The sequence below is a fragment of the Eptesicus fuscus genome, chromosome 13, assembly GCF_027574615.1.
Source record: "Eptesicus fuscus isolate TK198812 chromosome 13, DD_ASM_mEF_20220401, whole genome shotgun sequence".
In the NCBI taxonomy this organism is placed as follows: domain Eukaryota; kingdom Metazoa; phylum Chordata; class Mammalia; order Chiroptera; family Vespertilionidae; genus Eptesicus; species Eptesicus fuscus.
In genome coordinates, this window is record NC_072485.1 from 43884192 (window position 1) to 43955497 (window position 71306).

Sequence of the window (71306 nt, forward strand, 5' to 3'; positions counted from 1 at the left end):
CACTTCCATTGCTATGTAACTGCCCAAAGCCTTTACTTGAAAAATTTCTTGTTTAAAGACTAGGCCCCAATACCTGCTTCCTTCTCCAATAATGTGTATACATAGAACACTTTTTATAATCTACAGATAACAAACTACAGCAAGGCCAGAGATTCCCAAGATCAGAACTAAGAGGAAGCTTATGATGGCCATATACCTCAGATACCAACTCTGACAAGGACATAACTCACCTTCAATCTTATCTCTACCCCTACTTCAAATCTCATTCTTAGGTCCAGCTCACCATACCTTTCATCTCCCAGACCAATACTTAATTTTTCCAGTCTTCTGCTTTTGCCAACTGAGGAACAGGTTGCTCTCTTCTTTTCTTTATGACCATCCCTTATCTATAAATAAAAACACTTTTCTAGCCTCTTAACATTTAAATCAAAAAAGGAGGGGATGGTAGAGGAATATCATGTAAGGAAAAATATCCTGTAAGTAAATTACATCTAGAAAATTAATACTTTAGAAAATTAATTGTAAGGCTAAAAGCAAGACACCCATGAAAAACACACAAGGTGACAAAACAAGCCAGAGGAAAATCATTTGGGCAAAAAATGAAAAAGGATCCCCAGTCAAATTTATAGAGAATATTCCTTTATTAACTTTTGGTCGAGAATATGTTTGTATATTTTCAGAAAACAACTCCGAGACTATGTGGATTCCAGCAACAGAGAGGAATCGACAGGACTACTCCAGCCATGAAGACAGAAGAGAAGCAGTCCAGAGACGGAAGACGCTGATGTGGCCTTCCCATACTAGCAGTTAGCAACTGTGCATCACTGCAGGTTGCCCAGGACCAAACCAGAGAGAGTCGGACCTGCATTACCACCATTTGTCCACCATCCAGAACTGAAATGTCAGTGCTGACATGTACATGTAAGGAACTGTTGGACATTGAAATTGGGTCTCAAAAGAACGGTTGGCCCAGAAAGAAACTCAGTACACACTGATTCATTTGCCTGTCACTATAACCATTATTGCTTGTCTCATTTTCGGTTCTTATAAGTGTATTTCTAATAGCACATGATCTCACTCATCTAGGGGAAATAATGAACAACATAGACTGATGAACAAGAACAGACCCAGAAAGAAGGAGGCATGGATCAGACTGTCGGGCCTCGGGGGGAGGGTAGGGAAGGATGGAGGTAAAGGGGGAGATCAACCAAAGGACTTGTGTGCAAGCATGTGAGCCTAACCAGCGGTTAAGGACAACATGGGAGTGGGGGCATGTGTGGGGAGGGGTGTGGGATAGGAATGGGGGGATGAGGACAAATATGTGATACCTTAATCAATAAAGAAATTAAAAGTGAAGAAAAAAATAAAATAAAAAACAATAATAATAAATAAATAAACACTTTTCTTACAGCAACTCAAAACCTTCCTCTACTGTGTCTTCATAATTTAGAGGTTCTAGGTTCTGGGAACACAGCTCAGAGTTCAGGCAGTGGGCCAGGCAGTCCAGCCCCCATCTGCTGAGTATCTGTGTTCTCTAATTTAGCTTCATGTTGGTTCTCTTGTCCATTTGGGTTCCCGTGCTCATCTATTGCCAACAGCAAAGATCTGATTGGGATGTTGAAACCTTTCTTATGTGCTCCTGATGTACTCCAACAACATATGGCATCATCCCCCTAAAATTATATACTTTGAATCATAGCTCTTCCGGCTTGTTTGAGGTCATCCTTCTTTTATACACATGTGAAGAAAAAAAGCTTTTCTAGCTTTTATATTTTTATGCACTCAGACACAACAGATGTTTATACAGTCATTCAAAAGTACTTACAAACATACATGGGCACACATAAAGTTAATCTGAGGCTTATCATTCTACAACAAATTCACAATGTGGAGCAATCTACACAACAGCCTGGTCTTTGCAATAAGTCAATGACATTAAAAAGAGATGGGGCTTAAATGAGGAAAATGCAATTCTTGACTGGATTTTGATTAAATAAGCCAGGTATAAAAGAAAATAGTGTATAATTAGGTAAATATAAATATAAAGTAGGTATTAGATGATATGAAGTAATTAGTATTACTTTTGTTAAATGTGATTATAGTATTATGATATATACACACATACACAAGTGCCCACAGTATCTTAATAAAATATTGGCAAAGAGTATATGCTCTGGAGCCAGAAAATTAGGCACTTTAATACCAGTTCCATAATTGACTAGCTGTGTGAACTTGGAACTTGGGCAAGCTTACTTGAACTATATGATCCTTTGGTTCATCATTTTCAAAAAGGGCCCAATATCTCTAATTTTTGCTGTTATTATTAGGATAAAATAAGACACTCTTGAAAACCACATTTTAGTGTAGTACCTGGCACATAGTAAGCATAGAATTTTTTACTTATTTTACTTATTTTTATATTTCATATCATCAGCATTATTACTAGAAGTCAAACCACAGAGTGAAAAAGAGAATCAAAATAAACAGATGCATAAAAACTAAGGGCACCCTTCGGCACACAGAAACCCACAGACATAATTCCACTCTTAAGTTAGGGATATAAGTCCTTGTCAGATATTTGATACAGAAATTGCCTGACCACCTACAATGGCCATTCTTAACTATATAATTGTCCACTTATTCTAATCTTTTGAGTCCCATTGATGGAGCATATACAAGTACTGGAGAGCATGACTTTGGCTTATAGTTGGGAGTTGCTCAAGAAAAAAAAGCTATAGTACTTAGTTCCTGGCTCCTAGAAAATGAAACAGAGTTTTTCATTCCCTCCCCATTTCTCTCCAAATCTGATTCCAAACCACATCCCTTGGAACAGCCAGAACTCACCTAATCTTCAATAGAGCCAAATAGAGAGAAGAAAGATTGTGCTGACCAGCACACAGAGAATCTACAAGAGGGGCAGAGCCACCAAACAAAGAAATAAATAAAGGAGAGAGGAAGGGACTAATGGGCAGGTGATTCCCTGCTCATTTATTTTTTCTGGTAACTGCTCAATGTGGGGATGAGGTAGATAGTAAGGGCCTGAGGGACCCTGACTCTCAAGGGAAGAGTATAAAGAAGCTTATGTTAACTCTGCCCATGATTGAGCACTAACATTGCCTCAGGGTACATTTTTAGTTTTGTATTTGCATGTGAGATGTTGTGCCAATGAGTGTGTAGTTGTGTGTGTATGTGTGCCTATTACATCACTAGGTTTTGAGCTCATGCTCTCACTTACTAGATAAAAGATTTTGGACAAGTTTTCTATAAAAACTAGAGGCCCGGTGCATGAAAATTCATGCACTGGAGGGGGAGGTTTCTCAGCCCAGCCTGACCCCTCTCACAGTCTGGGAGCCCTCAGGAGCAGGAGGCAACCCAGCGATCAGGGTAAAGCAATGCACCATCACACCTCTGCTGTTACCACTGCTGGCAGCACAAGCCTTGGCCGGCCCTGGTTATCTGAGCCTTGGGCAGCCCTGGACAGCTGGGCAGCCGCCATCTGAGGTTTGCCTGTGCCTCGGGCAAGCCCTGGGTGGCTGGGGGCTGAGGGGACTGGGGGACTCCAGTTTGCCTGCCGCTCTGAAGGGAACTGGGCACCACCATCTTGTGGCTGTGGGTGCTGCCATCTTTGAGGGCATGACAGTCAATTAGCATATTCCCTACTTATTGGCTGTGAGCACCACCATCTTTGAGAGCAGGGAAGTCAATTAGCATATTCCCTCCTTACTGGCTGTGGGCGCTGCCATCTTTGCGACAGCATATTCAATCAGCATATTCCCTCTTTATTAGATAGGATATGATCATCTAATTCCTACCCATCAAGGTTATATAAGAACTGACAAATTAAATAGGACAGAAATGTGAAAATTATTAACACAGTGCACCCATTAAAATTATTAAATATCCCACTTCAAGATAGTCTAATACTGTTTTTCAGAGTGAGGCCCCAGGTTCGACACTAATAAGCTCTATAGTGGAGTTTTGTACTGTTTATGTTTCCCTATAAGACCAGTATATATGTGGATATAAGTCTAAAGGATATGCAACTCAGCCTCCAGCCCACACTTAGGATTTAATGAGGAAATTGTTTCAAATGTGGTTTTGATCAATACTGAGGTGACCCCTAGTGGAAAAATATAGAATTTGTGTATATTCTAAATTCCAGGTCAAGATAAAAGCAAATAAGCAACCTTCATAGCAAGAGTTCATTGTTTCTGAGAACATTTAATATAGTACACAGATCCAAAGCTCTACATGAAATCACTTATATAATTCTCTTAACAACCTTATGAAATAGGTAAAACATTTATAAAGTTTTAAAGATGTAGAGACTGGGACAGAGAGATATTAAGTAGCTTACCAAGGGCCACACAATAAGAAAATAGTAGAGCTGAGGATCAAATGCAAGCAATCCTAGACTCCTGTGCACATAACCAAAATTCTCTATAGAGTATGTGGCATGTGGCATGTACATGATATATTGATAGCAAGTGATATAAAATTAAGTCACATAAAGGAAACATAGAAAATTGACTATATGAAACAAATTAGCATCATAAAATCAAGTACTTCACTTAGGTTACAATTATATATTGTTTGAACTTCCTAGCACTGAAGTCTTTTAAAATAAAATCTGATTATATGTTGCTCACATGGGAAAGATCTAAAACAGACAGACAAGTGTACTTCAGATAATTTCAAATATAAAGGTGGGATATAAAACAAACTTATAGACACAGACAACAGTATGGTGGTTACCAGAAAGAAGGGGATGGGGAATAGTAAAGGATAAAGGAAGCCAAATATATGATGACTTGACTTTAGGTGGTGGGTACATAGTACAATATACTGATCATGTATCATAGAAATGTATACTTGAAAATTATATCATCTGATTAACTAATATCACCTCAATAAATTTAATAAAAATAAATAAATATAAAGGAAAAAACCTAGCAAAGTAAAAATCAGAAAAGAGAAAATTAAACTTAAAAAATATTAAATGAAACAAAAGATACTTTGTACTATTAAAATAAACACACCTAATGAACATGTTGTCATATTCATATGTCTCTTCTTGGCACTCAGATTTTATTTCTATTTTTTTCATTTTTTTATTAAGGTATTATATGTGTACATATCTTACCATTGCCCCCCGATCCCACTCCCAAACATGCCCTCAACCCCCAGACTTTTGTGTTCATTGGTTATGCTTATATGCATTCATACAAGTCCTTCGGTTGATCTCTTATCTCCCCCACCTCTCCCTAACCTTCCCGCTGTAATTTGACAGTCTGTTTGATGCTTTACTGTCTCTGTATCCATCTTTTTGTTCAACAGTTTATAATTTTCTTTATTATCCATAAACTAGAAGCCTGGTGCACAAAAATTCATGCACAGCGGGGGGTTGTCCCTCAGCCCAGCCTGTACCCTCTCCAATCTGGGACTCCTGGAGGGATGTCCGACTTCCCGTTTAGGCCCGATCCTAGTGGGATCAGGCCTAAACGGGGAGTCGGACATCCCTCTCACAATCCAGGACTGCTGGCTCCCAACTGCTTGCCTGCCTGCCTTCCTGATTGCCCCTAACCGCTTCTGCCTGCCAGCCTGGTCACCCCCTAACCACTCCACTGCCAGCCTGGTTAATGCTTAACTGCTCCCCTGACAGCCTGTTTGCCCCCAACTTCCCTCCTCTGCCAGCCTGGTCACCCCTAACTGCCCTCTCCTGCAGGGTTGATCACCTCCAACTGCCCTCCCTTGCAAGCCTGGTCCCTCACAACTGCCCTCCCTTGCAGGCCCGGTGCCGCCCAACTGCCCTCCCCTGCTGGCCATCTTGTAGTGGCCATCTTGTGTCCACATGGGGGCAAGATCTTTGACCACATGGGGGCAGCTATATTGTGTGTTGCAGTGATGAGCAATCTGTATATTACTCTTTTATTAGATAGGATAGAGGCCTGGTGCACGGGTGGGGGCCAGCTGGTTTGCCCTGAAGGGTGTCCCTGATCAGGGTGGGGTTCCCTTGGGGCGTGGGGCAGCCTGAGCCAGGGGCTTGTGGTGGTTTGCAGGCCGGCCACACCCCCTGGCAACCCAAGTGGAGGCCCAGGTATCTGGAATTTATTTTCCTTCTACAATTGAAACTTTGTAGCCTGGAGCGGAGCCAAGCCTACTGCTCCCTATGGGGCAGCAGCCATTTCTGTGGCAGTTAATTCAACTTCTACCATTGAAACTTTCTAGCCTTAAGTGGGTGGGCCCGGCCAGGGTGTGCGGAAAGCTTTGCTTCCCCTGTTGCTGCCGGCAACCCTGGCCTGCTCTCTCAAGCTCCATTCTGCCGCCATTTGGTTGAATTTGTTTACCTTCTATAATTGAAACTTTGTAGCTTGAGTGGAGGCTTAGGCCTGCAATGGCTATTGGAAAGCTTGGCTTGCTCTGTTACCTGGGAAAACTTGCTCACTGTGGCTGTAGCCATCTTGGATGGGGTTAATTTGCATACTCGCTCTGATTGGCTGGTGGGCGTGGCTTGGCTGGTGGGCGTGGCTTATGTAGCAGAGTGATGTTTAATTTGCATATTACCATTTTATTAGAGAGGATGAGTGAGATCATGTGGTACTTTTCTTTCATTGACTGGCTTATTTCACTTAGCATAATGTTCTCCAATTCCATCCAGGTTTCTGTGAATTGTAAGAATTCCCTCTTTTTTATGGCAGCATAATATTCCATTGTGTTGATGTACCATAGTTTTCTGATCCAGTCATCTGCTGACGGGCACCTAGGCTGTTTCCAAATCTTAGCTATTGTAAATTGTGCTGCTGTGAACATAGGGGTGCATATATCCTTTCAGATTGGTATTTCCAGTTTCTTATGATATATTCCTAGGAGTGGGATAACTGGGTCAAATGGGAGTTCCATTTTCAATTTTTTGAGGAAACTCCATACTGTTCTCCACAGTGGCTGCACCAGTCTGCATTCCCACCAGTAGTGCATGAGGGTTCCTTTTTCTCACTCGGATTTTAAATAAATAAGTACATAAATAAATAAATTTTCCTATTTTTAAAAAATATTTTCCACAGGCCTCCTTCTAATTCTCTTGATTCTCTGAAAACACATATCTAGCTATAGCAAGATTAACAACCTGTCACCCACCTACCCAAAATCTTTTCCTCAAGCAGCACAACATCCTGGGTGATGTTATTTTGTTACTGAAAGTCAGCCCCCTAATTCCAGGGCCATATCTTGAAGGCACTGTAATCAAAAATTGGCTAACCTCATAACTCACACAGTTAGACATTTTACTTTGGATCTATCCAATTGTATGGTTCAACTATTCCTAATTTATTCTTCAACAACCTCGAGCTCTCTAGGGAAGTGAATTTTCCACTATTCATTCAGTGCCCAGGTGTCTTTGCATTCCTCTTTAAGTTAAAGATAATTCATCATTTCAACTATTCCTTTATATATACTTGTTTTATCTGCTCTACCAACAACCTATGATATATAAACCTTCACTGCTGTTTAATCTAAGATAAAACTCAGTTTCTAGATTAATCAACCTAATGTCCCACAGATAATTAGTGGAAGAGCACCCTGGTCATTAAGTATTCAACTTGGTTTTAAACATTACCATTAGCAACTCCCGCTTCATTAATATCTACATGGATTGAGCACATCAATCACTATCTCCTGACATCTAATATTTTCCCATGATGTTCCAGGTTCCTTGTGTAAATCAGTATCTCATGGGTTTTCTCTCCTACCCAACATCCTAGGGAATTTGACTCCAATCTTTTCTTGGAGAGTGAAGTGCAGAAAGGACATGTGAGCTGAAGAATCACATACCCCATTCTAATCTGGTCTCTTCCACTAATTAGCTGTGAGACACTGGGACATACCTCACAAGTTTATAAGTTTCTTTAACTTTGGAGGAATTCTTTCTTCTATGATATTTTTGAAAATTAACTTGGATAAATATACATACATATATATATATATATATACATATATATATATTTACCTATGTGTGTGTTTGTGTGTGTAAGTATAAGTGTGCATGTACATATCTTTCCCAGGATGAATAATCTCCTTTTAATTCTACCGGGACAAGTTATTACCCCTCTATATCTTGACTTGGGTTCTGTGCAGTAGCTGCCTTAATTTATAATGTGTGCTTCTCCAAGAAAAGTTCCTTTACTATCCTGGGTGAGTCTATTCCTCATCAAAATTTGAAACTGATTTTAAAAGTAAAGAAAATAAAAGGGCATAGGACGGTATATAGGATGTAATACTCAGATCTATCTTTTCAGCACAAGGACAAACTCTGAACACCAAAAGATTGTCCCTAATAGGAGTGGCTGTCCCTAGACATGGCTCCCTCTGTTGGACAGATCTTGGGAACTCATACTTTTGCTTTTTCTGACTTATTCCCAATAAAGGGCCTTAAAACAGTCCCAGCCTCCATGTAAAAAGTTCTGTAACACAAGACTGGGACTGGAGTAGTCTTGACAGCAGAATCTGGGAACATGACAAGTGAGCCTCAGTAGATTCATTTTCTCTTCCTCTGAAGGGCACACACCCGTTACACAGGACACTGACACAACTCATACTTTTCTGAGATCATGAGAGCAAACATTTATTATATTGTGCAGAACCCTTAAATGGGTGCTTTACATTGAGTGACAGTTTCACACAAAGATCTTTAAGAGTTAGGTGCAATTTATAAACCAACTTTTATTTTATGAGAAGAAACAAAAATATATCCATCGTTACACACCTTGTAAGAGACAGGATTTTAACTCAAAAACTCTGAACATAAAATGTTCACTCTGGGTACATATATTACATTTGCCCCCTCTCCCACACCTGAACTTCTCTGGAAAACCTGCTGTATGTTGGGCAACAAATAGATATACACTCAAATACCACTTAGTTGTGGGGTGATTACGGATTGTCCTAAGGTCATGGTTAGTGTCTCTTCAAGTTAGGGTTAAAGGAAAATGTGGAAAAATGGGAGGGTAGAGGTATTATACTAATACTTTTCTGTTGATAGGAGGAATTACATACCTTTTGCTGATAGTATAGGAAAGGGTAACTGAGTAAATAAGCTTCTCTTCTAAGCCAAGAATCAACAAAGATTCTACAGAAGGTAGACAGCAAGGAAGGGAAGGTCTGAATGGAGCAGTGAGCTCAGGTGCAGGAGATGAGCCCAGGACAAGGGTCGCTACACAGAATTGGATGAGGGAAGGAGATCATTCAGGAGCTCGGTGGGCACAGAGTCATGGGAACTGGGCAGTTCCAAGGATTGAAATAGGGATAAACAGTCTGAGAAAAGTGACATTTAGAGAACTTGTAGATGAGTGACCCATTGTTTGTGACATTAAAAAATGAGACAGTCCTTGCTTCATAGTCTAGGAAAACCCCAATTCGATGGGGAGCAACAGCCATGGAAAGAGTCAAGACCTTGGGATCAGAGGTGGAAGAGTCCTCAAAGGCATTGTACTCAGATTCATTCTGTAACCCTACAACCCAGTAGCCATTTTCAGGTCTGAATCTGGAGTAAGCATTTGAATAATTTGGGTTTCGGTTAAAAACAAACCCAGAGCTTTTCTTTCTATTGAGATTGCTTGTTTTACTGTATACCCCCAGAACCCAAGCAATTTTCCCAGACACATCAACTTCCCAGTAATATTTCCTTGAAGAGAAATTTTGACTTCCCTGTACATCAAAATCAGAAAGGTTACATGGGTATACATTCCTAAACATAAAATCATTCCCAACAGTCACTTGTCTCTGATCCTCAGAAACGACAACATTCGACAGATCATTGGATGGGTTCAGCGTCAAGTCCACTGTAGGAAAAATTACATAGTCAGGTGAATTAAATATGACATGTATCTTGTGACATTTTGAGAAGGAATATGGGAATTGACTGGGAGGAACATGAGTTAATGGGTCAGTGAGGAGTAGATCAGTTAAGAACTGTTGTATGTATGTCTGTTTGGGTGGAACATGTGTAATTGAGATCATGGAACCTAAGATTAAGCACAACTTCTGAAAAGGGATAAGAACATGATGATTTGAAGAACCTGTAATTTCTTACCCCAGTAGCTTTGGACTTCGGCCAGCTCTGAAATGACAAAAGTTTCAATGATGTTGTTAGAAGCAAAGGAGGAACCTCTGGTACCTGTCCTTTCTCTTGAGTGGGAGGGGAAGCCTCTGAGGCTGTCAACTGGTGAAGGAGGACACCTGGCCATTCCCACTTAGATGTGTTCACATCTTCAGCACATGGTATCTATGTCTTCTTGTGAGGCCTACCTCCTCTCTTTTATCCTCATATAGAAATAGCATCCATTCCTCCATGTGCTCTGGTACTGTAAGAATCTCATACACCCTTCCTCTGGCTTTCCTCACCTTTAAACACTTGCAGCATCCCATTAAGATCTGGAAATCGGAATGTACTTAGTTTCTTGGAAACAATTTTTGGCTTCTTCAAGGTCCAGACCTCGCTCCTAGATAAGACAAAAATTGATCCCTCACACTTCTTACCTTTGGTCTCTCCAAGACCACTGTCTCTCTCACCTTTCATTCCATTGATACCTAATCACTTGAATCCTCTTCAATGAAGAGCCTGAGGGAGGGACAGGTGAGAGCCCTGACACTGCAACCAGAAGGAATGTCTTCATGTCTACCTTTCTATCTACCCTCTGTGTGACTTTGGAAAGAACTTCTCATGAAGCTCATGTTCGTCCTTCAAAATGAAAAAAAAAAAAAAAAATTAACCCATACTCTCTACCTCTTAAAATAATACACTATTAGATGTAATGGTGGTAACTTTAAAAGTTGTTTGGTGCCTCTAATAAAAAGTATTTCACATATGGAAGAGTTACTGCCATCTCAGTGGTTCCTCCAGGAAGAGGCCAGAGACGATGGTGCCTAGGCAGATGCTTAGTGGAGAGGCTCTAGAATCTGGCTACTGAGAGCTTTAGGTTAGCAAGTGTGGGACTTCTGCATTGAAAGTCTGACATGTTTTCTAAATCTATTAACCCAATACAGATGCCAAGCATAACATAAAATGTCACTTTCTCTGGGGAATCATTATAAATACTTGAGAAAGGAGAACTTAATACATCAAAATTAATAGTGGTCTGAATTTCATATGCTTGATGTTGCCAAGTGTGTGCAACTTTAGACAAAGAAAGCCACTTTTCCTACAAGTTGCTAATATGTGTAAACAAAAGAGATTTATTATTGACACGAGGACTAAAGCCATTTTTCCCTGAGACTTGAATCTTTCTTTCTTTCCTTCTTCCTTCCTCCCTTCCTTTCTTCCTTCCTCCCTTTCTTTCTTTCTTTCTTTCTTTCTTTCTTTCTTTCTTTCTTCTCTCCAAAAAACATCACCTGAGAAAGAACTTGTTTCTTCTATTTTCAGGGTGAAAAAGAAATATAAAGAAATCATCATTGTGGAAAATTTGGGGGCCTGACAGAGAAAGAGGAAAGATCCTTCCTGTGATAAGAAAGGCACCTGTTAAGTATAGAAGCAAGAGACTAAGGTTTGACTAAAATGAATGAAGTCATGGAATTCTGATATTGTAATCTCTTATTTCTTTTATAAAATCATTTTTAAAATTTTTCAATTACACTTGACATACAATCCTATCTAATAAAAGAGTAATATGCAAATTATCAATCACTCTGCTACACCCACAAGCCACACCCACCAGCCAATCAGGATCGAGCATGCAAATTAACCCCAACGAAGATGGCTGCGGCCAAGGAGCGAGCAAGACGGAGGCTTGGGTTTCCCTGGTGATGGAGGAGGCCAAGCTTTCCACACACCCTGGTGGGCCCAGGCCTCCACTGAAGGCTACAAAGCTTCAATTATAGAAGATAAATAAATCCCAACATAAATGTCAGCAGCCATGGAGCTGGAGAGAGCAGGAGGCTAGGATTGCCCCCAGCAATGGAGGAAGCCAAGCTTTCCGCCTGCCCTGGCCTGCCTTGGCCTCTGCTTAAGGCTACAAAGTTTCAATTATAGAAGATAAATAAATCCCAACAGAAATGGCTGCCACCATGGAGCGAGCAGGAGACTTGGCTCAGCTCCAGGCTACAAAGTTTCAATTGTAGAAGATAAATAAATCCCAGATACCAGGGCCTCTTCTTGGGTCACTGGGGGCCATGGCCAGCCTGCAAACCACCACAGGCCCCTCACCCAGGCCTCCCCACGCCTCAAGGGAACCGCAACCCTAATCCGGTACACCCTTCAGGGCAAACCAGCTGGCCCCCACCCATGCACCAGGCCTCTATCCTATCTAATATAAGAGTAATATGCAGATTGACCATCATTCCAACATACAAGATGGCTGCCCCCATGTGGTCAAAGATCCTGCCCCCATGTGGACACAAGATGGCCACCACAAGATGGCCAGCAGGGGAGGACAGTTGGGAGGGACCAGGCCTGCAAGGGAGGGCAGTGGGGGCGATCAAGCCTGCAGGCGAGGGCAGTTAGGGGTGACCTGGCCTGCAGGAGAGGGCAGTTAGGAGCAAACAGGCTGGCAGGGGAGCAGTTAGGCATCAATCAGGCTGACAGGGGTGTGGTTAGGGGGTGATCAGGCTGGCAGACAGAAGCGGTTAGGGGCAATCAGGAAGGCAGGCAGGTGAGCAGTTGGGAGCCAGCAATCCTGGATTGTGAGAGGGATGTCCAACTGCCCGTTTAGGCCTGATTGGGGTCCCAGATTGGAAAGGCTGCAGGCTGGGCTGAGGGACACCCCCCCACCCCATGCACGAATTTCATGCACTGGCCTCTGGTATTATATAAGTTTTAGGTGTACATCCCAGTAATTAGACATTATAAAACATACTAAGTGATCATCCCCCCAAAATATCATACACATCTGACACCCTACAGAGTTATTAGAATATTATTGAATATATCCCCTCTGCTGTACTTTATAGGCCCATGACTATTCTATAACTACTAATTTGTATCTTTAAATACCTTCACATTTTCACCTGTCTCCCCCAACCTCCCTCCCATCTGGCAACTTTCAAAATGTTCTCTGTATCTGAGTGTGTTTCTGTTCTGCTTATTTGTTTATTTTTAGATTCAATTGATGATAGATATGCATTTATTGCCATTTTATTGTTCATATTTTTTAATCTTTCTTTTTATTTATTCTTCCTAAACAAAATTCTTTAATATTTCAAGTAGTACTAGTTTGATGATGATGAATGCATTTAGCTTTTTTTTTGTTTGGGAAGCACTTTACCTCTCCTTCAACTCTAAATAATAACCTTGCTAGGTAGAGTAATCTTGTCTGTAGGTCCTTGATTTCCATCACTTTGAATATTTCATGGCACTCCCTTCTGGCCTGCAAAGTTTCTATTGAGAAATCAGCTGACAGTATTGTGGGAACCCTTTTTTGGTAACTAACTGCTTTTCTCTTGTTGCTTTTAAGATTCTCATTTTGTCTTTAAACTTTGGCATTTTTAAAATTTAATATATTTTCTATCATTGACAGTATTACAGATGCCCCCCATTTTTACACACTTTAACCCCTCTCTACCCATTTTCAGGCCTTCCCCACACTATTGTATGTGTCCATGGGCTATGCATATAAGTATGTAAGTTATTTTGTTTATCTCTTCTTCTCACTCCCCACCCCCCAAGAGATATCAATGTGGTCCATGTCTCTATTCCTTGGTTCTTATTTTGATGGCCAATTCATTTTATTCCTTAGATTTCACAAATAAGTGAAATCATGTGATATTTGTCTTACTCTTATTAGCTTATTTCACTTAGCATAATAGTTTCCAGGTAGCATTTTAATTAAGATATGTCTTGGTGTAGACCTCTTGTTTGAGACTCTTATTTCTAATGCTTCTATTACCCCTAACTCTGTGACCTCCCACCACCCAAATTCCATACCATTACAAAGTGTCACCTGTCATCAGCAGGTGAAATAATGTAATACCCAAGTTTCCCACATCTATGATTGTTTAAAATTATGATTTATTCAAGATTACTCATAGTTATAATTCTGTCATCACACAAAAAGACCATGCCTGGTCTCACACACACGTACCTTTTTATGACGTTAATCACATCCTGGGGAGAAGAGGAAAAAATAAATAAATCAAGATTAAAGTTGACAGATTTAGAAAATTAAAATGGCTAGTTAAAATTTAATTTTGGAAATATCACAAATATGTTTTAGTATAAGCATGGGCTCTATAATATTTAAGATACTCTTCTGCTAAAAAATAATGTGTTGTTTATCTGCAATTCAAATTTAACTGCACATCCCTTATTTTGTCTGGGAACCCTCAAAGGAGTGATAAGCCCTCCTATCTATAAAGTTTTACTCACCTTCTTCCTCATACCCTTAGCACCCCCTAATGTGGCTTGAATAAATAGATGGTCAGAATACATAGGTGGGGTAAAACTGTAGAGATAAGACCCAAAACAACCATCCTAGAGGACTCATGTGAGGATGTTAGAAAGGTGTTTCCAAGATCTGGAGATGGAATATATTTAAAAGGCAGAGAGGGGAGCAGAGGGAAGCCAGGAGCACAGCCACACCAACACCAAGACTGGCCTAGACACCACCCCAGACCTGTGCAAGGGGGCCACTTGCCAGCTGTAACCTGAGTGGGACCACAACCGAGCCCTGGAAATGAGTGGGGCAGTATCACGCTGCGGGCTTCCAGATGTCTGCAGTGAGTGCTCACCATAGAGACCTCCCACACCACGCCTCCTTGTCAGTGCATCCTGACCTCACACTGTGAGTGCAAGCCAGGGAACTCTGTGCCCCAGTCCCACTCAGGCCCCGGGTCTTCACTGCTGTTTCAACCCAGAGCCATCAGCTTTGTGTCCTTCCTGGGGCCCCACAACCATGCTGCTGGTGTGACTTGGAGACACTTGACATGCTCAGCCCTGGGTCACAGGACCACCTTGCCAGAGTGAGCTGGAGCCACCTGGCACCCAGTCCAGACCCCAGAACCACACTGCAAGTGAGCTGCCAGAGGGAACTAGGGCACCTGCCACTAGTTGATAGGTCTGCACAGTGAACTGCATGCCAGAGGAATCTGGGTCCTCACAGGGAGTCGCACACAGGAGGAACTATGCACACACCCCTGCCCACCCTGAGCATCTGCAGTGGACAGCAGAGGGACCCAATCCATGAGAGAAGGGAGTACAACTCAGAGGAAAGACAATAAAGGTATAAGACTAATGGAAGATCCAGCCTTGAGCTAAGGAGTCCAGGATCATTGAACTGCTAGGGGCTTCAACCTCTCAGACACCAAGCAAGGTGCTCAGGGCCAGAAAGAGACAGAAAATATGGGGAGACAAAAAACAAAACAAAACAAAAAAAACAAAAACAATCCCCAAAGGAAAGAAAAGAAGCAATCACCAGAAAAATAAATAAATAAAACGGAGGCCAGCAATACGTCATGGAGAGAATTCAGATTAATGATTATAAGGATGCTCAACTGTCTACATAAGAAATTCACAATTCTTGTAAGAATCAAGAAGAAATTAAGAATAACGTATCTGCTATAACACAATGTAAGGCTTCAACAGTAGACTATCAGAAGTAGAGGTCTGAATCAGCGAGTTAGAAGACAAGGTCAATAAAAACATCCAATCTGAACAGCAATTGGGAAAAAAAATAGAAAGTGCGAGAGATAAAGGGAGCTTTGGGACAGCATGAAACAAAGCAAAATCTGCATAATAGGAGTTCAGAAGGACAAGAATCAGAATAAAGACTAGAAAACCTATTGGAAGAAATTATGACAGAAAATTTCACTGACTTGTGGAAGAAAAAAAGTCACACAAAATGAACCCAATAAGACCCACACCAAGACACATTGTAATTACGATGGCAAACGTTAACAACAAAGAAACATCTTAAGGACTTCAAGAGACAGAAAGTTATCTACAAGGGGTCTCCTACTAAACCATCAAATGATTTCAAAACAGAAATACACCAGGCCAGAAGGGAATGTAATGAAGTATACAAAGATATTCAAAACAAGGGACTGAATCCAAGAATACTCTATCCAGCAAGGCTATTATTCAAAATTGAAGGTGAAATCAGGACCTTCACAGGCAAAAAAAAAAATGCTAAGGGGGATTATTACCACCAAGCCAGCAATGCAAGAAATGATAAAGAGACTGTTGTAAAAAGAAGGAATATAAAGGGAAGAAGGAACACTGGCATAAAGAATAAAAAAAAATGGCAACAAACAAGTATCTATCAATAATACCCTTAAATGTAAATGGATATAATGCCCCAATTAAAAGACATGGGATATTTTAATGTATAAGAAAACATGACCCATATTTATGCTATCTACAAGAGACCCAACACAGAATAAAGAACTCACACAGACAAAAAATGAAGGGATGGAAAAAATCTTTCAGGCAAATGGAAAATAAAAAATAAAAATCTGGGGTAGCAATACTTATATCTGACAAAATAAACCTCAAAGTGGAGACTATAACAAGAAATAAGGAAGGCCATTTCTTAATACTAAAGAGATCAATTCAACAAGAGGATATAATTCTGTTAAATATATATGCACCTAATATAGAAGCACCCAAATACATAAAAATACTTTTAAAAGATATCAAGGGAGAGATTGACAGCAATACAATCATAGTAGGGGACTTGAATACCACATTTAAATCACTGGATAAATCTTCTAGACAAAAATCAACAAAGAAACAGCAATCCTAAACAACTCACTAGAGCAGATGGAACTAATTGGCATCTTCAGAACATTTCACCACAAAGCCATGTAATATACATTCTTCTCAAGTGCACGTGGGCCATTTTCAAAGATAAACCACATATTAGGACAGTCTCTAAAAATTCAAGAAGATTGAAATCATATCAATCATCCTCTCAGATCACAATGGCATAAAATTAGAAATAAACTACAGTAAAAATAATAACAACAAAAAAACAATCAAACACTTGGAGCCTAAATAGCATTCTATTAAACAATGATTGGTTACCAAAGAGATCAAAGAAGAAATAAAAAAGATCCTGGAAACAAATGGTAATGAAAAAACAATAATCTGAAATCTATCAGACACAGTGAAAGCAATCCTGAGAGGGAATATCATAGCACTACAGGCCTATCTCTAAAAATAAGAACTACTACGCTGCTATAAAAAAAGAAGGAATTCTTACCACTTGCGGCAGTATGGATGGACCTGGAGAGCATTATGTTAAGTGAAATAAGCCAGGCAATGAAAGAAAAATACCACATGATCTCACTGATTTATGGAAAATAAAGAACATTATATCCTGATGAATAAAAAGATAGATACAGAGGCATTAAAGCACTGAACAGACTGTCAAATTACAGTGGGAAGTCTGGGGAGTGTTGGGGAGGGAGGGAAATAGATCAACCAAAGGACTTGTATGCATGCATATAAGCACACCAATGGACACAAGACACTGGGGATGCAGGGGTGGGATGATGGCATGTGACAGGGGGTAGGGGAGGCTGGGGGAAGGTCAATGGGGAAAAAAAGGAGATATATATACTAATATATGTAATGTTTTAAACAATAAAAAAATAAGAAAAACTGGTGATAAATTATCTAACCCTACAACTTAATAAATTAGAAAAAAGAGCAACAAGAAAATCCCAGAGTAAGTAGAGGAAGGAAATAATAACGATCAGAGCAGAAATAAATGACATAGAGACAAAAAAAAAAAAAAAGTTGAATAGAACCAAGAGCTGGTTCTTTGAAAGGATAAACAAGATTGTTAAACCTCTAGCCAGGCTCACCAAGAAGCAAAGAGAGAGGACCCAAGTAAATAAAAAAAAAAAAAAGAAAGAAATGAAAGAGGTGAAATATAAACTGACCCCACAGAAATACAAAAGAATATAAAAGAAAATACTATGAACAACTCTATTCCAACAAACTGGACAACCTAAGTGAAATGGATATATTTCTAGAACAGGCGTCCTCAAACTACAGCCCGCGGGCCACATGCGGGTGTTTTTGCAGTTTTGTTTTTTTACTTCAAAATAAGATATGTGCAGTGTGCATAGGAATTTGTTCATAGTTTTTTTTTTTAAAACTATAGTCCGGCCCTCCAACGGTCTGAGGGACAGTGAACTGGCCCCCTGTTTAAAAAGTTTGAGGACCCCTGTCCTAGAAAAACAAAATCTTCCAAATCTCAATCAGGAAGAATCAAAAAACCTGAATAGGCCAATAACTACTGATGAAATTGAAGTAGTCATCAAGAAACTTCCAGCAAACAAAAGCCCTGGTCTGGATGGCTTCACAGGAGTGTTTTACCAAACATTCACAGAAGAACTAGCACCTACACTCCTCAGACTATTCTAAAAAATTCAAGATGAAGGGATACTTCCAAGCTTTTTTTTCTAAAGCCAGGATTACCCTAAGCCCAAAACCAGATAAAGTCACTACAAAGAAAGAGAATTACAGGCCAATATCCCTGATGAACATAGATAATAAAATCCTCAGCAAATATTAGCAAATCCCATCCAGCAATACATTAAAAGGTCATATCCCATGACCAATTGGGATTTATCCTAGAGATGCAAGGCTGGAACAATATCTGCAAATCAATAAACATGATACATCACATAAACAAATTGAAAGACAAAAACCACATGATCATATCAACTTATGCAGAAAAAGCATTTGACGAAATCCAGCACCCTTTCTTGATAAAAACCCTCAGCAAAGTGGGAATAGAGGGATCATACATCAACATAATAAAAACCTTATATGACAAACCTACAGCCAACATCATACTCAATGGACATAAACTAAAACCATTTCCCCTAAGATAAGAACAGGAGCAAGACAGGGATGCCTACCCTCACCACTCCTTTTTGACATAGTGCTAGCTATGTGATCAGACAAGAAGACATAAAAGGCATCTTAATTAGAAAGGAAGAACTAAAATTGTCATTATTTGCTGATGACATGATATTGTACATAGAAAACCATAAAGACTCCATAAAAAAAAAACACTACTAAATTTAATAAATTAATTTACAATGTAGCAGGATACAAAATTAACACCCATAAATCTATGGCATTTTTATATACCAATAATGAACTCACAGAAAGAGAAACTAAAAAAGCAATCCCATTTACCATTGAAACAAAAAAAAAAGATATCTGGAAATAAACTTAATTAAGGAGGTAAAAGATCTGTACTCAGAAAACTATAGGATATTGAAAAAAGAGATAGAGGAAGACATAAACAAGTGGAAGAATACACTGTGCTCATGGATTGGTAGAATCAACATCATTGAAATGTCCATATTACCCAAAGCAATCTATAGATTCAATGCAATCCCCATTAAAATGTAATGGATGGATAAGGACACATATGTAATAACTTAATCAATAAAGAAATTAAAAACTTAAATAAAAATAAATAAAAAAATAAAATATATAATAAAATACCAATGGCATAGAACAAACTCTACAGAAATTTATATGGAATGAAAAAAGAAAAAACAAATAGCTACAGCAATCCTGAGAAAAAAGAACAAAGTTGGAAGGCTCATAATACCAGACATCAAGTTATGTTACAAAGCCACTGTTTTAAAAACAGCCTGGTACTGGAGCAAGAGCATACATATAGACCAATGGAACAGAATGGAGAACCCAGAAATTGGCCCAAACCATTATGCTCAATTAACATTTGACAAAGGAGACCAGAGTATACAATGGAGTCAAAGCAGTCCCTTCAATAAATGGTGTTGGGAAAATTGGACAGACACATGCAAAAAAAAATGAAACTTGACCACCAACTTACACCATATAAAAAAATAAATAAACTCAAAGTGGATAAATGACTTAAATGTAAGATGGGAAAGCCTAAACATCTTAGAAGAATCCATAGACAGCAAAATATCAGACATACCTCATAGCAATATGTTTACTGATACATTTCCTAGCACAATGGAAACTAAGAAGAAAATAAATAGGACTACATCAAAATAAAAAGCTTCTGCACAGCAAAAGAAACTATCAACAAAATAACAAGAGAGTCCATTGCATGGGAGAATATTTTTTGCCAATGTTACACCAGATAAGGGTTTAATCTCTAAAATTTATAGGGAAGTCATACAACTTAACAAAAGGAAGATAAACAATCCAATTTTTAAAAATGGGCAAAGGACCTAAATTGACAATTCTTGAAAGTGAATATACAGAAGGTCAAAGGCATATGAAAAAAATGCTCAGTCACTAATCAAAACAACAATGAGGTACCACCTCACACCTGTCAGAATGACTATCAACAAACCAACAAAGACAAGTGCTGGGGAGAATGTGGAGAAAAGGGAACCCTGAGGCACTGCTGGTAGGAATGCAGACTGGTGCAGCCACTGTGGAAAACAGTATGGAGTTTTCTCAAAAAATTTAAAATGGAACTCCCATTTGACCCAGTCTAGGAACATATCCCAAGAAATCAGAAACACCAATCAGGAAGAATATATGCACCCCTATGTTCATAGCTGCACAATTTATAATAGCTAAGATTTGGAAATAGGCTAAGTGCCCATCATCGTAGATTAAAAAAGGTGGTGCTTCTACACATTTGAATATTACACTGCTGTAAAAAAGAAAGAACTGTTACTATTTGCAACAGCATGGATGGACCTGGAGAGCATTATGCTAAATGAAATAAACCAGTCAGAGAAAAATAAGTATCACGTGATTTCACTCATTTGTGGAATATAATGAACATAAACTGATGGATAGATCCAGAGACATAGAATCATTGAACAGACTGTCACATCTCAGAGGGAAAGCAGGGTAGAGTGGGTGGGGATTGAGGGGAAAAAAGATCAACCAAAGAACTAGTTTGCATATAAGCATAACCAATGGACACAGACAGTGGGGTGTGAAGGCCTGGGCTGGCAGGGTCGGGGGAGGCTGGGAGAGGACATTGGGGAAAAGGGGGACATATGTAATAATTTCAACAATAAAGAATTAAATTAAGAAATAAAAAAATAAGCAGGAGGAGGCCTACTATTTCTTTAAAAATATTCATGAGAATACATATTTAATTCATTATGATTTTATGCATTCGAGTGACAAAGGGAAATCTATTTCGTAGACATAATTCCACACTCTGCAGAATCAAAGATGAATAATTAATAATTCCATTTCTTAGAATGGATATTTTATTTTGTTCCAGGGACAAGCAAACTAGCACGTCAAGCAAATGTTTTTTTCCGGCCTCCCTCTACTCACTCTATGTACATTCTACGCACTACCCTATGGGAATCTCATCAATGTGTGAGTGTGAAATAAGCCACAGAAACCAGCAGCAGAGAAAGTCTAAAATGTAATTGACTGTTTCCCAGACATTTACATTCCATTTTCCAGAATGGTATTGCTATCCACTTCATCACTGTCTTAAAAAAGTATATCTTACCCTGAATTCCAATATTGTATTAGGCCAATCCACTCCATATGCTAAGCTTCTTTTAGCCATCTTCTCTTCCCCATTATAATATTATTTGCCTTATTTCTTTGAACATAAATTTAGTCTAAACTCTTTCATATCAGCAAAGTCTTGGCCTCTAGTTGGCTATACTCCCTCAAAAAAATTTTACTCTCTATATTATGTTTTTCATTGTTATTGTATATAACAAAAGCCTAGCTAAAACTGGCTTAAATTTAAAAGCAAAAAAGAGAAACTCAGGAGGCAAGCAGAGACAAGTTACCAAGCAGAAATCTATGCATTAGCTAGATTTCTAGGAAAAATCTTACCAGGATCAGTTCTTTCTTCTCAAAATTCTATTTTCTACTTGCTTATATAAACTTTCTTTTCATTCTCTATATGGTATCAACTTGAGCATCCTGGTTTAAATGATAATCTCTAATATATAACTTAGCAGAAAAGAGAATTTTTCTTTCTAGTCATAACAATAAAATTCTAAGGCATACAAATCATTGTCCTGAATGGGTCAGGTGCATATCTTAAAATAATCACGGCATCTTTGGTAAACCTATAGAAATTAAATATGTTGATTTACCTAGAACTAAGAAACATATACATCCCTGGTGCTTTTAATACTGATTTTACCAATTCTAACCAACTACATGAACTGAAATTACTCAAAAAGTAATTCAACAGGTGGTTACCGCCCCCTCCCCCCAAAAAAGTAACTGAATGTCATTGGACAAATAACTGTCCCATACTGTCCATGTCTTAGCTGAATGCCATTTCCTCACTCTATAAAAATCACAGCATGCTTTTAATAAAAATTAAAAGTATACACAACAATTTCAGTAGAAAATTCCATGGACCTAGGACAATATTTCTGGCCCAGGTAATTGCAATGGAGTCTGTCCTGTGGTTTGTCGTGGATGAGTAGCATCTCTGGCCTCTACCCACTAGATGGCAGTAGAATTCTCAGGCTCCCTGGGACAGAGGTGCTTTAGTCTTAGAGATACACCGACTTAAAATAGAATTGTTTTGAAATGGAATTGAATAGAATTGTTTCACTAATCCAAAAATATAATAGAGCAAATTTATTTTTGACAAAGATGCCAAAATAATTCCGTGGAAGAAGGGAGAGATTTTTTTCAAAAGTGTTGAATTTATTTGTGTACTTGTTTAACAATTCAATATATTTACTAAAAATATTTGAATTGTATATTTACAAAGGGTGGATTTTTTAATGTAATTTATACTTCAAAAATATTTTTTTAGGAAGAAGTAAAGATCCAGCAGATGGAAATTGGTTACTTCTCTACTGGAACCAAAGTTAAGAAATTCTTGTACAGCTAGCAAAAAAGAATGACAATAAGTCAAGCAGAAAATTTGAAATTTCCTCAATTTCCCAATATGTTTCATAGCTTAAGATTAGTCATGAAGCTAATTCCATGGAAAAAGAGTAACTTAATACCAGGTACAATTCCTTTATCAAATTGCTATATTTATCCCATCCTTCTCTAGCCAGCACAAACACACACACACACACACACACACACACAAATGCACACGCACAAGCACATACACATAGTCATATATTGTCACCCCTCACGCAGGTATCACATTTGCTACCCCTTAACAAAACAACAAAACCTAACTAAAGACAGATATGAGTTGCTTGACTAAGCTTAGTGAAGAAATGCCTTACAAATGCTAGATGATAATAGAATATAACAAGAAATCCTCTCTCAAATTTTTGCACGGCACTTTATAAAATAATAATGTGAGTTTCCCTTGTCATTTGTACATTGAATTTTCCTAATGCCCATGAAATGAATGACAGAGAAGGACCATTTAAGGGTCAAAGGAACTTTTCAATCAGGAAGAAAGTGCAGGGACCTAGAGGGGAAGGAAGCGTAATCTCTGTGATTCCCCCAAATCTCATATATAGGATCTCCATCCTAAGTCCTACCTGTAGCTTGTCTATAGATGATTCACACATATGATGTTGGAGATCTGAGATGAGCTCTCTCATGTACTGCTTCTGCTGGATCACCTGATCTTTAGCCACTGCCAAGTTATCCATCACATGCACTTCATTGTCATCCAGCTTTTGCAGCTCCCTTTTCTCTTCTTGGTCCAGGATGCCTCTCATTTCCTCAAACCCATTTAGAATCCTCTCTCTCTCAGTCTGCATACGATTCTTTAGGGATGAGAAGAAAAAGAGGCAGTCAGAATGTCTAGCTGAGGACCTACTTTTCATGCGCCTTGGAAAGCCAATACAATATTTTCCTCAGGCACTTACAAGATAAAAGGAAGTGAGCCATTCCTGGAAAAGGCATTTATCCTACTATTTGCCTTCAGCTGTTCCCAAAGCAATTCATTCAAGTCTACTTTCTCATGGCCCACCAGGAAATACATGTGCTACCTGGATGAGGCTTGGATAATTATGCCACACTTTACATGGAACTCCTCCACCCATATCTCCAAAATAGGGAATCCTGGGCCTTCCTTAACATTTCTTCTGGAAGTATCAGCACCACAAACTTGATTATAGAAATGGGACATGGATGCATGAATCACTTTTACATCGGCCCTCTCTTTCTTTGCTTCCAAATAGTTGTTTTCACTTGCGAGCGTCTACCCTGTAGCTCCCAACCCTCAATAGGAAAGGAATTGAATGAGGACTAAGCACAGTCTTCTGGACTCATTAATTCTGAGGTAACAAGGAGGAAGGGGCCCCCTTGTGATTGGACAAGGTGCTGCCCATTTTGGTGTTTCAGAACTGCCTCAGGAGTAATGTGTTTTTACCTTCCAGGTATCTCTCTCTTCGTTGATGACAGCTTCCAACCTCTCAGCTTCTTGGTGCTCCTGCGTCAGCCTGTCCACAGCCACCTGGAATTTCTCCTGTGAGAAAGGAACCACCAAAGACAAGCTATGAGCTTTCTCAGCACCCAGATAGAGGATAAACGGAGAAATCACGGTCATCTCAGAAGAGACTAGAATTTCAGAACTGAAGCTAGCAATTAGAACTGAAAATGTAGACAGAAATCTGAGGAAGCATGTGTCCTTTACCCAGGGTGATACAAGTTTCCATCTCCGTATCAAGTAGTTTAGATTTCTCTTTTCCTAAAGAAAGAACTGATCTTGCAGCAAGCGAAGTCCTTTCTCCTCAAGAAAACTCTTCCCAGATCTAACTAACCATGTTCCCCAAAATCCCAGCTGTTCACTGGGGCAATCAGAACTTATCTTGAGAAGTAACTCACTCATACAACTTCTCTTTGATATGTATATTATTGAAGAAAATGAATGAATGCACAACAATGTCCCTCAGGCCTCAGAAGCTGAGCCAAGGATATCAAAGAGAACGCAGCACTCAGTTCTACGGTGACAAGGGAAAGAGATGGGATTAAGCAGTAAAGATTTCACTTCCGGTGACATTCTGCCCAATGTTTCCACACTCTGGGGCCTACCTGACATTCCTTGACCACCTCCTCCACGTGGGAAATTTGGTGACCTTGGTGCTCCTGGACACAAAGGCTGCAAATGGCCTTCCCATCCTCCTTACAGAAGAGATGGCAATTCCCGCCCTGGTGCTCACAGAGATCGCTCCTCTGCTGCTGTGGTTGCCACATGTTGGCTTCTCTGATTTGCTTCACTATGTTGTCCAAGTGCTGATTAGGCAGGAGGTTCCAAGGGTTGTATGTGCTCTGGCACACAGGACAGCGGCATTGCCCTCCAAAGAAGCTCTCTGACTCATTTGCAGTGATGCAGGCTTGGCAGAAGTTGTGGCCACAGTTCAGACTCAGGGGTTCTGTCAGGAGCTGCAGGCAGATGCGGCAGATAAACTCCTCGTTTATGCTCCCCTGTGATGAAAAATCCATTGCTGTGATCTCCTGGCTTCTTCCTGTCCTGACTCCAGAGGCTCTTCTTGCTCACTGACTCCTGCAAGGCTGGGAATATTGAAGGAAACAGGATAAGAAAGGCAGGAATAGAAAGGATACTGATTGGGCAGACATTTAGAATAGGATAAAACTTTAATATTCAGTAAAGATAGGAAAAGAGACAGAGAAGAAGAGTAGTCAGTGACAAAATTAAAAAGTCCCTTTGTAATAATTTCCAACACTTTATCTTAGTTTATGTCATATGACAAATTTCACCCCATCAAGGCAATGCTTGCTGTTTCCTTCTACTGGATAGAGGACAACTTGAGACCCTTCCTACCAAGAGCTTTATGTTACCCATCCATTAGTCTTGTCTATTATTTCTCACCTGCAAACACATCCAACAGGTTAGATACACTAAACCCCACTGTAGTCCCCTGGCCTTTTACACTTGCATGACTTACTTTATTTGAACAGTTTTATTGAGTTGTATTTACATTGCATGCATTCATTTTAAGAGTAGAAAAGTTTCTAGTACATTTATTAAACAGAATAACTATCACCACAATCTAATTTTAGAACATTTCTATTCCTTGAAAACAAGCTTAATGCCATTAGCAGTCATCCCCATTCTGACCCCGAGCCTTAGGCTACCATTAATCTCCCTTGTGTCTTTATAAAATTTCCTTTTCTGATCAATTCTTAACAGCAAAAATATATACTAGAGGCCCGGTGCATGAAATTCGTGCATGTGAGGGGGGTTTTCCTCAGCCCAGCCTGTGCTCTCTTGCAATCCAGGACCCCTTGGATAGGGTCCCTAGGCCTGGCTGGTGATCAGGGCCTATGGGGGCTTTTCTCCCCCTGGCTGCCAGCAGCTGGCCCACCCCCACCACTGCCACTGCTTGCCACCTGTGCAGCACTGCCACCTCTCCCCCACCACTGGTCACCTTCCTCTGCAGGTGACAGGTGTGTGGTGTGATCTCTTGGCTGGCCTGGGCCTCCCTCTGTGGAATGATCACTGGCCAGCCCTGCACACCCACCACAGCATTGCTAGTTGGTGGCCTGGGCCTTCCTCTGTGGGCGATCGATCATAGGGCCCCCATATTGATCACCCCACAGAGGGAGGCCACCCACCACAGTGCCGCCAGCTGGGTGGCCTGGGCCTCCCTCTGTGGCCACCAGCCCAGTGGCCTGGGCCACCCTCTTTGGGGAGATCGACCGCTGAGCCCCTCCATCAATCACCCCACAGAGGATGGCCTGGCCTCCTCCTGCTGTGTGATCATGGGGCAAGGGCAGGGCCCCCTGACCAATAGCATCGCACCCACCTTGGTTGGCCTGGTGCCAGTATGTCATAGTGTGGTCTTCCGAAAGGTCGTCTGGATGGTCATTCTGCTGTTCAGTCATTCGGCTGATTTGCATATTACATTTTTATTATTATAGATGACCCTTTGAGTCTGAATTCTCTCACTTCACAGGCAGTCATTGAGGTTCATCTCTCCTGCCTTTCTTTCCCATAATAAAAACATTTTCTTGATATTAAAAGCACCAAACCCACTGCTGCCTCTCAGATTTTACACTTGCTTATCTCTGAATGGAATGATCTCCCTGATATCAGCATGACTCCTTCTTACATTTTATTCTGTCTTCCACCTCACATGTCTCTTATCAGAATGACCTGCTCTAACTTATCTATTATAAACTGCCAATACTATTGCTTGCTGTACCCTTGATATATTTTTCTTATTTTTATTACCTAATATATAACATATTTCTTTTGTTCACTGATGTACTCAGTACCTTTAACAGTGCATCACACAAGAACACAATGTTTGGTGAATATATAAAACTAGAAGTTCCCCATTCCCCATCTCTCCAGAGATAATTAGACATTTTCTTATCAGCTTTCATCTTTATTACCATTAATTAGCAGTTCTCCAATACCTGAGAAGTGTTTATCTGCTAACATTCCTGTCTCGCACAGAGCCTTCCCATACCCTCAAACACACCTACAGAAACATCAAAGATACCTACAGAAACATCAAAGACATAATATAGAGATCATTTCATCACTAACAATTTTTAACCAGTTATAATTTAGAAATCACATTGGCCTATTCATTTCTTATATATGTATTTTTATAAGAGTACTCCCTTCTTGGATTAAGAAGTACACATTGGTAGTCACAAAATAGTCACAGAAATATAAAAGTACAGCATAGGGTATATAGTCAATAATATTTTAATAACTATATGTGATACAGATGGGTATGATTAGGGGGAAAACACTTTTTAATTTATATGATTGTCTAAACAGGGCTTCACCTCACAGGTTAGATGCTGTACACCAGAAAGTAATACAAAATGATATTGAATATCAACTGTAATTGAAAAATAATAAAGAAATAAAAATAAAAATAAAAAGAGTACTTTTTTCTTCAGATGTGAAAATAAAATAAATGACTTACAGAGGTCAAGGTCATTTTTAAAATAGGTAGAATTGTTGAGAAACATATTGCCTTCAATATCACCATTATTGTTCTCTCCACTACTGCACAGATTTAAAAAGACAAAAACAAATAGAGGGAGAGGTTGCAAGAAGTAGATTATAACCAATACTATTGGGATGCACTGAGGTAACAGTGAGATGTGGCTCTCAGTGTAGAGAAAATTCCCTGTTCTTGAACCTTCGGAGAGACAAGTGACCACATGGGAGCTACAGAGATGGGCAGCAACCTGATCATCCATCCTCTTTCATCAGCTTGCCAGAGGATTGTACATTTATCAGGAAGGTTGTGCACAACTTCCCAGAAGTTACCAAGACAAGAGTAAAAGAATCAGATCATGGGAAGGGACAGCAGGTGTCATGTCTAGTCTGAAAGATGGCAAAAAAAAAAAAAAAGTCTCTAAAGCAGCCCAAGAAGCAGGCCAAGGAGATGAAAAAGGAAGATATGTCATTCGAGCAGAAGGAAAAAAGGAGTATAAAAAACTCGAAAAACGAGGAACTGGAAGCAAAGGCCAAGGGGAAAGGCCCCCAGGACACTTGCGTAATTTAGAAATCTGGCCAGAAATGAGCTGATCCTAAATGAAATTTAGGATCAACATCGTCACTGGGACAATGTTGATCCTAAATTCCATTCCTGTTTTAACATCTGAATTCCTTGTCATAATGTCTGTTGCCAACTACAGCTAGATGAAGCTTGTTGTCTGAAAGTTTGCTGTACTTTTAAGAAAAAGCTTTTATTTAAAAAAAATAATGATAACTTAGCAAACAAGTAAGAGGAGCAGTTTCACAAGATCCCATCCTTTCCCACATGCATCCGGACAAGGGCTCTCACCCCTGGCTGGCCTCACCCAGGCTTTATGAAAAGGGAAAACAGAACTCCATCTCACAGGTTTCACTGGAGAATAGGAGGAAGAGATTTTCTGTCTGGGAAAAAAAAAAAGTATTCTGGATCACTTTGGCGAGGTAGAGAGTCAAAAATACAGAATAGGAAGAAATGAGGGTAACTCAGCCTGGAGAAATAACAGTCCCTCCGAGAAATAAACAAGACTGCTCTTTTAAACCTCCCTTCTTTAAAAGTCACTCTTCCCCCAGACGCAGTGTTCCTCTTTACTGCCAGCGCAGCAGAGACACCCACAAGCAGAGCAGCTTCAGAACCACAATTTAAGACACCAAACACATTCAGTCTGCTCCCCCAAGAAAGTGCCCCACTTACTTTCAGGAGCCTTAACTCAGTGGAGAAGATCAAGTGTAGGTCTGGTCAAGATCCACTCGTCAATCCAGAAATGAGTTCTCCACCGAGGAGTGTTTCCACACAGCAGGAGTGAGAAATGAAAGTTAAATTCATAGGAGTGGAAACGAAACTAAGCAAAACAAAAACTTAACAAAAACAATGGGACGCCACCATGTGGAACACTTGGGAAAGTTAATGCTTCAGTATGTTCTAGGACCTATTCCAGCTTGGCACTCAATCACTGTGTTTTTATTCCTTTCTCAGATTATTCTAGCAAGAATATTTGAATAAGAAAAATGTGAAATCCAATTATACATTCTACAGCTTGCCTGAATACTCAGAATTTCAGTTCATTTCTACACCTACTAGTTAAACTTATCCTATAGTCATGTACTAAACTACTTACTATGGATAAAATCATCATCCACAAAGGCTGGGTACCTGCACTTTGTAATGCAGAGTCTGATGGAGAAAATAATCAGTGATAGAACTCAGTTCATTTGAGCTGAGAGATAGTAGCTATTATCTATATACTAGGGGCCCAGTGCATGAATTCATGCACCTTGAAAGGAACTGTGGGCCGAGAGGCAGGGGTGGACACAGGGGTGGGTCTCGGCCCATCCTCTGTACCCCTGCCCAGCCCCTCCCACTGCGGTCCCTGGTCCCCTGTCTGCTGGCAGTCCCACTCCCACCACTGCCACTCCCATGCACTGACAGTGCCGGCCCTGCTCGCACCCATTGATGGTGTGGAGTGATTGGGGCCAGCTTCAGCAGTGGGTGCAAGCAAGGTCAGTGTGGCCAGCAGGTGCGAGTGGCAGCTCCTGCCCCAATCACCCATCAGTTGTTCAGTTTTAAAACCCTAATATTCAAACAGACTAAATAGCAGAACCAAACAACTGAACAACTGGTCTCTATGATGTGCGCTGACCACCAGGGGGCACACGTGGAACATGGCAGGCGTCAGCTGCGCAGGATGGTGGAGCAGGTGAGTGGGGTCACCAGACCAAGGCGGGGTGCCAGTTTGCTGTCATTGGGGCAAGCCTCTGGTGGTTACAGAAAATTCTTTGCTCCCGTACACCATTGTCCTGCCCAGTGCTCTCACCCACTGCCGGCACCAGAGCTGCTGCTCTCAGCCGCTACTGGCATCTGTCTCTGACCCCAATCACTCGGCACTGTCAGCCAATACAAGTAGTGGCTGCTGGCCCTGATCACCCCTCAGGGCTTCCCCACCTCTCCTTGCTCCTGAGGGGTGATCAGGGCAGCAGCCGCCGCTCACACCCACTGCTGGTGCTGGCCCCAATCGCTCTACACCGTCAGCTGGTACAAGTGGGGCCAGCGCCCTCAGTGCATGGGAATGGCAACAGAAGGAGTGGGGCTGCCAGCAGACAGGGGACTGGAGGCTGCAGTGGGAGGGGCCAGGCAGGGGCATGGAGGATGGGTCTTGGCCAAGACCCATCCCTGTGCTCACCGCTGCCTTGCAGCCCACAGTTCCTTTCAAGGTGCACGCATTCATGCACTGGGCCCCTAGTTGTGAAATATAAAAATAAAATTTTAGAAAAGATTCAAAAATTGAGAAAATTTTTCTACACCATTGAATCTTAGGGTTCCACTTGTTAATTACCAGTTTTCATTCTGACCTAGACAGGCCAGAGGAGGAAGCCTTCCAGTCATAATGTGATACATCTCTGTCAATGACATGTTACCAGCAACTCAGGGGCAGGAAGAACATGAAGGTTAACACGTGGTGCTCTTCAAGTGGAGTCTTTCCCTGTGCAACACTCACACCTCCATAATCGTGCATTTTCCCCATTTCCTGGGGGAAACATTTGGTCCTTTTTACAACATCAATCAAAAGTAGAACTGAAAAAAGATTTTTTAAAAATAATAAATAATAAATAAAAGAATGTACAACTAAGACATGCCATAGTACTCTTATAAAAATAGAATAACAGTAAAATAAAAGTAAATATAATTTTTTAAAAGGAACTGAAACATTTCTGTTTCCTCTACATGTGTCTGTACCCTGTTATTGATCATCTTTTTCTGAGAACATGTTTCTGATGCTGCAGCTACAAGTGGGTGGAAGCTCCAGACAAGGGTCCCTGACTGACAAGACTACAGAGCTTGGCAGTCTTCAAACATTAACTTATATGAGACAGGGAAGGTGACTGTAACATCAACCATTTTTCTAATTAAAGCACAGATATTTTGGTATTGGTTGTAATCCAGAGAAGATTAAGCAATCTTACCTTATAAATTCTTACTGATTTACGTATATGTATGAGGCAGGAACTGGAATTTATGTAGGCATAATTGTTGAGGCATACTGACAGTTTCAGTTTCAAGGGTATGAATAAAATTATTTTAAACAGAAAATAAACTCATGATGCTCTGCAAGTGCAATGACACGCATGTAAATTTTGTACAAATTACATTCTGAAAGCTGACATTTATTTTCTTTTATCATCTTTGTCATTACAAATACTGTCATTGAGCATCCCTCTTCATCTAGCCCTGCACCCAATAAGAGTAAGATTTATGAAGGCAGGTAGGAACCTCCTTTATGCTATTCCTCATTGTGTCAGATTTACATACAAGATATTGTATATGGGGAGTGATATGTAAATAGAAAAACATACAATTATATTGCTATGAATATAATTTTAATTATATTGAACTTGCTGATGATAATCATGGTTCTGTTCTATTGGTGGTGTTGAGGTCAACATAATTGCTGTGGTCATAATCAAATTCTGGTATTATTAGCATTTATGTAAATTCCTTTGACAAATTTTAAACAATTCTTCTCATATTCTGTTTTGTTCCTAAGATATACTCGGATACTTACCTGAATGTCTGTTGTTTATGTATACCAAACATGTCAAACTCATGGCCCGCAGGCCACATGTGGCCCACAACAAATATTTTTGCAGCTTAGCCAATATAACGGTATGTAAGAATGTTTTAATAAAAATGTCATAACTTATTTTTATAATATCCTGTTATACATAATTATTAATAATAAACTACAATGTTTGCTAATGACTGATTACTATAATCATGTTGCATTCATTTCCCTAACACGCCTTATTCGAAGGTTCACCATTTCTCTCCACTAATAATAGCAGCGAATATTTTAGCAGCCAATTGCCACATCATTAGTCTTGTACTGACTTGTTTGGTGTGCACAACAGGAAATATTTTGCTTTCGGAGAACAAGAAAAATAGGTTTATTTTCATTATGCTTATTAATTTGTGTAGTTATTCAGTGTCTGGTAAGTAAATGTTCAAGAAAAATATTAATTTTTATTAAAATGTTCTATTATTTTATATGAATGATTATTCATTTATTTCAGTCCTTTGTACTCAGCATGTCTCTATCAAAATAAACTACATTTCTATGAAAATTGAAGTTTTTTGTTTTTTTGCGGCCCACATAAACTTAAACCCTGTTTATTTGGCCCGTGTTGGCCTTTGAGTTTGACATGTTTGATCTACACCACTACACTCTAACACATTACTTCCTGTGCCCTGTGTCTTTTTAGTCCAGAAACAATTAAAAAATCGTAGATCCAACAGGAGATGTAAGGACTAAAGAAAACACAGAGCCCTGAAGAGAATGTATTATTCCCTGGACTTCAGAACATAATATGCTGGGATGTAGACCACAGCAATGTGCTTAACTCTGGAGATGGACTTTAAGTGATGGGAGAAGGATCATGGGTCATTCTGGTTTCCCATTGGCCCACACTTCTTATTGGCCTTATAAGCTCTGTTTTGCTCACTGGTGTCTCTCCACCTTAAATTTGATATCTCAGTGGAAGTTCCCAGGACACCAGTACCACTCCCCCTGCTCTCCAATACTCTCTTTGGGCTTCTGATTTCCTTAAACATTTTGCAGATTAATATTTTTATACTGTATTCATACACAAGCTCAAACACATCAGGGCCTCTCTGTATCTGCTTTTTTCAAATTTTAGATTGATCCAACATTTTACAGTCCAAAGCAGCCCTTCCTCAACCTACTCAAAAATGCATACTATATGTTGTGGTTTATGTTTTTAAAGAAAGGGATTTCTTGGGAGCTAAAGAGAAGAAATCTGATAAAGAGCCAGCTTTTACACATCTTATTAACAAAAGGATTTCTTTCTTCTCATCCCAAAAGCACTGAACCTCATACAAACATCTCATACAGAGTCAGGAGGGAGCACATTAGTTCTCTGGGGCCGAGGATGTGGGTTTAGGTCAGAGATTCAAAGGGAGGCAAGCATAAAACAATGGATATGGGATTTGTGGGAGGCACACATCCTAGCCTGTTCCTGTACACTCCACACACTGAGCCCTCCACTCACCTTCAATTGTCAACAAGTTTTATAGATCAAATGTAGACTATTCTAAAAAATCACTCTACTATATATCTCTGCATCTACCACCAGGCCGCAAATCATTCTATTCTTCATTCTCAACTGTTTTAATGAAAACTAAGACAATTAAAAAATAGATATGGCTGTTTGTTATGACATAAAATATATTGACCCTAAAAACAGAATATCTACTTATACTATTTACTCAAGAGCAATAAATTGTCTGTATTTCAGAAGACTGGACATGGGATCGTACCAAGGCCTGCATGAACTATCACTGCAGATTCAACTCCCCACTCTCACACCGGGGGTGGGGGGTGAGTAGAAGAACAGGCTTCTCTTCAGTCCTGGGGACTGGCCATAGGCTGTCAGCCCACCTGAAAGAGTGAGGCCAATTAGGAGAAAACAACTGAAAACAAAAGTAAGCCTGTGAGTACCTGCTTGGGGTGTGTGTGTGGCGTGGGGGGTGGAGGTGGGGGGGTTGGAGGGAGGGTGTCAGAAGCAGAGCTTGAGTAGTCTTGACAGTGGTGTTAGGACCTGCAAAGCGCTGTGTCTAAACATTCAGGTCTTTTTTTTTCCTTGTAACTAGGGACTTCATCGTGAATTGGAGAACTGGGATTCCAGTTACTGAAAACACACGAATGTCCCTGGAGTTTATTTTTGTCAATAATTGAAGAGTATCGCTAGTAAGTCACAGCATCAGTCATCATAGTAATGTGGTAAAAAGAAGACAGAGATAAAAAGGAAATTTTAGAAGATTAATCTCAAACACACACACACACACACACACACACACACACACACACACACACACACAGAATATTCACCTTGCAATCCTTTATTATATCAAAGATCATCCAAAGTGAGAAATTTAGAAATTCCTATGGACATACAGGGATCAGAACAGATAATAATTGACAAGACAGCCCATTTTATTTATTTATTTATTTATTTAGTTAGTTAGTTAGTTAGTTAGTTAGTTAAGTTTTACTTCTGGGGACAAATTTGGGAATAAAAATGCCAAAAGACGAGGAGATTTCATAATTTCTGAATTGGTGGGAATATCCATTGTAGAAATAATGTCTCTGCTATTTCATTGGAGGTGAAGAACTGACTTTTCTCTTTGTTCCTGAAAACTTGCAGCTTACTCCAAAATTAAGGCTGAGCTGGGCAATAAAACTTAACTACACTATTGTTAAGAAGTCCCACAATTGTACTTCTTATACTTACTGCATTTCTGTGAATAATAATTTTTATTAAAAATTTTTAATGTTAACATTATTGCAGGTGACCCTCTTTTTCCCTCCTTTCCCTCCTCCACCCACACCAGCAATCCACTCTCCTAACCTTCACCAATCAATTGTCTGTGTCCATGGGGTATACATATATATTCTTTAGCTACTCCCCTCACCTTCTTTATCCACTCACCTCCATCTGCCTTCCCTGGGGCACCAGCCTGTCTGTTCCATGTTTCTGGTTCCATTTTATATCAGATTATTTTGGTTATTAGATCCCACAATTCTTTCATCATGTTATTTTATTTCTTAAAACAAAACAAGAATAGTAAAGTTGAAAGTAAACTAATATGTATTCTTAAAATCATGCATTTGAGAGGCAAACAAAAATATGAATGACAGCATATTTGATGACTAATTATGTGCTAGCAATGACAGAAGTTATTAAAAACATACTGTTGTTTAATTTTCACAATAGTACATCAGGTAAATTTCATATTTTTTACAAATGTGAAACTAAATCCTCTAGAATATAGTTTATGTGATCAGGGCTAATATGCTTTACACCAGACTTATAATAAAATTCTCACTGTCACACACACACGCGCACACACACACACACACACACACACACACACACACACACATCTGTACATCACCTACCCAAGACACTGCAGTCCCAAAGGCAGCCCAAAAATACCACTATAAAAATACCACTATGCCATCATCAGTTTCCCCCTGACTACCAAGTAAGCCAGGAAGAAGATAGAAAACAACAATACACATATGTTTATAGTGGATGTCAAAGCCAACAAGTGCCAGATCAAATAGGCTATGAAGAAACTCTACGTCATGGAGTAGCCAAAGCCAATACCCTGATCAGGCCTGATGAAGAAAAGAAAGCATATGTTTGACTGGCTGCCAACTATGATGCTTTGAATGATGCAAACAAAATTGGGACATTTAAACTGAGTCCAATTGGTGAATTCTAAATATAAAAACTATTCACTGTAAAAAAAAATATAAAAGTTATGGGCAATAAAATCCTTTTTGGTATGTAAATAGCCTATCCAAGAAACTATCTTGAGAGATGATATTGAGCTAACATGTTCTCTGCTCCAGTTTTCCATTTATTCCTTTATGCTTTTACAGGTTGAGGCAGTCTGCAGGACAGCATAGAAGATGGGATTAAGAGGAAAGAACTTAAGGTAAAACACTGACTACTGGCTGCAATTTACCAACTCCACCATTCCTCATGTGTCCACGTATACTTGGAGATCTTACCTGTATCATAAGTCGGAGGATTGATTGTGATGTTGCATATAGGGCACTTTGCAAATTGTTTGGCACATCACATGACAGTCAACTTTTTAAGTTTTATCTTACTCTCATTACAGTGCAACAGATGCTGTGGATGCAGATATGGCTAAGGTGATTTTTACTATCCTCAAGGAGGTCACTGGTTAGTGGGAAAAACACATACAGAAGCAGGCAATTCAGTACAGAGTGACAAGAAACAGGAAAAAAAAAACACAAGGAGCTGTGAGGACACAGTAAAAATTACTAATATAGTTAGGAAAGAGAGCAGGATGGTCAAAAAGTTTATACTGGAGCTGTCTTTTAAAGGAAAAATGGGAGTTTTCAAGGCAAACCATCCTACCTAATAAAAAGGTAATATGCAAATTGACCGTACCATCGACACACCCACAAGCTACGCCCATAAGCCACGCCCACAAGCCAATCAGAGCAAGTATGCAAATTAACCCAATCAAGATGGCTACAGCCACAGAGAACAAGGTTTCCCAGGTAACAGAGCAAGCCAAGCTTTCCGAGAGCTGTTGCAGGCCTAAGCCTCCACTCAAGCTACAAAGTTTCAATTATAGAAGGTAAACAAATTCAAACAGAAATGGTGGCAGAACGTGGCTTGAGAGAGCAAGCCACGGTTGCCGGCGGCAACAGGGGAAGCAAAGCTTTCCGCACACCCTGTCCAGGCCCAGCCTCCGCTTAAGGCTACAAAGTTTCAATTATAGAAGGTGAATTAACTGAAACAGAAATGGCTGCCGGCAGCGGAGGGAGCAGCAGGCTTGGCTCCGCTCCAGGCTACAAAGTTTCAATTGTAGAAGGAAAATAAATTCCAGATACCAGGGCCTCCGCTTGGGTTGCCAGGGGGCGTGGCCGGCCTGCAAACCACCACAGGCCCCTTGCTCAGGCCACCCCACGCCCCAAGAGAACCCCCACCCTGATCTGGGACACCCTTCAGGGCAAACCAGCTGGCCCCCACCCCTGCACCAGGCCTCTATCCTATCTAATAAAAGAGTAATATGCAGATTGACCACCACTTCAACACACAATATGTCTGCCCCCATGTGGTCAAAGATCCTGCCCCCATGTGGACACAAGATGGCCACTACAAGATGGCCAGCAGGAGAGGGCAGTTGGGAGGCACCCGGCCTGCAAGGGAGGGCAGTTGAGAGGGACCAGGCCTGCAAGGGAGGGCAGTTGAGAGGGACCAGGCTTGCAAGGGAGGGCAGTTGGAGGTGATCAACCCTGCAGGAGAGGGCAGTTAGGGGTAACCAGGCTGGCAGAGGAGGGAAGTTGGGGGCAAACAGGCTGGCAGGGGAGCAGTTAAGCATCAACCAGGCTGGCAGCGGAGTGGTTAGGGGGTGATCATGCTGCCCGTAAACGGGCAGTCGGACATCCCTCCAGGGGTCCCAGATTGGAGAGGGTACAGGCTGGGCTGAGGGACAACCCCCCACCATGCACGAATTTCGTGCACCGGGCTTCTAGTGGTAATAGAAACATGCTAGGCAGAGAGAACATTTCAAATGTGCAGAAGCAAATCAGAAAACAGTGAGAGTCAGGGAACTGTCTGCACCTTGACAGGCACACACCCTGGATGTAGATGAGGCTGAGAAGAGGGAAGGAGGAAATCAGAAGAGTTTGGGAGTTGAGCAGGAACTTGTTCCTTGTGCCTTGAAACTTGGTTGGGTCTTATTCCAAAGGCTAAGGGATGAAGGGGCTAATGGAAGGTTTCACTTGAGAGTGTGACAGTGAAATTGACATATTATAAAGTTAATTCTGGCTGTCATGAGGACTAACTACTGGAATGAAGTGAGATGCACTTGGAGTAAAGCTTTAGAGACAGAAAAATTAGTTTGGGCACTTTCACTGTAGTCCAGGCAGAGATGATGTGGAGCTCGGTATGCTGAAAGGTCACAGGAATTAATTGATTAATGCTCTCTCCAGAGCTGAGAATAACGCGAGGCTAGTGAGATGCCTAGGATGCAAAATTAAGGGGGCATTGACTCTCAGGATCTTAAATGCTCCTTTAAAGTCTGTGCCCTAGACACCTCTATGGGCTCACTGCTCAGTACATGAACAATCAGTACATGAACAATCCATGTGATTGGCAGTGCAGCCAAAAAGGAATGAAGTATTTTCTTGACTCATTTGTCCCTGTCTGCAGTTTAGCTGGGGGCAGGGCTAGGCACCAAGTCCCTGATGCCACTCCCTTCGGACTTTCCAGGAGCAATAAGTATTCTCAGGCTCATTCTGTACTGTGGGGAGTCTCCCTTCTGTGGCTGAGGGAATGGAAGCCGGTGAGTGAACTAGGATGCACACATAGCTGGTGGAACATTTCCAGGGAACTTAGACACACAGACAAGGAACAGTTACTGTCACCACGCAGATTGCAAAAAGGCGTTCCTGTGTCTGTGGACTGGTCACGTGGTCAGGAGGTAAAGTGTACTTTTTTGCCTACCCTTCCCCATGCTTCTTATTCTCTGGATCTACATCCCCCTGCCCCCCCCCCCCTGCAGTGATTTTTCCCCACCCCTAGGTTCATCCTTTTTGTGCTCTTTCCCAGGAATAACGTCCATTTCTGTACCTTGCCCTCTGAGCCTTTCTCAGTGATATTTTGCAGCTGTGATGATCTCATTCTAATTTTCTACTCACAGATACACATACGAGGAGAATGTCAGCAGTCTGGGGCCCCTGAATGAAATAAGCTTTTTTTTTAAATTAAATTTATCTTTATTATTAAAAGTATTACAGATGTCCCCTTTGTTTTTGTTATTTTTCCCCCATTGACCCCCTCCTCCTCACACTCACCCCTCCCAAGACTTCACCACAATAGAGTCTATTTCAAGAAAGTGTTCTAATCTTTTGTTTTATTTTATTTTCAATTCTCACCAGAGGATATTTTTCCATTGACTTTTAGAGAGAGGGCAAGAGAGAGGGAAAGACAGAGAAATATTGATGTAAGAGAAACACATTGACTGGTTGCCTCCTGCACACTCCCTGACAGGGCAGGGCCGAGAAGAACCTGCAACTGAGGTATGTGCCCTTGACCAGAATCAAATCCAGGACACTTAGGTCCATAGGCTAACGCTCTATCCACTGAGTCAAACCAGCTAGGGTAGAACTCCTGATTTGAGATGTGCCTGGGTGGGTAGTTTGGGGAAAAGGAGCTCTCCATAGGTTAGGGATGTTAGGGATGCTGTGGGTGCTTCTCAAATCTCCTCTCTATGGGTGGCTAACTCCTGACTTTAACTCTTTAGTTACCTATTAAGTCTGGGCGAATACACATAGCTTCTTCCACTTTAAAAGCTTGAGACACCACATCAGAGATGTTTTGTTTTTTGCCCAGAAAGTTAATCTTTGTAAGAAAAAAAAAAAGCCCTAGTTTTAACTGTAAGTAACATTAGGAAGATGTCTTAATATGAAATAAAGAACAAGTATATATTGTTCCATACATACCATTATTCTTTGGTAACTGTATCTCCCTTTCCTTTGCCAATTTACGGCACCAACAAAATTTCAAGTGCTAGTAATCAATACCACACTCTTCGGAGGACAACTCCAAATGCTTCATGAACCTGGAGCTAGTCCAACAGAAAATTAAATTACTGTGGATTAGAGAGAATATTGCGTACATTCCTTTAAGGATAGATGATATAAATTAAATAACTTCTAATGAAAGTTCAAATTTTTAGCACTCAATTTAAAAATGAAACAAACTTCAACAAATTATTGTCATGTATTTGACAATAGTAAAATATTTTTCCACCATTTATTCTAAGATAAAGTGATTCATTAGTTCAATACCCAGATGTAATAGTTATATTTCTATATTTTATCTACTAGACAGCCTACCTATGAAAATATGTTTATACATCATTGCTATTTGTTCCACACTGACACCAAGCATACATGTTTTTGTGATCTCATTTTTATTTAATAATAAATGGTAAACTTTAAACAGCATTTATTTGTGTAGGTCTATCTTTCCCGGTACTGAATAAAAAGTGTGTGTGTTTTTTTTTGTTAATAAGAAAATTAATTTACTTTGTAATGAAGATTATTTATTAATTTGTAGGCTATTTCAAAGGTTGGAATTTTTGTTTCTATCTTCTTTAAAGTATATAGCTTCTTTCATCATAAGTTCCTTTTTCAGTGATGAAACCCATTTAAGCATGGGGTAGGAGGGTTTCACAAAAATTTCTGGGAGGGGAGATTTGAGATCAACTGTACTGTGTTCTCTGAAGGACAAAATTTCTTTGCTTACTAATTTTATTCAAATTCAATCCTGGTGTGTGTGTGCGCGCGCGCGCACGCACGCACACACACACACACATTTTAAAAAGTTAAAAATCTATCTTGTCAGTTTATAGCTCCAGAGACATGGATACAAGGAACAGACTGAAAGATCTAAGAGGGGAGGGAAGAGGGTGGGACAGGAAGAGATTAAGCAAAGAACATATATGCATATATGCATAGCCCACAGACAGTGTGATGAAGGCCTGGGATGGGGGTCCGGGGTAAGGGGTTTGAATGAACGGGTAAATGAGGGGAGAATGTGGGACATCAATAATGCTGTCAACAATTTTAAAAATTAAATTAAAAATCAATAAAGAAAGAAATATCAAATCTATTTTAAGAAGAGCTTAAATAAGTAGTTGTATCCACTTTTATTTATGATTTAATTTTTGAATTGCTCAAGTTACTTATTTCTGATCATGCTTTTTTAAAGTAATAAAGTTAGATATATTAATAAAGATAACTCTGGGATAGAAATGTAATATTTTTGAATAATCTGGGTAAACCCTAGTACAGAATCTCATCCCAACTTTCAGAACAAGTACTCACCAAGTGCTACACTGAAACTCCATTCATTCTCAAGTAGCAGCATCCCTAACCATAGTGGTAATGCTAATAAAACTTCAAAAATATATCTGTAATCAACAGGTAATAATTTATAAAACATAGAAACAGAAAACACTTATATTGACACCTTTATTCACATAGATTATAATCCTATATGCAAGATATTTATTTTATAGGCTTTGAACTCTTTTTCCCCTTTTATGTACATGTTGATGTCTTTTTGTACACATGGCAGGTGATCAATAGATGCTTAGTAATTATAGATCAATTGTTGATTAGGCAACCATGAAAAATGAGATGGAAAAATTCCTAGAATTAGAGCAAGATCCACTTTTGGATCCTTCTTTAGGCAACATTGTGCCTCAGTTTTCACAGACATGAAATATGGGTAATAGGTTGCTGTGAAGTTCATCTGAGATTTGTATGAAAGCACCTTGTAAATGGTAAAATGTCAGGGATTAGTATTATTTATTATTAATTAAATTACTATTATTGACCTTTTCACTTAAATAATAAAACATCTCTGAAACATTTCATTTATGATCTATATAGTTATTTAAGTTTAACAAATACAATGCATCAGCCTTTTGAATATATTACTAGTAAATGCATAATTAAAGAAAAAAATAAGAATTAAAAAAAGGGGAAAAAGGTAAAAGAATAGTAAATAAAAAACAGTTTATTAGGTAAGTGTGTGCGCCAGATAACAGAACTGTTGTTTGGTTCAATAAGAAAAAAACTTTGTGTTTCTATTTATTTTTTATGTTCTTTATAAATATTCATCATTTTTTTATCTTAAAATGTTTAGTCAGAGAATAAAATTAATTATCATGACTTTTACCATTTTATATGACTATCATTTTAAGTTTGTTTAATTGTGTGAGAAAATAGTGCCTACTGGTGGATTTTCCTTGGAAGTATCTTTTAAAAATTCTTTGATCCCACTTTGAATCTTTGAAATCTTTCTCTGCAAAACAGATTACTGCACACATTTGAGTCTATAATTAAAACCTCTGAGTAGTTAAAAACTCATTAACAGAGATTTTCTATAGCAGATCTGAGCTCACTGAGAGTTAAAAAATATAGTGGTACACTTTTTGGGTGTGATAGGCTAGCTCTCTAACTGTCTTTCTCCTTACAGATAAGTGAAGAGCATTTCATACCATAATTCAATCATGTCAGCTCCCAACTATTCCACTGTCAATTATGATATGTTTGTCCTCATTGGCATCCCCGGACTGAGGGAGTTACACATGTGGATCTCCATTCCCTTCTGCCTGATGTACCTGGTGGCTGTGGCAGGAAATGGAATCCTGATCTACGTGGTGGCAGTAGAGCGCAGTCTTCATGAACCCATGTACCTCTTCCTCTCCTTGCTAGCTTTTTGGGATCTGATCCTATCTACATCTACAGTACCCAAAGCTCTGAGCATCTTCTGGTTTGATGACATGGACATCTCCTTTGGTGGTTGTATAACCCAGCTCTTCTTTATGCATTTTGCCTTTGTAGTGGAGTCAGGCATTCTCTTGGCCATGGCTTTTGACCGTTATGTAGCCATCTGCTACCCACTAAGGTATACCACCATTCTTAGCCATGGTGTCATTGGCAAAATAGGGGGTGCTGTAGTGCTCAGGAGTTTTGCAACTGTTTTCCCCATTGTCTTCCTTGTGAAACGCCTGCCCTTCTGCCGGACAAACATCATTGCCCACACATTCTGTGAACACATGGGGCTGGCAAAGCTGGCTTGTGCTGATATCACCATCAATATTTGGTATGGAATCTCTGTGCCATTGCTCAGTGTTATGCTAGATATGGTGACAATAGTTGTCTCCTATGGGCTTATTCTGCGGGCAGTCTTCAGGCTGCCATCCCATGATGCTCGGATGAAAGCGCTCAGCACCTGTGGTTCCCATGTCTGTGTCATCCTCATGTTCTACCTTCCAGGGATTTTTACTGTCATTGCTCAGCGCTTTGGCAGAAAAATCCCAAAGCATGTCCACATCCTGCTGGCCAACCTGTATGTTCTTGTTCCCCCCATGATGAACCCAGTTATCTATGGAGTAAAGACTAAACAAATTCGTGAACGAGTGGCCCTTGTATTTTCTTCAAAAGGGAAGTATTGCTGAGGTTGACTGGATAGCATTGTGATTTTTTATAGGCAAAGGACTTGTATGCATGCATATAAGCATAACCAATGGATGCAAGACATGGGGGGGCGGGGTGAGAGCATGTGCGGGGGGTGGGAGGGTGGTGGTGGTAGAGGAGTCCAGGGAAGGTCAATGGGGAAAAAAAGGAGACGTATGTACTACTATTTGTAATACTTTAAAGAATAAAATAAAATTTAAAAAAATAGAAAAGAGGAGAAACAGTTGCCATTTAGGATAGGCTGTACTTGCTGTGAAATTAGGAAACAATATATATATATATATATATTTAGGGATGGTCCAAATTGCATGAGTTCCTTATTTCAGAGGTAACTAGGTTCTTGAAAATCAGTGTATTAACAAAGTTTTATTTTTGCATGCTCATAGGGTTCTGCAGTATTTAATAACATGACATCTCTATTTCTATCAAACAAAAATAAAATTTAAAAAACACTACTCCTTCATCTGCTATTTATATTTTAGATCTCTGGGTCCTTCCCAACAGCTATGATGAATACAAATTAAAATGAGTGAACATCAACATTGTGTACAAATTGGGGAAACACAGAGGCTCCCCTGCTTCTAGCTCATCTTATTCACAAAAGACCTGAACAGCCTTGTTAGACAAATGTGCATACCTGATAGCGCTGTGCACACAAATGAAATGACATTTACTGCTGTAAGTACATGATTTGGGAAGATAAAAAAAGAACAAGATAATTAAGTAAAGCGTTTGGAGATGCAATCTGCCTTGGATGCTGAGTGTTCTATACAGCCCTCTTCTTTTTAAACTTTTTATCATCTATCTCAAGGGTTGTTGTATGAAGATCCAATAAGAAAGTAGATGCTAAAGCACTTTAGAAACTATAAAATTCTGTGCAAATGTGTTGTGTCACTGTCATTAATGTCATTATGTTCTCTGATATGAGCTTTCACCCTCCTTATGGTCAAAGGTTAAGAACAAAACAAAGCAAAAACCCTGTTCTTGCTCTGTTCTTTGTCTATGGCAAAGTCCTTCTAGATCCCTCCTCCTTTCTTTTCCCATCAGGTTTCATCTCCCTACAGTGAAGCAGCCTTATCAGATGTGCATCACCCACTTTAGACAGAGGATGGCACAGATAGGCATAATTCAGGTGAAGGTACTCCATCTGCACTGCCCATATTTCCAGGCAGTATGGGCCAGCCTTGCACTTCTTATCCTTCAAAAGCCCCTATGGAAATTTTCAAAAAAATTTTACCTTGCTCCATAACCATGGAACTTCTTTCTTTCCAGCTGTCTGCTCAGATTTCTGGCCTATTGTGGCCAGAAATGTATAGAGAAAATACATTTTTGTGGGTTTTTTTCAAAGTCGGACTTTCTGAATAAATTTTGTCAAAATCTTGGGATCCTGAGCTAAGACCAAGTCTTGGGAAATTTATTGTATAACTATAGTGAATGAGATAACTATAGATAGTAAGAGGATTCCAGAGAGATTAACTAAACTCCAGAAGTATGGAGACATGGTTGGGTTTTAGAAATAAAGACAATGGTCTTATCTTTTCCCCTGAGAGATTTATTTCCCATGAGTCTCCAAAGAAACTTTCTCAGAAGAAGGGAAGGTAGAGAGAGCAAGAGCAATCTCTCTGGATTTTATAAGCAGAGAAATACAGTTCTCATATGACATTTGACCTGGACTTCATTATATAGCCCTAGGGCTAAGAATTGGGCATGAGGGACCACACATTTATTATTTGCTTTTTATGTGAATAATGATAATCTGTCCCTGATCCAGAATACTTGTATACATTCAGGATAAAACTGATAACATGAATATTTAAGACCCAACACAGGATCAGTACAAACCTCCAGTATAAATGGTCTTCTCAACCCTCTAAGTCTTATGTGGTTGCCGTTCCTATGCCCATCCTTGTCTCTCCTTCCCACTCTATTCCCTGTAGCCACATAAATACACATACCTAAAGGAGCCTGTCTAAATCACAATAATGTGTTCCTCCCCCATCCCAACAATATTATCAAGCTTAGGAATATGAAGGGTGATTGGGGGGGAGGGAGGGGAAATGACCAGGGGACATAAAAGTTATAGGTCAGAAGAAAAGAGCCCAGTAGTGGCTGAAGCTCAAATTCTAAGTTAAGACATCATGGCCAGAGCCACACCCAGGCCAGTGAGTGGACTTCAAAAGGATCATAGCCAGTGGTGTGATGGTGAAAGCTTAATAACTAACTTTTGGGGTTTGATTTATGGATTTGCTGAGTCACAAAGTGTAGATACTTCCACTATGACTGATTTCAAGTGACTTCCTGGCAAAATTCCTAAAAATTTAACACTTTGCTCTTATGAGCCAGTATGAAAAGCACTAGCACATCACTGATTACAGCTCTTTTTAGGCCTGACATACTTGTATTCGGATGAACCTGAAAAGTTCAGCATTGGTTTAACTCAGATATGAAGGACTGAAGTCAGTATAGAGAAATCCTGCCTCACTGGGAGGTAGGATTATGAGTGGATAAGAACAGAGATTTTGGAATCAGGCACACTTATTACTATAGGCTCTTCATATATAATTTACATATATTGAACATATTTTTTAACTTCTTTATTAAGGTAAGATTCACAAAATAAATTTCACCATTTCAACCATTTTACATGTGTAATTTACTGGCTTTTAGTACATTTACAATGTTGTACAACTATTGACACTATCTAATTCCAGAACATTTTCATCACCCTTAAAACAAACCCAATATTCATTAAGCACTCTTTTTTAAAAATATATTTTTATTTATTTCAGAGAGGAATGGAGAAGGAGAGAGAGAGATAGAAACGTCAATGATGAGAGAGAATAATTGATCAACTGTGTCCTGCATGCCCCACACTGGGGATGGAGCCCATCGGCATGTGCCCAGACAGGGAATCGAACATGACCTCCAGGTTCATAGGTCAACACTCAACCACTGAGCATGCTGGCCGGACTCTCTTTATTTAAACTTCCCCCAATCACCTGGCAATACTAATTAACTTTCTGTCAGTATGGATGTGCCTATTCTGAACTTTTGACAAAAATGGAACCATACAATATGTCAGCCTTTTGTGAAGGCTTTTTTCACTTAGCATAATGTAGGGTCAGTGCAAGCAATAAATATTTAGCACCAATCATATGATAAAGGTCTTTGAAGATATGTTAAAATATTGGGGTTTTATTCTAAGCAAAATGAGTAACTGTTCAATGATTTTAAATAAAGGACTGACATGATCTAGTTGAAGTTTAGAGTAATAGCACTCTAATTTTTGAGTGAAAAATAAGATGGAAGAGAAATAAAATGAAGGTAGCAAATTCTTAAATGAGGCTGCTGAGAAAAATCCAGGACAGAGAGAAAGTAGTGATCACATTTTAATGTGAAATATGAATGAATTTAAGGATATTAAGAAGGCATAGTCAATAGTAAATTAAGTTTGAAATAAAGAAAATAAATAAAAAAAACAGATTTTGACATTGGAAACTAGTTCACTTTTGTACTATTTAGTTAATATAGAAAGTTCAAGAGAATGTGTTGATCAATAAGAAAGGAAGAGAAACAGATGGTATTTTTTATGTAGATTTTGAAAATGGGATAATCAAGAGAAGTTATCAAATACAGAATTAACTATATAGTACAGAGAAAAAATTGGGAGTGGGCTTTATTTAGACTTTTCACCAAAATATTGGTGGGTATTAAACTTATGAGTTGACTGTGTGCTAGACAAATTTAACCTCACAACAAGACTATGAATTAACTACTAGCTTTTCTTTTTTTTTTTAAGAAGAGAAAATTGAAACAGGATAAAGGGACCAAAGAAAGAGTAAAAATGTTGTGCATTTATGTTTTTGATGGTAGAAAATTAAGATACTTCTATCTGATGCCTATCATTTTCTTAAGACTTGAAAAATCCTTACCTCTCTTTCATTAATTCTATCAATTATTTTCTCCAAGAGAAATGAAGTCTTGAAATTTATAACCATAGGATCCATTATTGGAGGGCCTTCTGCTAGTGATTTACATAAGAAATTCTATTTTGTTGTCATTGTGGTTTTCTTTTATTTTTTAATTACAGTCAACATTCAATATTACTTTATATTAGTTTCAGGTGTACAGCATATGGTTAGGCAATTATATAATTTACAAAGTGATCCCCACCTATAATTCTAGCCATCTGATATCATGCATAGTAGTTACAATATTATTGTCTATTCCCTGTGCTGGATTTTGCATCTCCAGGACTATTTTTTAACTACCTATTTGTACTTTTTAATCCCATATTTTTCACCAAGCCCCCAGCCCCTCTCTCATCATGCAACCAGTTTGTTCTCTGCATCTAATAGTCTGTTTCTGTTTTGTTTATTTATTTTATTCTTTATATTTCACATATAAGTGAAATCATATGGTATTTGTTTTTTCTCTGTCTGATAAATAAATTATATTAAATAAATATAATTACTTGACTTTCCACAATCTCATTTTCCATGTCCTCATCCCCAGGTCACTGTTCCCTTTAGGAAAGAGTAGAAGGACAACCTTGTCCCTGATCTGCTTTGTTTTTACACCATAAATGATGGGATTGAGTGCAGGAGGGATTGCTACGTAAAGATTAGCAAACATGATGTGAAAGGTGCGAGAGATGTTGTGGCCGAAGCGATGTGTAACGGCAGAGAACAAGGCTGATGTGTAGAATATGAGAATGACACTGACATGAGACCCACAGGTGCTGAGAGCTTTCTGGCGGGCATCTCTAGATGGAAGGTGAAAAACAGCACGAAGAATGAGAGTGTAGGAAATACCAATGAGGATCAGGTCTGACATAATAGCCATTAGAGGCATAGTAAAGCCATACCATATATTGATGGAGATACTAGCACAGGAGAGCTGGGCCACCGCTATGTGCTCACAGTATGTGTGAGGGATGATATGTGTCCTGCAGAAGGGCAAACGCTTCACCAGGAAAACAACAGGCAAAATGATACTAAAGCTCCGACCAACAATGCCTACCATGATCTTGATAATTGTTCTAGGGGTCAAGACACTGCTGTATCTCAAGGGGGAGCAAATGGCCAGGTAGCGATCAAATGCCATACCCAATAATATGGCTGAGTCCAGAAAAAAGCTGAAGTGGAGAAAGAACAACTGGGTGAGGCAGCCAGAAAATGTGATTTTCTGAGCTTTCAACCATAATATGCCAAGCATTTTGGGGACACAGGTGGTACACAATATGAGGTCCGTAGAGGCCAACATGGAGAGGAAGAAAAACATGGGTTCATGGAGGCTGCGGTCCATAGTGATGAGGTAGAGAAGAATGCCATTACCTGCAAGGGCCACAAGGTAGATGGTACAGAAAGGAATTCCAATCCAGATGTGAAACTGCTCCAGCCCTGGGATCCCCACCAAAATGAAGGATTCTGGATTAAAAGTTGTCAAATTCAATGCTGTCATCATGTTGATTGTCATTTCCTGAGGACAAAATACCACATTTAATTCTTGGGACTGACTGTTCATGAAATCCTTTTTGAGTCTTTTCTGTCACTACAATACTTCCTGTCCTATCACTTAACAAACACTAGAAGAAAAAATGCAATCTACTTCTTCTCACAACCTCTACAACATTTATCAAAAGCTTCCCAAAAACCTTAATCGTTACCCATGTATAGATATTACCTTACCATACTGCAGTGTTACTATATTAGAACCATGTCCCAATAGATCTATGACCTAGGAGCATATTGGTCCTTTGCTGTCAATTAAAATTCCAAGTTTGTCTTGCTCTCACCAAATAACTCAGTTTGAGGTTTCTCAAAGATGTAAGTATTAAATATCCTACTTGACACAAATCTCAAGGCTATCCATTTAAATAAATAAGAGGGGCCATGTGTGAATTAGCAAATCTGCATTTTTTTTAATGCCAATGTATCACTAGGACTCTGGTGAGTCTATCTACCACTGCCTAGAATTTATTCCCACCTCTTCAATATCTGGAAGACAATCTCTATCTAAATATCCTTTTCAACTCATAAATAGTGTTCCAAGGCTCATTATCTTCTTCTACCTGCCAGCTTCCTGATCAGCTACATATTGATGTCATCACATCGTTTTCCCACTGCTGGAACATAGTGATCTGAGAGTTGGTAGTAACCCTTCTTACTCCTTCAGTCCCTATCTCACATCTGCCAGCTCTTATGATCCTTATTTGAAATCCCTGTTTGATCTGCCTACTTCTTTTCTTCTCTACTTCCTCATCTACTCAAATCATCTTACTCACTAATTGGAACCATAGAATAAGAGTTTTGATTCTATCCTGGCTAGTGTAGCTCAGTTGTTTGAGCATCATCCCATGCACCAAGAAAACATCAGTACGATTCCTAGTCAGGGCACATGTCAAGGTTGTGGACTCAATCCCCAGTAGGGGGTGCACGAAGGAGACAGCCAATCAATGTTTCTCTCTCCCTCTCCCTTCCTATCTCTCTTTCTTTAAAAAAAAATCAATAAAAACACATTTTTAAAAAAGAATTTTGGTTCTTTCAATATATTGCAAATCCTTCTCTTCTCATGCTACCATACTGATCTCTTTAAAATATAAAATTACCAAAACACTCAGAACATTGTTTAAAAGCATGTAATTGCACCTGTTCTGCCAACAAGTATTTTTATTTCTGATTTGCCATCAATACTTTCTCTATATAGAGTGGTTCTACCTATATAAATGTGTCTCACGTTTTTCTCTAAAATGTATTCATAGAGGACTCCCCAAATTTCTCCATCATTCCTACACCTCATTGATTGTATTGCTGCCTTTTCCATAGATGCAAACTGTCTTTTCTCACTATGTCTAAATTCTACTCATTGTTCTTGACCCTTACAAGTGCTAATGTCTTCAGGAAACCTTCTCCAGTTTTGCTAGACCATGTCTCTATTGCCTTGCTTGTGCAATCACAGTACTTTTTTTAAATATAGCTTTACTTTTGAAAGTATTACAGATATCCCCATTTTCCCCCATTAACCCCTCCACCCCACACCCACCTCCCAGGCCTTCACCACACTATCATCTGTGCTCATGGGTTATATATATATATTTGCCAAACAATCAGATGTTTGTATTAAGATTTGCATTATTATTTTTATTATTCTCTTGAATTCTTTTTCCCAGATATGTGGCCAATCCTGCATTAATGATTAAGAACTCTTCTTGAGAATATAATTTGTCTCTATGTGTTTCTTCCAGCATGGAAGAAGGCAAGATTTCACATAGAATAACCAGTAATACAGTCTCAAATCAGTCACTGCTTACTTGTGTTAATACACACACACACACACACACACACACACACACACACACACACACACACACTAAAGGTCCGGTGCACAAAATTTGTGCACGGGGGTATGTGACCCTCAGCCCAGCCTGCACCCTGTCCAATCCAGGACCCTTCAGGTGATGTCCGATCCCTTCCAGGACCTCTGGCTCCTAACCATTCTCCTGCCTGCCTGCCTGATCGCCCCTAACCACCTCTGCCTGCCTGCCTGCCTGATCTCACCCCTAACTGCTCCTTCACTGGCTTGATCTTGCCCCTAATTGCTTGCTCCCACGCCGGCCTGATAGCCCCTAAATGCTTGCTCCCCTGCTGGCCTAATTGCCCCTAACTGCCTTTGCCTTGGCCCCCACCACCGTGGCTTTGTCTGGAACATGTACAGGTTCCAGGGATTAGGTTGTGCATATCTTTGAAGGGGCTATTCATTATTCTGCCAATCACAAAGTCCTTTAACACTGCCTGTTCTTTCTCATTCTGCTTCCCCAAGACTCCTCCCATGATCATCATTACCACATTCAGATAATACTCACAGACAACTAATTTTGATGTTGGTACTAGGTTAGAAAGCCAGTAAATGTCTGGAAGAGGATAACTCCAGGATGAGAACAGAGATACAGGAGGGAACATAACACAATTGGGTAGGAGACATAGAAAAAGAAAGAAGGAAAGGATACAGAGCAGGTGAGGCATGGGGAGAAAGACATTTAATTCTAGCTGGGAAAGAGAGACACACCTGCAAAGCATAACTTTTTTATCTCTTAGTCGTTTTCTCAGGGGATGAAGAGACTGAAAAAAGAGGGGCCTAAAACCTTGGGGGATTCCAAGGACTCTAGTCCCCAGTCAATATCATTATTATTTGTAATAAATGTTTACATTAACATTTTCTTGATCTTAATCACATGCACGTGGGATATGATTCAGAGTTTTAGACTCAGGAGAGAAACCAGGGAGTGCTGAGATTCTTCAGGGAATGGCCTATGTCTATGAGACATTTAAAGACACTGTAGTTAGGCTCCAGGTTCTGACTTGGAAGAATGGTGTGCTGGTGACCCTTCAATTCTGGATCCCATGAGATATTTATGTGAATATTTGGAGATAAGACAGTTGATTGGTTAGGGACACTGGTGAGTTCCATGTGATATGATTGTTGAACAGATATGAGTATCAGGCTTTCAATGCCCTTTAATTTTGATGCATTCAGTTCCCCAGCCCCAACTCCTCCATCAGGTGAGGATTTTTCTGGATTATTATATCATATTCTATTTCACTGAATGGGGCTTTCTAGTCTCTACTTGTCATTGCATTGAGATATTTTTTGAACTGAAGAAACTCAGTGATTTCTGAGAAAGATGTATAAAAGTAAATCTTTACATAAACCACTTCCTTAGGCCACCACATATTCATTGAATGCTTACCATGTGACTGGAAATGTATGGTTTACATTCAGCTTCTTATGGCAGAAACCTAAGTTATTCTTGATATTCTCACTTCCTTATTCTTCTTTCATTTTATTGATTATGTTCATGTATTGCCACTCCTCCCCCAAATACTATAGATCTCAGTGTCTTACATAGGCTTTTCATTTGTGAATTGTCTTTCTAACCGTGTAACAAATACATAATACAAAGCAAGTTTTACATCTGCAGAAAGAGCTGAAGATATATTATAATTTTGTGATGCTAACTACTCTTTCCATTTCACTGAACCAGATCAAGTCCAGAAAACCTCAGAGGAAAATAGACCAGAGTTTTAAAGGTGGTTGTATGCCAATTAGCTTTGTCAACTGTAGCAGATAAAAATGGGTAAAATAAACTTCTGTTTCCCTGAAATTATATTTACTATTTTGCCTAGCTGTGTGAGTGAGTGCTTGCAGATCTCTGAGCCCCTTACATGAAACTGACTTTCTCTCATTTCAACAAGTCAGAGTTGAATTTTAATAGAAAAAAATCATATGAAGCATATGACACCAATCCCATCCATTCTGACAATATGAAAGAAAAAATTAACATTTTAAAATAAAAACACACAAAAAGCCATTTTAAGAATTAAAGTAATATAACAATGGATTAAAAACATTGGAAAACTAAACTGCCATAGTCAAGAGGAGCCTACATAGACATGACAACTAAAAGTAAAGAGATTTCCTGAGTGGGACTCTGGAATAGCAAAAGGACATTTGGTAGTGACCATGGTTGAACAATCTAATGAATATACTGAAAGCTATTTCATAAAGGAAACCTTTTCTCAATTAACAAACAAACCCACAAATTAAGTAAGGTCTAGCTCAGAAAGGGGAGTCATTCTCATTTTAGAGGAACCTGAGACTGATTTATATTATTTCCTATCTTCTGAATACTAGTCTTTAGTTTCTTGGTTTCTGCTCTGGTTCTAGAAGTCTAGTTTCCATCTTATCCCTCAACCCAAATTCTCCAAAGCATTACCATCACTATTTATTTTATTTGTAAAGTCCTATCACATTCATTGTCTCAGTTGGCTCTCACAATAACCCCTCTCTCTCTCTCTCTCTCTCTCTCTCTCTCTCTCTCTCTCACTCAAACACACACACACACACACACACACACACACACACACACACACACATACACACAATTGTTTTAGTCCCAACTGCAGTGTGACTATCTGTAAAGTATCCCCAACCAACACCAGGAAAAATTATCTCTGGACTCTCACAGCACTCTCTACCCACTGCTGTATTATAATTAGGGGACTTTGACCTGAAATTCTGACCCAAAGAACAGGTAAATCCAGGTTTGTCAAATTTTTGAGTGCGTAAGACTGGGGTGATAATTCCCATATATCCTTTCTGTTAGGATGACATAAAAATATGATAGATTTTAGGAGAAGAGAAAGCAATGAGGTAAAAAAAAAAAAAGAAGAAGAAGAAGAAGAAGAAGAAGAGGAAGAAGAAGGAAGAAGAAGAAGAAGAAGTGGAAGAGGAGGAGGAAGATGAGGAGGAAGAACTACTAGGGGTTTAAAAATAAACTCTAGTCAGGTGAATAAGTGAAAAAAGCCTGAAAGAAAAATGCTATAGGAAGGACAATGGTAAGAAAGAGTAGGATTGAACGTATAGAGGGTAATATTGAAATGGGGAATGCAAAAGCAAGTTCAATGAAAACTTTTAGGCTAAGAGCCTCTGAGTAGGTGCTGACCATCCCCCCTTAGATGCTCAGAGTGTCTAACAATAGATCTCTTCCATCTGGCTCTATGCCAGAGCATATCCCTATGTGCCTTAGAGTCCCATTTGAACAAAGGCATATTTGCCCAAGTGGTGGAGGAGGAATTTGTAGCTGAGGAAAGGAAAGATAAAAAGAGGGAGGGGAATCTCTGCTCCCAAAGGACAGGAGGGAATAAACACCATATGAAGCAAGGCCCAAGATTCAATTCTATATATTAAGGAAGTTAAGCTGTGTATGAAATATTGAACTGAGACACTGTGAGTCTGAGAAGATGGCATCGAGGAGGTAAGTCTAGGTCAGACATTTTCAGGATGGAGAGGAGATTATAAATGTGGAGGAATGGATAGGAAATAAGTACCAGATGCATGGACAGCTCTATAGCAATGTTCAAGGAGGGATGGAGGGCTAAAGAATTATCTAGGTTGTCTGGATTGAACTGTGTTTTTCTGGAGAGTGGGATGAGAGAAGGGCAGTTTAGGGGTTACCTCCCTGGTGATGATGGGGTGATTGATGAGTAGGTGATACTTGGCTCCTAAGGAGGATGTAAGAATCATAAATGACACAGAGGTTCTAGCCTCAGACACTAAGGAACAACAGGAAGAACAGTTTTTCTACTGCACTTGGGGTACAACTTATAAAAGACAAGGTTTCCAGATGGTGCCATCAGGTAAATGATTGAAAGAGAGATAGAAAAATGAATTCACTGGACTGGAAGGGATAGTTTTTCTGGTAATTTTTCCAAAGATGATAGAAGCATGAACCAGTGGGTAAGGGAACTGGGCATATGAATGGAATATCTGAAAAGGGGGCTGCCAGAAAGACAACTGTAAGTGGAGCTCTTTGGATTGTTGTCTAGTGTGGGGGTATGGCGACCTCAGTGGGTGCCTAATTGTAGTAAAAACAGAAATCACATGACAAATGGTAGAAAGATACTGTGAACAAAGGCTGCCTTGGAGGGGGGTGATTTAGGAGAACTGAAATCAGAAGAGAAAAGTTTATGCAGGTGCTGATGTGACTGACAAAGGTGGGAATGTGCAGTGGAGGAAGATGAGCACGATGAGTGATGCTGTGGAGTGAGCACAACAAATGGCACAGACTACAGCTGAGATGAGAATGCGATTATAAACCTGTGATTTTTATATGAGTATGTGTCCTTGACAGTGTGAACTTTACTTGGCTGAGTGGGTTGGGACTTCCCTATTCTATGATTTTTTAAAACATTCACTACATAGCATCTCTATTCCATATACGAGTGAACAAGACACAGTGCTGACCCTTAAGGAGCTCATCATATATTGGGACTGGAAATAGTTCAGTGTGGTAAATGCTAGACAGAGAAATAGATAGCTGCAGGGCAATGTAGGCATAACCTAATCTTGGGAAATTAGGAAAGTCTTCCTGAGTGAAAAATATAAACTGGCTACATTAAAGGGAAAGGTGAAGATAAAGGAAGTGGATTGTATAAAAGACTACAGCCCTAGCCAGTTTGGCTCAGCGGATAGAACATCGGCCTGCAGACTGTAAGGTCCCAGGTTCGATTCTGGTCAAGGGCACATGCCTGGGTTGCGGGCTCGATCCCCAGTAGGGGACATGCAGGAGGCAGCTAATTAATTATTCTCTCCCATCATTAATGTTTCTATATCTCTCTCTCTCCCTCTCCCTTCCTCTCTGGAATCAATACAGATTTTTTTTTAAAAATAAAAATAAATAAAAAATCACAGAGAAAGAAGAGCAAATTCAGAGACACGCATTTGTCTGTTATTGGTAGAGAAAGCAGAGAATGTGTGCACTTAATCTATTAGGCAATGGGAAATTATTCTCTATTGTCAAGTAAGTAGCATGCTCTGAATTAGCTTTTAAAAATATAATTTATACAGGGTGGGACAAAAGTAGATTTGCAGTTGTGAGTATGTAAAACACAGAATTTATGCTTGTATTATTGTTTATTAATTACTAGTGGCCCGGTGCACGAAATTCGTGCACGGGGGTGGTGGTGTGTTCCTCACCCTGGCCTGCACCTTCTCTAATCTGGGACCCCTCAAAGGATGTCCTACTGCTGGTTTATAGGGATCGGGCCTAAACCAGTAGTCAGATATCTCTCTCGCAATCCGGGACTGCTGGCTCCTAACCGTTCACCTGCCTGCCTGCCTGCCTGCCTGATTGCCCCTAAACACTCTGCCTGCCGGCCTGCTTGCCCCCAACTGCCCCCCACCGCTGGCCTGCTTGCCTCCAAATACCCCCCCTGCCAGGCCGATCATCCCCAACTGCCCCCCTTGCCAGTGTGCTTGCCCCCAACTGCCTCCCCTGCTAGCCTGTTCACCCCCCAACTGCCCCCCTGCTGGCCTGCTTGCCCCCACCTCCCCTCCCCGCTGGCCTGCTTGCCCCCACCTCCCCTCCCCACTGGCCTGCTCGCTCCTAACTACCCCCCTGCTGGCCTGCTCACTCCAAACTGTCCCCCACCCCCGCTGTCCTGATCACCTCCAACAGACCCCCACTGACAGCCTGCTCACCCCCAACTGGCCCCCTTTCTGCTCTGCTTACCCCCAATGGCCCCACCCACAACTGCCGTCCCATCCTGGCCTGATCACCCACAACTTCCCTCCCCTCTTGGCCTCTAACTGCCTCTACCAAGGCCCTGCCACCATGGCTTTGTCCAGAAGAACATCTGGAAGGTCTCCCAGTCTAATTAGCATATTACCCTTTTATTAGTATAGATAGAGGCCTGGTGCATGGGTGGGGGGCAGCTGGTTTGCCCTTAAGGGTGTCCCAGATCAGGGTGGGGGTTCCCTAGGGGCGTGGGGTGGCCTGGGCGAGGGGCCTGTGGTGGTTTGCAAGCCAGCCACGCCCCCATGGGGTGAGGGTCCCCGCTAGGGGGGCGTGGCCAGCCTGGGTGAGGAGCTGAGGGCTGTTTTCAAGCTGGCCTTACCCGCTTCAGGGTGGGGGGTCCCTGCTGGGGTGCCTGATCAGCCTGGGTGAGGGGCTGATGGCTTTTTGCAGGCTGACCATGCCCCCCAGTGGGAACTCTTACTCCATGGGGGAGTGGCCAGCCTGGGTGAGGGGCTGAGGGCTGTTTGCAGGCTGGTCATGCCCCCTGGTGACCAAGCTCCCAGCTCCTCCTTTTTTTCTTTTTTTTTCAGCACCTCCTTGAGCTGAGGCCAGGGCTGGCTGGAAGCAGGTATCTGGGATTTATTTATCTTCTATAATTGAAACTTTGTAGCCTTGAGTGGAGGCCAGGGCCGGCCAGGGTGGGCGGGAAGCTTGGCTTCCTCCATCGCTGGGGGAAACCCAAGCTTCCTGCTTGCTCCAGCTCCGTGGCCGCTGCCATCTTAGTTGGGTTAATTTGCATACTCACTCTGATTGGCTGGTGGGTGTAGCGGAGGTACGGTCAATTTGCATGTTTCTCTTTTATTAGATAGGATTGTATTAGTTTCCATACTAATAACTGTAAACCTACTTTTGCCCCACTCTGTATGTGGAGACTGGTTTAGAGCCTGGAAGGACTCCAGGTGAGGAAATCAGTTGGGAGGTCTTTCAGTAAATGGATCTGAAGCTTAAAGAGCAATATAGGTGGCAAATATAAATTTGCGAGGTTTTAGTACATGCAGGCTACATAAAGCCAAGGCAGCTGGAAAGATCTGGCCAGGGAGAGTGAAGAGTGAGGGGAGCCTAGACTAATAGGAAGCCCCTTGGTAAGCCATCCAGCAGGGACAGAGGAGCCCTTAATGAGGACTGGAAAGGAAGGTCAGGGACAAGGGAAGAACTAGAGCTGAGTAGAAAAATCAAAGTCAAATCTAGAGTTTCATGAAAGGTGTAATTCTGAAGGAAAGAAGAGAGACAGACAGGAAGTAGTGAGACAGGTTATCAGAATAAAATATTTTTATTTTTTGTTGTTAATTTTTTGTTTGTTTTCAAGGTTAAAAATATTTGAATGTTCATAAATAATAAAGATAAAGATCTGGAAATTAGGACAAATTGGTGATAAAGAAGAGGGGAGATAATTGATGGAACAAAGTCCCTGAGGAGGTAGGAAAGAAAAAGAACTCAGAGAATAGATGGGGAAATTATTCTTGAAGGTATACATACATACAAACTTATGCACATATGCATTCATATATAAACATATACATGACTGCATCTGAGGATATGTGTGTTTGTGTTTACGTGTGTGTGTGTGTGTGTGTGTGTGTGTACTTAAAGAACATTAAGCTAAGTGAAATAAGCCAGTCAGAGAAGGAAAAATACCATATGATTTCTTTCATATATGGAATCTAATGAACAAAATGAACTAACAAGCAAAATAGAGATAGATTCATAAATAGAGAGCAGGCTTACAGCTGTGGTTGTGGGGCAGTGGGAGCTGGGAGACGGAAGAACTGAGCAAAATAAATAAATAAATAAATAAATAAATAAATAAATACTCTTGGACACATAGTGCAGTGATTGCCAGGGGAGGGGGACTGAGGGGAGTAGAGCAGAGCTTAGGGAGGATAAATGGTGATGAACAAAGACTTGACTTGGGGTAGTAAGCAGACAATACACTCTACAGATGGTGTGTTGTAGCATTGTGCACCTTAAACCTGTATAATTTTGTTAACCAGTGTCACTCCAATAAATTCAATAAAGAGGAAAAATAAAAATAATTTAAGGCTGCAAAAGAGAAAGGTAACTATGTGAAGTGATTGATGTGTTAATTAACTTGATTGTGGTCATAATGTCAAAATGTATTCATATTTTAATCTATATTTACACTTTGTATAAATATAATTTTTATTTATTATTTATGCTCAACAAAGCTAAAAATTTCAAATTAAATAAAAAACTAACTATAAATTTATTTTTGAGAAAATCAATAGTTTAACAATCTATTGGGTCTTCCCATTTGTGTACATGGTATATATATCTCCATTTGTTTACATTAAAAAAATCTCTTCCAGCAATATTCTGTATTCTCAGTATAGAGGCTTTGCAAATTTGAGCTAAATTTATTTTTAAGTATGTTATATTCTTAACATACATTTCGTATGTTTCTATGTTTGTATTGCACTACAAACTTTTAGAATGTGATTGTACACTTATTTGCTGCTAGTGTAGAAAAATACAATTGACTTATTTTGTCTTTGCACTCTATAAATAAAAAATAAATAAATAACCTCAGGAGCTTTCTTGTTCCTAGGTAGAGTGAAACATAACTATAACAAGGGAGACATTGAAAGGCAGAAGGGACATTAACACTAGTTTCTCTGAGAATGGAGGAAATGAGAGGAGGATGGGTACAAGAGTGGAATAATATGAGCAGTTGTCTCCTATAGTCTTGAAGTCTCCATTATGTAGGAGGAAAATTCAGTTGAAAGGGAAAAAATGATCATTTGGGCAGTGGTCAAGTTATATATTCACTGTGAGAGTAATTCAGTAGAACGGAGGAAGAGTCAATGGGCTAAGATGTAGTTGAGTCTATTTGTATGGTTGTGTAATTTCCTCCACATCCTAACTAAGTGATGAGGAAAACACTGGTTAGATTTAATTGAAGCCTGAATATTTTCATAGAGAATGATGCAGAAACCAATTAGGGCAGAGACATTATTGGTCCTGGCAGAAGACATGGACATGTAGATTGTAGAATAGACTGGGAAGAAAGTAAAAAAAAAAACTTCTTACATCAGTGGTTCGTATACTTTAGCATGGAGACAGAATGCTGCCTCCAACCCCAAGCGTGGGAGGGTCCAAGAATTTTTAAGTTCCCCAATGTTGCTGCTGATGTTGGTCTAGACACCACACTTTCAGAAGCGTCGCTCTACACCTTCTTTCATGTTCTAGGTGACAGCCCCACACTTCAGAGTCACAGAGGTGACTCAGGAAGCACCACAGAGCTTAATAACATTTCCGCAGACAAGATTTAATTTAACACACCAACAAGACAAGCATTATGCTCATTGAAAGATCAAAAAACAAAATGTTCTTCAGAAGATAGTGACTTGTCCAAAATCACAATCTGACAGAGCAGATCTCTGACGTGGGACTGCAGCCTGAGGCTTTTGCAATTTATTACAATTTACATAACTATAGAGATTATAGAGATTGGTTTTTTTTTTATTTTCTAGTTAATCCTGCTCTTTTCAGAACCTGTGTCACTGTGCTAAGCCTGGTAATGTGTTTTCAGAAAGTCTTACAGCTATATGGAGAGCCTGTCTATGGGCAGGGATCTGTAACTGTGCACTTTGTGCACAACTCATGTGTGATTGTCTATAGGGAAAATGCCTGTATGCAGAGCCCATAATAGTTAGAGGACCTGTGAATATGCACAGATCTTATAATTGTTTGCAAGCTTTTATGTGCATTCTGCTAATGTTTACCAAGTCTGAAGCTACTTCTCCCCTGTGGCACAGGTGAGGGTTCTACAGAAAATCATGGCTCTCTTATCTGCTAACAGCATAGCTGCTACAAACAACTCAGACACTCGCATGGCAGGCTGCTTCCTCATTGGTATCCCTGGGTTGGAGTATCTACACATCTGGCTCTCCATCCCCTTCTGTACCATGTATGTAGCTGCCCTGGCAAGCAACAGCATTTTAATTTGTGTTATTCTCTCCCAGCCAAGCCTGCATGAGCCCATGTACATATTTTTGTCCATGTTGGCCAGTGCTGATGTCTTGCTCTCCACTGCCACGATGCCCAAAGCACTGGCCAACTTCTGGTTAGGTTCTGGCCACATTTCCTTTGATGGCTGCCTCACCCAGATGTTCTTCATCCACTTCCTCTTTGTGGCTGACTCTGCAGTCCTGTTGGCCATGGCCTTTGATCGCTATGTTGCCATCTGCTCCCCTCTGCGGTATGCCACCATCCTCACAAGCACGGTCATTGGGAAGATCACTGCTGCCACCCTGACCCGCAGCTTCATCATCATGTTTCCATCCATCTTTCTCCTCAAGCGCCTGCACTATTGCCGGATCAACATCATTGCACACACATTTTGTGAGCACATGGGCATTGCCCGTCTGTCCTGTTCTGATATCTCCATCAATGTCTGGTATGGGCTGGCAGCTGCTCTACTCTCCACTGGCCTGGACATCATCCTTATCGCTGTTTCCTACATCCGCATCCTCCGAGCTGTCTTTCAACTCCCTTCTCAAGATGCCCGGTCCAAGGCCCTGAGCACTTGTGGATCCCATGTCTGTGTCATTTTACTCTTCTACATTCCTGCCCTCTTTTCTGTCTTTGCCTATAGGTTTGGTGGGAGACTCATCCCAAGCTATGTCCACATCCTTCTGGCCAATCTCTATGTGGTCATCCCACCAATGCTCAATCCTATTATTTATGGAGTGAGGACCAAGCCAATTTTGGAAGGGGCTAAACAGATGTTTTCAAACCTTATCAAGGAATGTAACTAAAGGTTTCCAACTTGAGCTCAACTTAATCCCCTTTCATATTTATTTTTTCATATTTCATATTCACCATATCCTCATCTCTACATCTTCCAGTTATCTTGTGTCATTCTCACCCATGTCCTAATTTATTTAAATGAATGTTCTACTCAAATTCTTTGTCACCAGATGGGAGTGGTGTTTGGAGGCTGAGTGAAAAAAGTGAAAGGGATTTAGAAGTGCAAATTGAAAGCTATTAAAATCATCACAAGAATATAAAGTACAGCAAAGGAGTATAGTCAATAGCATTGTAATAACTATGTATGGTATCAGATGGGTGCTAGACTTATCAGTGTGTGATCACTTTGTAAGGGACATAAATGTCTAATCACTATGTTGTACACCTGATACTAATATAATATTGTATGTCAACTCTAATTGAAAATAAATTAAAAAGAAATAATAGATAAATAATGGGAACGATTCAGTTCAGGCAGTGGGACTCAGATGAGACAGCTTCTATTGGACCGCGCCTTATGACTATACTTGAGGAAGACAAGTCAAATGTCCTGACGGCTGGTGAGCACAGCAGCAGTGGCAAGAGCCTCTCCCACCTCCATGGCAGCGCTAAGGACCCCTCAGGGGATGTCCGCCTGCCAGCTTAGGCCTGCTCCCCACAGGGGGACATCCCCCGAGGGGTCCTGGACTTCAAAAGGACACAGGCAGGGCTGAGGGAACCCCCCACCCCCAGTGCACGAATGTTGTGCATGGGGCCTCTAGTAAATAAATAATGCTATGTAATACATACTTACTATCAAATATTAATCAATCACTGACAATAATGTTTATAAACAATTTTTATTGATATGCAAAAATGTTTCTGGTGGAATATAGAATACAAATGAGTGAATACAAAATAAAATAAAGTATAATAAATGTTCTACTAAAATCCACCTTTGATTTCTTTGTTTAGAAATCTATAGTAATATCCACTTCACTTTCTTCTAACTATTATTCAAATCCCTTCTTATCCTCAGCATCTCAAGAAAAACTAACTGAGGAAAATGTGATAACTTACCTGGAATCTACCATCCAAATAGGACTTTTCCCAGTATTCACTTGTATTTTCTCTCTAATGACTTACCTAATCCTTGCATGTAATTTTGATTACCAGTGCAATATCTTTCTTACACTGGGAACCCCTGAGAACTCTCATGTGTAAAAATTAATAGTTCCATGAAATGATAATATTTTTATTACAAGTTACATATGTCCATAATCACAAATGTGTATGTACCCAAGTTCAGAGATGCTAACACACAGCAACATATGTAGGTGGACAAATCCTTTTAACAAAATGTAGATAATTATATAGGAATAGAGCTCTCTTTTCCATCCAAATATGTTTTGTATTTAAAAATTATATTCATCATTAAAGTGAAAAGTCAAAATCCTACTTATATTTAACAGATGTTGATTTATATATTCTTTAATAAATTTTTAAATAAATATAAACATATCTATGTAATTTGGTAGCTTGTTCACTAATTATTAATTATTCACACCACAGATTAGCTTAGACTAATGTTCTCTGAGACTCAGAAGAGCAACTCAGCCTGAATTTCAGTCCAAGGTCAACTCATCCTTGAAAACCCAGTTCATACCTCAACTCTGTCCATGCCCATACTCTGTTCACAATGAAAGATCCTTCCTCTTGGGTACTGAGAATACTTATTCTTGTTTTATCAAAGCCCTGGCTGGTTTGGCTCGGTGGATGGAGTGTCGGCCTGCGGACTGTGGGGTCCCAGGTTCAATTCCACTCAAGGGCATGTACCTTGGTTTCGGGCACATCCCCAGTGGGGTGTGTGCAGGAGGCAGCTGATCGATGTTTCTCTCTCATCGATGTTTCTGGCTCTCTATCCCTCTCCCTTCCTCTCTGTAAAAAATCAATGGGATATATTTGGGAAAAAAATTCATGTTTGCTCCTTTAATCCTTGTCTAAACCACGTTGCATAAAGAAAGGGGTGATTTTGAAAAGTTTTTTTATCTCTATTGTTCCAAAGCATAAGAATATGCTCATAGCAGATAATGTGAGATCCAAATTTTCAAATTATATTACAAGTGGCTAATTTTTCCTATTATATAAGTGATCTTTAAAATGTAAGGAAAAACTAATCACAAGTCTAATGGAAAAGAGAACATAGACATAATTAGAACATGCTTAATAATTAAAAAGAGAAATACAATTAAAACTATACCAAAATATCATTTCTCACCTGTCTGACTGGCAAAAATTAAAAAGATTAACATTGTGTTGGCAACAGTATGAAAAAACAGGCTCTTTCATACATTCCTCATGAATATACATATAATATACTTTTTGTGGAATTTGGAAATATATTCACAACATTTTATGCATTTATCCTGTAATCCAGAAATTCACACTTATAAAAATTATCTTTCAGATATACCTTCAACAAGTACAAAACATCTATGTAAGATTACTCACTATGTCAAAGTTTTGGTAACTAAAATATTTGAAAGAACTTTATTTAATCTGCACTCGTATACTTCCTAGGAGTGTAACCTTTCCCAAGTTACATAAAGGCTTTAGAATCACATGAACTTAGGAGAGAGTTGCAGTCTCCATTAAAATCAATACATACTACCTGTTTATCAGGGAAATATACTTAACCTCCTTAAGGCTTAATTTCCTTCTCTGTAAAGTAAGATAATAACACCCACTTTAGAGTTGTTTTGATTATTGAGACAAGCTAGATACAACAAAAAATAATTGTCATATTAATGGACATTTTGTGGCGTTCAATGTTTTCTTTTACAATATAGATGAAATGTACTCTTTTTTGGTATATTTGTTTGCACCTTTAGGAGAACTGTATTTCTATAGGTTGAATGTCTAAAAGTGAAACGTTTAGATCACAGATAATGCATATTACATTTTTAATAAAATATTAAATGTTTCTCTTCAAGATAAAAACTTTCCTCTATATCTTCTTATTTTATATTTTATTTTTTGACATTTTTTTTAATTGAGGTATTATATGTGTACATATCTTACCATTGCTCCCCCCACCCCACGCCCATACATGCCCTCACCCCCCAGAGTTTTGCGTCCATTGTTTATGCTTATATGCATGCATACAAGTCCTTCGTTTGATTTCTTTATTTTATATTTTAAATTGCAAAATTAACACATCATACTAGTAAAGAATTATATTTGAAAAATGGACAGCAAGCCCTGGCTGGGTAGCTCAGTTAGTTAGAGCAATGTCACCATATGCCAAGGTTGCAGTTTCAGTCTCCAGTCAGGACACAAACCATGTTTCTTTAAGGAACATTATTTAGACAAGGATTAAAGGAGCAAACATGAAAAAAAAATTCTGATAAAACAAGAATAAATATTCTCAGTACCCAAGAGGATGGATCTTTCATTGTGAGCAGAGTATGGGAGTGGACAGAGTTGAGGTGTGAACTGGGTTTTCAAGGATGAGTTGACTTTGGACTAAAATTCATAAATAAGTGGAACAACAAATCAAAGTTTCTCTCCCTTTCTTTCTTTTCTCTCTCTCTCTCTCTCTCTCTCTCTCTCTCTCTCTCTCTCTCTCTCTCTCTCTCTCCTCAATTTTAAAAATGGATAACAAAGTTTCTCTGATGTTATTTCCACAAAAGTAACATGTTTTTGTCTAGAATCAGAGAATCTGCCCTTTTGTGTGTATATATATATACTGTATATACCCTTCATTAAGAAACAATGCCTTGTAGACTGAGGGCTGAGAATCTGAGAGGGAGATTGAATAAGGAAGGTGTGATCCAGAAGGTATAACACAGTTTATCTAGGGGGTTAAGATATTTCTTCTCATTGAATCACTACCACTTTTCCAAGTCTCTGTCTCAGCCCAGCCCTAATATTATCTGTTATCTTTATCTAATTATTCTCAGCTATCCCTGAGAATGCCCAAATAAATTATGGCTTTACCCTTTTAATTTGACAGATTTTTAAAAATTGAAAGAAGAGGGAGAGGAAAAAGCTGAAACAGTTTCTCCCCATCCCACTTGAATTTTTCCAAGCCTCACAGTCCTCAATCCTCTTATTTTAAACTTTAGCCCTAGAACAAAAATCAGAAGACTTCAGATGAAAAAACAATTTTTGAGCTTCCTATTGATGGCCACCTTCTCTCTTTATTAATGAGAAGGTTTTTTTAAAAAAAAATGAATTTGCCTATCTATGTCCATATCAGTTATTACGTGGTATGTATGTACATATAGGGATTCCATAAAAACATGGAAAATAACATACACTGTTATATTATTCAGCCATCAAAAGAGTGAAGTACTCGTATATTATACAACATGAATTAACCTTGAAAATGTTATGCTCAGTGAAAGAAGACACATTGCCCAATCCTCTGTTCTGACTTACCTGAACACCCTCCTCTCTGCAGGTCCCCCTTCCCCAGCCCACATTTTCAGACCAGGTCAGGCTCACCATCTCTGTATGCTTGGGGCATAAGTTTGGCCTATCTCTTAGAGCTGCTGTGCCATTGAAACCCTGTAGTCACAATGCCTGGGCTTTATAAGCTTTACATGTATTCATAGGACCCAAACACAAACAATTACGGTCTCTCAGTTATACAGGTTAAATGTAAATGAAATATAGTTTAAAAATATAATCTGTAATTTTAAATTGATACATGTTCATGATAATTTTGCAAAAGATGCCATGAGGATGCCAAGTGGTTATCTTGACTCACTCCTATAACTTCAGATATGTTTATTCACTTAGCTACTTTAGTTAACTTATTAATATGGAATACAGGTGTATTATCAGTGTTATTGAACACTGACATGATGTCAGAAAGCCAAAAAGTGAAGACATTTTAGAAGCCTCGTCTCTGGCCTTCAGTTAGTTGTTCTCCAAGGCCTCAGAATTTGCCATTCTGTGAGGGAGCACAGTAGGGCATTTTGGGACAGTGGTGACCACACCCCTGAGTGCAAGACCTAAGGCTTTGCTAGGCCGACCAGCCCTATCAGGGGCATCTCCTCCTCCCCCCGCCCCCGCCCCGCCTCTTTGCCCCGGAGTCTTTCTGCCTTGGTGGAGGTGGGAGCAGCAAATCTCTGGCCCAGATCCAGGCTACGGATTCCAGGTCAGTAAGCAAATCCATTTTCTGGCTGGCCACCCCTGTCCCCACTAGTCCTGAGAGTTTGACTTGCCTTCCTGGTTGGGTTGGGGGGGGCTCGCGAGTGGGGGAGGAGTGGGGGGCACCTCTGCAGTTTTGAATTGACTAGTTTGGGAAGGGAGCAGAGAAGAGGGACCTTTGGAGCTAGGAGTAGACTCTAAAGATAGTGATGATTAAACCTGATTGTGGAAGCTAAAGAATGTGGAGAGGCAACTCTGGAAGTGCTGGTGGGGAATGACAGCAAAGCATGGACTCAGAGGTCAGCAGCCCCTCCCCCACCCCTGCCTCGGCTCCGGGAAGCGAGCCCTGTTTGCCCTCCACCCTGCAGGCCCAGACCTCGCCCTGAGGGAGTTGGGAGCTGAGCCGGCCGCGCTCAGCCGGACCTGCGGGCAGGAGGGGGAGGAGGCCTGGCTGTCTGTGAAAGGGGTAGGGCCTTGTTGTGTTGCTAGTTGTGTTGGGGTGCTGGGGGAAGGGGGAGGTAAGAACACCGAAAGGTGAGCGCCCTCTGTTCTTCAGTCTATTTGAAACTCCTTGGTCTGCTCTGGGGAGCCCTGACCCCTTGGTGCCGCTCACACCTGGAGCTTCCCTGGCTCCTGCTTCCCTCCCTGTGCCCATCACTGGCAGGTATCCGCCGGCTGCTCTGTGACTGGGCCGCTTATTGTTACTTCTGGCCGTGAAAGGGCGACAGGGCAGTGAAAGAGATGAGCCCCTTCCCTTAGGGAGCTCATGGTTTAGATAATTGTATCTTTCTTTTTCATCCTCACTGCAGATGAGCTTAGGGACATTTAACCAGTCATTCAATCCAGACAGCAGCGTGTGTTTCAGAGCAGGGGCGATGGGCGCTGCAGCCTGTTTCATGTCTGGCTCAGACACTTAGATGCTGGCTGTGTGCCCCCCACCTGTTACCGAGCTTCATTTCTTACATCTATAAAATGGACATATTATGTAATAAAATGTAATATTCATATCCTAGCGTTTCGGTGAGGATTAAGTGAGGCAGAAGTTTAAATACGCCAAATGGATTTACTATTACTGTTACTCAAATTATTGAGTTATTATTGACAAATGCAATGCCTACCTTTAAAAGAAATGCACACGTTTTGAAGTGGTGTAGGGAATAAAATTTGATAAAGTGCACTATGATAAAGGAAAACATGTTTACTGACATCTAAACAAGTTAAAATGCAACAGAGTTATGAATTATAAGTGGAATTCCACAGATGCAGGAAAAATCAAACATAAAAATTTTATAATTTATACAAAAAAAAACAAAAAAACCTCAGTTAATGGATGATCTTAAAAAGATGGAAACCTGTGCGGGACAATATTTTAAAATTTTGCAAAGTTAATAAAAAGTTTTTGAAATGCGTGGGATAGTGATTCTTTTGAAGTGAAGTTTAAAAATATGTATTTGAAGCTGATTACGTTCCAATTCAAATACTTGTGGAGTGCCACTTGTTAGATAATCAATCCCAGATAACAGAACAGAGTGGAATATCATTCTACACAAAGATAAAAAGACTGTTATTCCCTAAGCACAAGAAGCCCAATTTACTTAACTTACTTTATAATTGCATTTGCCTCCTGTTTAGGTGTTTACTTAGCTTTCACTAGAGCTTCTAGTGGAGAGGGAGAGGGAGGGGGAGGGGGAGGGGGAGGGGGGAGAACAGGGCCAACCCTGGCAATCTGATTTCTAATTGTCTGAGTCCACCACCGTCCCCATCTTGGTCTAACCTTTAATAGCCCCTGCCCAGTCACTGACTTCATTGTGAAAGCTATTTTGATGTCCAATTGTGACCTTCTCTAGTTTAATGGGTGGTTCAGCTCTAAATTTCAGTCCATTCTCTAGCCTTCCTCTCTCCCCATCCTCGGCCCCACCTTTGCCCCTTTCTAGCTATTTTGCACTCTACTTGGGAAGGATGCTGCCTTGCCTGAGGCACTACTTCTAAACCCTTAATGTGCATATAAATGACCTGAAGATCATAAAGTATAGAGACTGTTCTGGTCGGGGTGAAAGCCTAGAGATTCTGCATAAAGAGATCCATTGGACTCCAGTGCTGCTAGTTAGCTGACCTCTTGACCTTTTTCAGGCTTTTGTTTTATATTTAACTGTTCCCACCTAGTCCTGAATTTGGCCTTTTTCATTTGCTAATTTGATCCTCAGGCACCTACAATCTCAAGCTGTGGGTTCTGCTCTTCTCACACAACCAGACTGGCATCTGGGCCCATCCACACCGCCCTTGAGAGCTGGCCTTAGGCTGAGACAGTCGGCCTCCCACATCTCCAGTGGACTGCGCTCACCTGCAGCAGGTGGTCAAGGGCCTGCTGGTATGTGGGACAGGGTTACTCAAACCCTTGCTAACTATATATTAGCCAGCTGTTCCCCTCCTTCACAATTTCTTCTTTTCTCCGCTCTCAACTTTATTATATCATTTAACAACTCTTACATTTTTTTCCTCAAAAATCCTCTCTCTTGACTATCCAATATAGTGCATTAGATAGTAAAGAAACAGAACTATAAGGAAGCCACATATGTAATTTTAAATTTTCTAGTGGCCTCATTGACTAGTAAGAAGAAACAGATAAAATTGATTTTAATACATTTAACTGAATGTACCAAAATATTATTAAGACATGTAATCAATATAAAAAACTTAATGAGATAGTTTAGGTTATAGTTATTTACATTTCATTTCTATATTTACATTTCATTTCCAATTAGCCACAGTTCAAGTGCTCCATAGCCACATGTAGCTACCATATTTGACGACACAGTTCTAATTTATGCCTAGAAGCGCAGAAAGCCAAACTTTCAATATTTCTCATTGCATTTCTTCTTTTGTTTTTGTCAGCTCTAATGACTCATAATTTACATCCAATAAGTTATCATTTTTAAGATTACAATTCCATGAGTTTTGACATGTATACAGTAGTGTAACCACCAATATAATCATGATATGTAAAGGGTATTTCCATCATCGCCAAAATTTACTTGTGTCTTTTCACAGTTCATTCCCTTTTCACATCCCTGGGCCCTAGAATCCACTATTCTGCTTTCCAATAGCATAATTTTGTCTTTTCTAGGATTTTATATAAATGGAATTATACAGTAACTTATCTTTGCTGTCTAGTTTTGTTCACTTTAGATAACGTTTTGACAGTGTACTTGTTGTATGTATCAGTAGTTCCATATTATTGTTTTGTAATATGCCATAGTATGGATATACCATAATTTGTTTGTTTATTTGCCCCTTAATGGTTTTATGGATTATTTCCAGTTTTTTGGTGATTATTGCATTGCATTGATGAAACCGATACTCTCCCCTAAAAGATTGTTTATACCAAGCACACTTTTGCCTGAAATAAATGTATGTGTATATGTTTATGTTGGGGAGATGTAGTCGATCTTCACTTAAAATAGTGTGGTTTGGTGGTTGATCAGCCATAATTTGATTCTCGGTCAGGGCACATGCCTGGGTTGTGGGCTCGATCCTCAATAGGGGGGGACGTGCAAGAGGCAGCCGATCAATGATTCTCATCACTTATGTTTCTATCTTTCTCTCCCTCTCCCTTCCTCTCTAAAGTCAATAAAAATATATATTTTTAAAAGGTAAGTATAGTAGCAACAACATTTTTTAAGAGCAATTTTATGTTGCCAGCAAAATTGAGGGGAAGGTACAGAGATTTCCTATATACCCTCTGCCCCCACACATGTATATTACCATCTCACACCAGAATCATACATTTGTTACACCTGATGCACCTACACTGACACATCATCATCATCCAAAGTCCTAATGTAAATGTAATGTATTGTGTTTTTAATTTCAAATTCCACTTGTTCATTGCCAGTATAGCTGTAGGTTTTTTATAGGTGTGCTTTATCAAGTTGAAGAAGTTCTCTAGTTCTTTTCTTTTTAATCTTTATTGTTGAGAGTATTATAGATGTCCCCCTTTTTTCCCCCCATTGCCCCCTCCACCCTGCCCCAGGCCTTCACCACCCTACTGTCTGCATCCATAGGTAAGATCTTTGGTTAATCTCTTCCCACCCTCTCTTCCCCCTACCCCTTGAGATTCGTCAGTCTGTTCCATGCTGCCCATGCCTCTTATTCTATTTTATTTATCAGCTTATTTTGTTCATTAGATTTCTTGTTTGTTTATTTTTATTTTTAAATTCAATTGTTGATAGATATGTATTTGTTGCCTTTTTCTCCTCCTCCTCCTCCTCCTCCTCCTCCTCCTCCTCCTCCTCCTGCTCTTCCTCTTCTTAAAGAATACCCTTCAATACTGCTTTGGTGGTGATGAGCTATTCCTTTTTATCTGAGATTTGATTATAAATGGGTATTAGAATGGTCAAACACTTTTTCTGCATCAGCTGATTTTTCTTTTCTTTAATTAAATATATTTTTATTGATTTCAGAGAGGAAGGGAGAGATAGAAACATCAGTGATGAGAAAGAATCATTGATCAGCTGCCTCCTGCATGCCCCACACTGGGGATTGAGGCTGCAACCCTGGCATCGAACCTGTAACCCTTCAGTCTGCAGGCTGACTCCCTATTCACTGAGCCAAACCAGCTAGGGCTCATTTTTCTGTGTTTTTTTTTTTTTTTAACATTAATTGATTTTCAAAATTTGAACCAGCCTTGCACATCTTGGATAAATCCCTCTTGGTCATAGTGTATAATTCTCTTTATACATTGTTGGATTTGATTGGCTCATATTTTGTTGAGGATTTTTGTAGCTATTTTAATGAGAAATGTTGGTCTGAAGTTTTCTTGCAATGTGTTTGTTTCCATTTGCATTTCTCTGATGACATGATGTAAATCATTTCATATGCTTATTTGCCATCTGTATATCTTTGGTGACATGTCTGTTAATTGGGTTGTTTGTTATTATGAAGTTTAAAGAGTTACATTTATATTTATATTTAGGCTATTGGTATTAGGGTTGTGTTGGCCTCATAGAATGAATAAGTTGAGAAAACTTGGGAATGTGATTTCTAAATCGCAACTGGTTATAAAAGTATTAATTGTAAAAACATGATCTCCTGTTTTTTTTTGGTCATTGTTGCTTCTTTAGAGTCTTAGGGGAGTGATGAAAGGGCTCTGAGTGGAACATAGCTGTTAGAAAATAGAAGTTTCTTAAGTACAAATTGATAGTTGCAGAATAGTCATGGAGATATAAAGTACAGCATAAGGAATATAGTCAATAAAATTCTAACAACTCTGCATGGTGTCAGATGGGCACA

General features: G+C 39.8%; 4 protein-coding genes across 4 annotated transcripts; 2 read left to right on the forward strand and 2 right to left on the reverse strand.

The window, feature by feature from the left end:
• Positions 1–8695: 8695 nt before the first annotated feature.
• Positions 8696–29157, reverse strand: LOC103303442 (E3 ubiquitin-protein ligase TRIM22-like). Its single transcript, XM_008160442.3, has 8 exons — positions 29044–29157; positions 24917–25396; positions 24255–24350; positions 23416–23646; positions 14067–14089; positions 10396–10493; positions 10085–10111; positions 8696–9833 (listed from the first exon to the last, which is right to left on the reverse strand). The coding sequence occupies exons 2-8, from the start codon at positions 25325–25327 to the stop codon at positions 9238–9240; spliced, it is 1482 nt and encodes a 493-aa protein (XP_008158664.1). The 5' UTR covers positions 25328–25396; positions 29044–29157; the 3' UTR covers positions 8696–9237.
• Positions 29158–42000: 12843 nt separating this feature from the next.
• LOC103303474 (olfactory receptor 52B2-like) lies at positions 42001–42951 on the forward strand. Its single transcript, XM_008160475.3, has one exon. It carries the CDS (start codon positions 42001–42003, stop codon positions 42949–42951), a length of 951 nt encoding a protein of 316 aa, XP_008158697.2.
• A 4489-nt stretch (positions 42952–47440) lies between these two features.
• LOC103303473 (olfactory receptor 52H1-like) lies at positions 47441–48448 on the reverse strand. The gene has a single exon (XM_008160474.3). It carries the CDS (start codon positions 48446–48448, stop codon positions 47441–47443), a length of 1008 nt encoding a protein of 335 aa, XP_008158696.3.
• An 11433-nt stretch (positions 48449–59881) lies between these two features.
• On the forward strand, positions 59882–60886 carry LOC103303472 (olfactory receptor 52B6). Its single transcript, XM_008160473.3, has one exon. The coding sequence runs from the start codon at positions 59906–59908 to the stop codon at positions 60884–60886; it is 981 nt and encodes a 326-aa protein (XP_008158695.2). The 5' UTR covers positions 59882–59905.
• The last annotated feature ends 10420 nt before the right edge of the window (positions 60887–71306 follow it).

Coding starts and splice junctions, on each gene's coding strand:
- LOC103303472 (XM_008160473.3), top strand. CDS start 59,906: ATGGCTCTCTTATCTGCTAACAGCATAGCTGCTACAAACAACTCAGAC.
- LOC103303473 (XM_008160474.3), bottom strand. CDS start 48,448: ATGACAATCAACATGATGACAGCATTGAATTTGACAACTTTTAATCCA.
- LOC103303442 (XM_008160442.3), bottom strand. CDS start 25,327: ATGGATTTTTCATCACAGGGGAGCATAAACGAGGAGTTTATCTGCCGC. Junction 14,090..23,415: donor CATCTATAGACAAGCTACAG/GTAGGACTTAGG, acceptor TCTTCTCCCCAG/GATGTGATTAACGTCATAAA. Junction 10,112..10,395: donor GATGCTGCAAGTGTTTAAAG/GTGAGGAAAGCC, acceptor TTGTCATTTCAG/AGCTGGCCGAAGTCCAAAGC.
- LOC103303474 (XM_008160475.3), top strand. CDS start 42,001: ATGTCAGCTCCCAACTATTCCACTGTCAATTATGATATGTTTGTCCTC.